We start from the raw sequence: 72,089 nt of genomic DNA on the forward strand, positions 1-72,089 counted from the left end.
TACCACATTTCACAAACAATATAACAATTAAAACAACAACACACACATTTGCCCCCCAAATTTAAATTCAGCCAGATGGGCCATCAAATAGGGCTTAGACCAATTGGGATTAGATGAGGTTTAACATCAAGACACTGGTTAATTTTTTGAATTTTTTTAACTGCCTGACCCCTTTGGTGCCAGTCAGTCTTTTGCTCCTACCAGTACCCCCATCACACAGGGGCAGTAAGGACATTCATACACCTTTTGTACGTGTGACACATACAAAACATTCACACCGCCAGCCGCCAGCGCCATTCAAGGGTCCATCACTTTCACACGCCCACATATCTGACACAGCAACTACAGAAAATGATGGACTGCGTAGAGTGTCACTCAACTAGCAGTGTGTGTAGTGACCAAAAGAAAGTAACTACTCACACACCACCAGCCGAGTGCCAGTCCACCCACACCACCATCCAAGCACCAGACCATGCACACCGCCAGCCAAACACCACTCAGCGCACACCGCCAGCCAAGTACCACTCCATGCACACCATCCAGCCAAGCGCCACTCCACATACACCGCCAGCCAAGCACCACTCCGTGCACAGACAGCCAAGTACCACTCCACGCACACCACCAGCCAAGCGCCACTCCACGCACACCGCCAGCCAAGCACCACTCCGTGCACAGACAGCAAAGTAGCACTCCACGCACACCACCAGCCAAGAGCCACTCCACACACACCGCCAGCCAAGCAGCACTCCTTACACAGACAGCAAATGACCACTCCACACACACCACCAGCCAAGCGCCACTCCACACACACCGCCAGCCAAGCACCACTCCGTGCATAGATAGCCAAGTACCCTTCCATGCACACCTCCAGCCAAACACCACTCAGCGCACACCGACAGCCAAGTACCACTCCACACACACCGCCAGCCAAGCACCACTCCACGCACACCGCAAGCCAAGCACCACTCCACGCACACTGCAAGCCAAGCACCACTCACCGTCAGCCAAGCACCGCTCCACGCACACCATCCAGCTAAGTACCACTCCACACACACCGCCAGCCAAACACCACTCCACACACACCACCAGCCAAACACCACTCTGTGCACAGACAGCAAAGTACCACTCCACACACACCACCAGCCAAGCGCCACTCCACACACACCACCAGCCAAGCACCACTCCGGCACAGACAGCAAAGTACCACTCCACACACACCACCAGCCAAGCGCCACTCCACACACACCGCCAGCCAAGCACCACTCCACACACACCGCCAGCCAAGCACCACTCCGTGCATAGATAGCCAAGTACACCTCAACGCACACCGCCAGCCAAACACCACTCAGCGCACACCGACAGCCAAGTACCACTCCACACACACCGCCAGCCAAGCACCACTCCACGCACACCGCAAGCCAAGCGCCACTCACCGCAGCCAAGCACTGCTTCACGCACACCATCCAGCCAAGCACCACTCCACGCACACCGCAAGCCAAGCGCCACTCACCGCCAGCCAAGCACCGCTCACGCACACCATCCAGCCAAGCACCACTCCACGCACACCGCAAGCCAAGCGCCACTCACCGCCAGCCAAACACCACTCCGCACACACTGCCAGCCAAACACCACTCCACACACACCACCAGCCAAACACCACTCCGTGCACAGACAGCAAAGTACCACTCCACACACACCACCAGCCAAGCGCCACTCCACACACACCGCCAGCCAAGCAGCACTCCGTGCACAGACAGAAAAGTACCACTCCACGAACACCACCAGCCAAGCACCACTCCACACATACCGCCAGCCAAGCACCACTCCGTGCACAGACAGCAAAGTAGCACTCCACGCACACCACCAGCCAAGCGCCACTCCACACACACCGCCAGCCAAACACCACTCCGTGCATAGATAGCCAAGTACCCCTCCACGCACACCGCCAGCCAAACACCACTCAGCGCACACCGACAGCCAAGTACCACTCCACACACACCGCCAGTCAAGCACCACTCCACGCACACCGCAAGCCAAGCGCCACTCACTGCCAGCCAAGCACCGCTCCACGCACACCATCCAGCCAAGTACCACTCCACACACACCGCCAGCCAAACGCCACTCCACACACACTACCAGCCAAACACCACTCCGTGCATAGACAACCAAGTACCACTCCACGCAAACCACCAGCCAAGCGCCACTCCACGCACACCGCCAGCCAAGCACCACTCCGTGCACAGACAGCAAAGTAGCACTCCACGCACACCACCAGCCAAGCGCCACTCCACAAACACCACCAGCCAGGCACCACTCCGTGCACAGCTAGCCAAGTACCACTCCACACACACCACCAGCCAAGCGCCACTCCACACACACCGCCAGCCAAGCACCACTCCGTGCATAGATAGCCAAGTACCCCTCCGCGCACACTACCAGCCAAACACCACTCAGCGCACACCGACAGCCAAGTAACACTCCACACACGCTGCCAGCCAAGCACCACTCCACGCACACCGCAAGCCAAGCGCCACTCACCGCCAGCCAAGCACCGCTCCACGCACACCATCCAGCCAAGTACCACTCCACACACACCGCCAGCCAAACACCACTCCACACACACCACCAGCCAAACACCACTCCGTGCACAGACAACCAAGTACCACTCCACGCACACCATCCAGCCAAGCACCACTCCACACACACCACCAGCAAAGCAGCACTCCGTGCACAGACAGCCAAGTACCACTGCACGCACACCATCCAGCCAAGCGCCACTCCACACACACCGCCAGCCAAACACCACTCCACGCACACTGCAAGCCAAGCACCACTCCACACACACCGCCAGCCAAGCACTACTCCTTGCCCAAGGGGTCGCTTCCTAAAAACAAAATTTTAATTCCCTGGTGCTAGTGGGCATTTTCTGCCCCACCCTGGGGGCAAAACGGCAAGAAAAAAGGGCCGATTTGCCCCCAAGGTGGACAGAAAAACAAAAACACAATCATGGCCACCTGGAAGCGACCCTTACCCAAGGGGTCGCTTCCCAAAACAAACACATTGCCCCAACAAAATTCCCTGGTGCTAGTGGGAAATTTCTACCCCGCCGGGGGCAAAACGGCCGAAAAACAGGCCAATTAGCCCCCGGGGGGGGGCAGAAAAACCTAAAGTTCAGTGTGAGGCCACCTGGAAGCGACCCTTGCCCAAGGGGTCGCTTCCTAAAAGCTAAAAACAAAATCCCTGGTGCTAGTGGGCATTTTCTGTCCCCCCTGGGGTCAAAACTGCAAAAAAAACGGGCCGATTTGTCCCTAGGGGGGACAGAAAAACGTAAACAAAAAATATGGCCGCCATCTTGGCTGCAAAAAACAACCCTGGTGCTAGTGGGGAATTTCTGCCCCCCCTGGGGGCAAAACGGCTGAAAAAAACGGCCGATTTGCCCCCAGGGGGGGCAGAAAAACGAAAACATATTTGCAGCCCGCCTGGAAGCGACCCTTGCCCAAGGGGTCGCTTCCTATAATCTAAAATTACATCCCTGGTGCTAGTGGGGGCATTTCCGCCGCACAATCGCGACGCTATGCGCGATCGTGAGGCAGAAATGCCCTGCAAAAAAACATCAGGGGAGAGGAAAATCTCTTTCCTCTCCCCTGATGCCTCTTCGCTGCCCCAAACCCCCGCCGGAGTCCCAAAACCTACCTTCTTCCGAAGGGCGCAGGAAGCAAATGGCTTCCCGAGCGCTGGGAATCCCTGATGATGTCAGTGCGCGCTGTGCGCGCTGACGTCATCAGGGATTCCCATGGGGGGGGGGGGGGCGGAGGCGGCAGCGGAAGCTCTTCCGCTGCCGCCCCCAGCAAAACAACCACGATCGGAGACCCTCGGGGGGAGCGCCAGCGCTTCCCCCGAGGGTGGGGCTGATGACGAGCTGGCCTTGTCATCAGCGTACGACAGGTAAGCGCCATGACGAGCCCAGCTCGTCATTAGCCCCGAAGGGGTTAACATGCATATCAATTAAATAATTATTTAAAATAAATAAACAATTAATAACTAATTCACTTTAAATCAATTAAAAATACCAATAAGCCAGCCTTAGATAAATGTATGTTGGCTGAAGTAATGGTATTTCAGGCACGGGTTTGCATGCAGAAACATGGGAGGATGTAGGCCAGGTGGGCAAAACACAGGGGTATTGACCTTGCCCTCCTTATGCAGCCAGCAAACCAAGACCCTATCGAATGACGGATCATCAATGACTCACCAATTTAAAGTGTTAATAGGCTGTAGCTGTGGACGTACTGTTTTTACTGTCCATATATTTATTGTTTCTTATGGGATGTGTGGTGCAGTGTTGGGGGAGGGCCGGGATGTTAGATTGAATGTTTCACAGATCTTCTAGTGAGGCTTTCTCCAGTATCTCATGTTCATGCATTCTGTCAAATGCCGATATGCTGCTTACTGGGTTTCGCCCGCTTGGTATTATAAAATCAACATTTGTTGTTAATAGAAAAAAAAATACCAATAAGTTAAAATGAATAATTACTTTTATCAAATTAAATTGCTTTCCACCCTATTCCCCTATAAACCCATAACTCCCTCCTAAAATAAATGAACACAATTAATATAAAAAACAATTAATCAATTAATAAAAATTAATTACCAATTATTAATGAATTAACAATACATTAATTACCAATACCACTACATAAAAAAGTAATAATTACTTTATTATACATCATTTACTTCCCACCCTATTCCCCTATAAACCCACAACCCAGTCTGGAAAAAAAAGAACACAATTAATATATTTCTCAATTTTTCAATTAATAAAAATGAAGTACCAATTAATAAATAATTAACAATAAATTAATTATCAATACCAAGAAATAGTGATTACTATTTACTTAATTATATATAATAAATTACTTCCCACCCTATTTCCCTATAAACCCACAACCGGCTCCTGAACTAAATTAAAACAATTAATATGATTATCAATTAATCAATTATTAACAATTAATTACCAATTAATAATTAATTAATAATAAATCAATTATCAACAACAATAAATACAAATTATTAATTACTTAATTATAATAAATTACTTCCCACCCTATTCTCCCATAAGCCCACAACCCGCTACAGAAATAAAATGCTAAATTTAATTAAAAATAATTCATAATTTCTAAAAATAAATATTTAATCTACTATAATTAAATTAATTCCCACCCTATTCCCCTATAAACCCACAACCCCCTAAGGTACGAAAATGCAAAATTTACTTAAAAAAAATTACTAACTTCTAAAAATGTAATACATATATTTAAAAAAAATACAATACATAATAGAAAATAAAGAAGACTTACATAAAAAATACATATTAAAATACATAACACTAATATAAACATCGATATTATTAACAACAATATTTTTGCAACCGAAATTACTAACTTCGATTTGAATGAAAACAATATTTCTTACCTTCAGGTCTATATTCTGGTCCCCGATATTCTTGCTGTCGATTTTCTGTCCCTTTGATATTTGAAATTCGATATGTCTGTTGTTCAAAATTAAAAACTCAGTATAATGTCCATGCACCGTTATATAAACACTACCCGGAGAGGAGCAATAAATAGTACCACATAACCTTTTTAACAAGTCCAATCCTACAAGATTCTCACCACAATTTGATGTCAGTAAAAACAGAAAGTCTACTATAAAAGGACCAACAGTTAGAGCTAAAGGTTTGGAGATGGGGCTCACTATCGGTACACCTGAAAAACCTAGCATAACATTACTGCGGCCAGACAGGGTGACCCCAGGGACTAACGAATGGGAAACAGAGCTATTCATTGCACCTGTAGCCACCACATTTTTTGGCATAGAACCATGGAGGTCTACTGTGACCTAAGGACCATGCTGATCTACAGGAATCTGGACTGGTCCCTTACCCCGTCATCAATGTTGTCATGGTAATACTGTCTGCCTCAGGTATTGTCAAAATTAATCTGATCAGACCGACCCCCTGAGAATGTATCCCCTTGAGCCTCATCCCTTTTACCTGCTCCACGATCCCTTCTATTCCAACCCCTACCTTTCGGCGCCGCCCCCAACCTTCTGTAACAACTCTAGACACTTGCTACGCCAATGTCCCTTCTTTTTACAATACGCACACTGATACACCCCCAAAGGCACACCACCACTTCTACCGGCCCCTTGTGACCTTTGATCCGGACAAAAACTCCGACCACTTGAAAAGCCCCTTGCTACTTTCTGTAACAATACCTTTGTCTTTAAATCCTTACTCTTTTTCTCCACTTTCTCCTTCTCCTCATTTTCTTGGTGTTCATAATATTGAGTCATGCTCAATATCACTGAAGGGGAAGAAGTGGTCCACATACTCTTAGACATTAGCAGACAAGCTGCAATTTCAGGAAGCAAATTAGTAACAAACCTGTTAACTAATAAACAAACCCCTCCTTCCACTGACAAATGCTGTCCACTAAAATCCCAAAACACCCCCTCAAACCGAGTAAAAAAAATCTGACACACTCATCTTTTTTCTGATGAAATGCCGTCAATTTATCCCAATCAACTCGTCTCGGTGGAATAAGGGAATGCATGTAAGTAATAATATGGAGGCATATTATCAAGCACGGCGATAGAATTATCGCCGATTTAGCGCCAGAAAACTGCCGCTAAAGCGGCGATAATGGGCTTATCGCCGCTTTAGCGGTTGTTTTCTGCCGCTAAAGCGGCGATAATTTTAATGCCTGTCCTTGATAATATGCCCCATGGTTTGGTGTAGCTAATTTCTCAGCCCTAGGCTTATCACCTGGCTTCCGTTCTTTATCCCATGCCTTGTTCCCATCCCATGTACCTCCCAATTCCACTCAGTGATCCTGTTTATGCACCTGCCTCCATATGTCTACTCGCACTAACAACCCAAAAAAATCTCAATATCTGCTAGTATAACTGACGAAGAGGCAGCCCTTGTCAGTTCTTTATAGTATGCAGTAGGGTTTTTTCTGGGATCTGACACCTGATTCTTAAGGGCAAGCACCTCACTTCTCTTCCATGGGGTATTGACCCACTGTTCCTGATACCGAGCCTTTACTCGCTGCTGGGTAACAGTGTTTGCTACATTACGCTGCTCTGGGAACTCAGGGTGGTAAATGGGGAGCACTTCTGTCATCGGAAAATGGGATACTGGAATCGGAGAACTATGATATAATTTTGCCCGATAACCAAGTAATGTCCCAACATTACTGTGAACCTCTGCAGGAGCCATACCCACAGAGTATATATGATCTTGAATATCACAAATAATTTGTGGTGCCTTGCCTCCAATACATTGTTCCAACAGACCAATCAATGTATTAGACATATGCTGAAGGGCATGTTGTTTCATAAACGGATCAAAATCCTTCATTACACTCCATATATCCTCTAAACCATAAATTACATTTTGAACCCACTGTGTTGCCTGACTTGCAACCAATCTTTTTCTTTGTTGCCCACATCAGAATGAATCATAACCCTTTCTAATCGCTCCCGTGCCTCTGCCCAATGTCCTCCATCTGACCCTCGCACTAGCTTCCCAACACTACTCAATACGTGGTCAGGGGAAGCACAACAGATGTCGACACAGGTGACGATTGTCCACAATGGCTGTGTGGTAAAGGTAAGAGAAGGAGGAGAAATGGGAACAGAAGCCACTGACAATATGGGGGTGCTCGCAGTCACTGTACTCGTTATTTGAAAAACTGAAGGAAAGACGGATACGGCCGGAGCATAAGCTCTTGAAACTATAGCGGGATCAGGGGAGGACGAGGGAACAGCTGCAGCCTGATATGGCAGAACAACAGGATATATTCTCTGTAGGACGTAGGGAGGTAGGGGGCGAGTTTTTAACAAGTCCTCCACAAAAGCATCCTCTTCCTCTCTAATAACATATGACCTATCACACTGCAATCAAAACTTCCTATCTGCACATTCAATGCTCTTCTCCGTTCTTTCCTTGTCATAATTTACGGCTTTCTGCACCACTTTTTGCATTGCTTTTTTCCTTGACTCCTTCTCAGCCCAGATACGCCTCTGCTTGACTTCCTTGTCATACCTGTAAAGTATCAAACATCGACTGTCAACTTCTTTTAGCAAATAATTCATCCTGTAAATAATTCAATTTTTGTTCATCAAAGGTACCCTCCCATGACCACTGAAGCTCGTTACTGTCCCTCATAATCTTGTGCCACAATGTATAAAACATATTAGGGCCAATACCATGCTTCACATACATATCAAAATTCAGCGTGCCTTACAGGGGTGCAGGCTGTCGCTCCTCGAAACGATGTTCCACAGAGCAGCATTGGCAGCCCAAACACCACACTTTACTCCAACAAGGCATCCTAGCATCAAGCACATCCACGTATTCACTCAATCAACACATACACACACAACGAAACCCACATTAACAAGAGCTCTCCAAAGACAGTCCATAGACTGTACCAAGAGAAGTCAGTCCATAGACTTCACCAAGACAAGAAGAAAGGTAGATGTAGAGCCAATAATCCCCCCAAGGGATCATCCAATCCCATGATGGGAGAGAATGAAGTACCCCCTCTTGGTCACGAACTGCACACCCCTCACGGGATGTCAGACCGCTGCGTAGTGAAGTCTGAGCATGCCAAGACCCTCGGTGTCAGTTGAAGTGCCACCTCTACCAATCTATTGGGATGCTCATCTTTTATATTAGAAAGCAGCCTTGCATTGTGTGTATAGATTAGTGATGTTATGGATATGTGCATAGCCCTGTTGTTCTGTGGGTGAAGATAGAGATGATATTTGTACATTTGCACATAGTGTGAAATGAGACCTTGTACATGAAGTTCGGGGCATTGTGATAATGTTGTGTGAAGGGAAACTAATCCAACATTCTCTTGCACACAAATATGAGCAAAGATTCACAGCTGAAATGTAACTGCGAGGAAAGTGTAAGAAATAAGCTGCTTCGCTACATGGGCCTAACCGGGAAATATAACAGTCCCATCTTAAGGAAATCTCTGCCCTATTATATAATGTCAAAATTAGATTTTCCAACCTTTTGAAAAAAGCTAAGAACCTGACTCTTCAACAAGAACTGATCTCCATTTGCTCTGATCAGGTTCTTTCTCCTTTCTGTTTATCATCAATATGGCCGTCAGGTAGCTGTTTCAGGTCCTACATTTTTTTGCATTAATTCATTCACCCAACATTCACCAATTGTAGATAGCTGGCACTCCAGAAAACTGCCCACAACATACTTTCCGGGTTGGGTCCTCTTGATTTTTTTCAACTTCGATAATGTCTTTCAATTAGCAGATAAAACATTTGATCTGCATTAAGCAGTGCCTGTATCTGTCCTCGTGCAATCATTGATTAGTCATTTGATGTGCCTCCATTCCAGCCAGACCACGAAAAGGCCATTTGATATTTTTGTACACATTGGCCAAATTCTATCTTGAACTTAATGTAACGATTCTTCAATTTGATTTTAATATGTAATGTTTCTTTTCTGCACATCTGTTTATCTTCTGGACGATTTTATTTTCACTTTGTTTTCTTCTTTTTTATATTTCTTTGACTATCATTGTTGGATTGGTAATTATTATAGACAACACCTTCATACATATCTCTTAAGTGGGCCTTGCTGCTCAGGACAAAGCTACCAAAGGTGAATCTGGTTGCTTTTATAAAATTCTGGGACATATTATCAAGTAGGGTGTTAAAATTATCGCTGTTTTAGCGGCAGAAAACTGCTGCTAAAGCGGCGATAATGGGCTTGATAATATGCCCTGGAGAATTCCAATAGAAACCCATGTTCACACCAGAACATGGGTTTCTATTGGAATTCACAAGGCCATATTATCAAGCCCATTATCCCTGCTTTAGCGATAGTTTTCTGCCGCTAAAACGGCGATAATTTTTAACGCCCTGCTTGATAATATGCCCCTCTCTCTTTGAAGTGAGTGCAAGCTTAGCTGCAATTCTCAATCGAACTGTGCTCTGCGCTCTATCCCTTATAGCATGCAATGGCATTTACCTACACACAGGCTATTTTAGTTGAGGTTATATATGAGTAACAAGTTTTTTTTCTACTTTTTACTAGAATAAAAGTTAACCTTTGGGATTCCATGTAATTAGTTTTCACATATGGACGTTGCATTTTCTCCACATTACATGTTACATTTGTTTATATTTAGAAAGCTTCATAGCGTTTTAGGGAGGTATTTATGTCACCATGGGGCATATTAGCAAGAACCTCGTTAAAATTATCGCCGGTTTAGCGGCAGGAAACTGCAGCTAAAATGGCGATAATGGGCTTGCTAATATGCGTTATAGAATTCCAATAGAAGCCCAGGTTAGATGTGCAGGACATCTAACTTGGGCTTCCAATGGAATTCTATAAAGCATATTTGCAAGCCCATTATCGCCGTTTTAGCGGCAGTTTCCTACCGCTAAAACGGCGATAAGTTTAACGAGGTTCTTGCTAAAATGCCCCCTTATTTTTTCATTTCATTTTATGTTGAATTGAAATAAAGCTTTGGGCGCTGAGTTCCTACGTGGCTATTGCCAATGTTTATTCTCCTGTGTACCCCATTTGTGACTTTGTAACAATTTTTGAATATGCGTATGTATGGGCGGGGTATATTGTAAATATTTTTGCCATGAAAGAAAGGATGCTACTCTAAGATACCATTAACGTCAAATTTGAAAAAAGCATATTCATTAAACAAGCAACCCATAAGCAGAGAAGCCCAGCCACCAAGCGTGCACAATGATTGAATATTGTCTAAATTTCCTATAATGAACAATAATATCTCTGAAACGGTACAAACAAGCCATCCCTTCTGAAAAGCAGTTTTACCTCGGCTCGTTCCGGTCAAACTCGATCTTGAACGTGATGTATGCTTCTGCGCAAGAGGTGTATATATCTCAATTTTCTCGCAGTCACAACTTCTTGCCAAACCATTTTGAAACGAGCGAAGGCATTGATATACTGTCAGCTCCAGTGTAAGCAACCACTCGAGCATGAAGTCAGCCATCTAGCTGTTTGTGTTTTTAAGTTTGTTCTAAGCTGATCTATGTTTGGGGTTGGATATGCTCCTGAGAGAAGGTCCACGTGAGTGTGTTTTAAGAATCTGTGGAATTCTTCCAGTGTGTCCTTTCTGCTGATGCAAGATTTATCGGCCATATATTGTAAATTGTTGAAAAAACATCTAATTGTTTTTTATCACGTTCTCTTGAATGGCTGTAAATGGTATTTATTTATTTCAGTGACTTAACTGTGAGACAACAAATGTCACTCCAGGGCTTATTACAATTTCATAACTGGACGTAATTATCAATTATTTGACCATAATAAACATGTAAAATCACGCTTTCACAAGCAAGCCATTTAAAAGTACCTAGATGTACCCATTCTTCCCTCGGTTCTTCCTGTACTGAAGGCTGGAAGGACAACAATGCAATTAAAGGGCCTTTAGGAGGCCTCGCTGACCACAACATCACGACTTTGTGCCAATTTGCAATATTTGTGTTTGTGATTAATTTTGTGTCCAGTGCTGCACACTTTCCTTTTGTGCGGTAATCTGATATTAAACGGAGATTATCCACGTGACCTTGACGGCAGGCGAGCTGCACGGTTTGATTTGTTTTCTGCTTAAGCCCCTGGCTCGTGATCCCTGCTGCACCCGGAGTAATGAATGTGAAATTACATTTGTGTCCGAACAAATTAACAAAGAAATGTCACAGTCCATAAAGGAAAACGCAATGTCACCTTCTTCTGCTGCAAAGAATGTAAATAAACATGCTGCTCTTTACCAGGCACCACCTCAGGGCAAATAAAGGGGCATATTATCAAGGGGGTTTATCTCCGCTTTTTTGGCTTTAAAAGCCAAGAAAGCGGAGATAAAATTATCTCCCTATTACCAAGCTGTCGCTAACACCAGTTAGCGACAGCTAATAGGAGATAGCGACCATCTTGGGCCCCGCTTTGCATGTCAGTGATATTTATCACTAATGACATGCAAAGTGGGCGTGCCAAGATGTTAGCAACTGGAAACAGTCGCTAACATCGCTATCTCCTATTACCAACTTTTGGAGATATTCGCGCTAAGCGCGAATATCTCCGAAAGCTAACACCTGCCCTGAGCAGTTCTTAGCCATGTTAACCAATGGGAGGTGGATAACATGGGTAAGAGCATTTGCTCGATAATGCATGAATATCGCAGACTTTTCAGCGACATTCAAGCATTGCGGCCGTTTTTTATCGCATTTGCGATAAACCTTGCTAATAGCAAGGTTTATCTGCGATAAAAATCGCCGATTTGCGGCGATAAGTTTTGTCTCTAAACAAGTTAGAGACAAAAATTATCTCTATTGGTTGGTAATATGCCCCAAAGTACGTTGTGTTAAGAAGACAAGCTTTGGATGCTATGAATGCAACTGAAACCAAGGGAAGGGGAAGAGCCTATTTTCACACCCTTCCTGCTGGCTTCAATAGCAGTCTCTTTAAGTGCTTAATTTGAAAATATTAAGTCCAGGCGCTCACATTTTTATAGGAGGCCACACTCACTACACACTTTCTCCACCCACTTCCTCCACTGGCTCCACCCACATCCTCAACTGGCCTAGTTAAGAGATTGAGGGACCAACCAAATCTGAAAGATACTTTCAGAAGCAATATTACAACAGAATGATGTATAATAATATAGTAACGCTTTAGACCCTTTCTGTCTACACCTCATGCAATTCACAATGTTGTCCAATGTAGAAATGTACCTCTTCTGAATCTTTCCAATTCTGCACATAGATTTAATTGTCCATGGCTACAAAGAAAGAAGAGTGCACAGTATTCTTAATTCAGACCCTGTAATGTATAATCTGCATGAAGGAGGGCAGCACTTTAACTTTACCTGGGCACATCCTTAACCCAGTCATTCTCCCCATGGCAAAAATTTGTAATATAGAGACAAAATAGAAGCCACCACGCAGCCATATCCCACCCTCTTCCATGTCATGTTGAGAATAACTAAATCCCCTCCTTAGGCCATGGATACAGTTATTGAGGTATCATTGTACAAAATTCCAATTAAAGATATCAAACTCCTGTCAATCCTCAATTTTTCCATATTTTGACAACAGTTCTGAACCACAGAATCGAAAGCCTGGGCAAGCTCAAGGAATGCTACATAAATATGTAGCTGTTGTTGCTCTTCACATGTAGTACAGAATCCTTCTCAAAAGCCAGTTTGAATAAACTGAATCACTCCGTTTTCAACAAACTGTTTCTGGACCTTGCCCAAGATCCACAAGTAATACATGTTAACACATTCCATGAGGATATTTGGGCCTATATGCATCCAGGCTACCTGTTTTCTTTTTTACATGATACAGACTAATCTAGTGTCAGTAAGTGACTCTGAAATCCATCAACTGATAGTTAGAAAAAGTACCATATGTCCCTAAAGAGGCCCAGTAGTTCTATACAAGCCACCACGCTGGCTAAACAAGAGTTGGGGTGATGGCCTTTTGTGAATCAAACATATTGAACACTAAAGACAGATACTCCCCATTTTTCATTCTCAAGTTTTAAAGACCTGAAGGAGCCTCCTAGCACAATAAACATTGTGATACTCAAAGTTGCCCAGAGAGCAGTCAACTCACATCACTGTGGCAAAGTCAGAGCATAATCTTTAACTCAATACTCAATGCTACTGCCAAATGCAAGTTTCTTCTCAAGGCTGTCATGTACTCCATAAAGGACCTCATAGCCAAGATTCCTCACTATACATGTAAATTGACAAACAGCAGTACTTTATGGACAAAATAAGCACTGTACACAGCATTCCCCATGATAGACTATGGGCAAGATAGCCTTCCAATAGTGAAAAACGCAAATGGCTGTAATTCACTACCAGAGCATGTCACCTGCACTAGTACATGCTCTACCTTTCACATACACTGCACCCTGCCCAAGGGGGTACCTTGGGCCTTCCATAGGGGTGACCAATGTGTACAGAAAGGGAAGGGTTAGGCCTGATCAGTGGGGTCACTGGCCAGGTTGACATGGCAGTTCACAGACTGCACACAGGCACCGCGGTGGCAGGACTGAGGCACCATTTTAGTGCTACTCATGTGGGTGGCACAATCAGTGCTGCAGGCCCACTAGTAGCATTTGGATCACCAGCCCTGGCACACTCAGTGCACTTTACTAGGGACTTCTTGGTGATACAAATATGCATATCATGGATAACCAATTACAATAACAATTTACTCAGGGAGCACTTGCACTTTGACACTGAAAAAGTGCCCGAAGCATCTAAACTGGCAAAACCTAAATCCAGCAGAGCATCAAAAATACAGGAGGTAGAGGCAAAAAGACAGGGGAAACCACACCAAGGATGTTAGTCTTACCTCGCAGTATTACCTCAATATTTAAAAAATATCACTTCTGGAAAGAAAATCTAAATAATTTTTTCAAACAATAACAACTAATATTATTAGCCCCAATAATATGATTCGTGAGTAAATATGATTTTTATTTTTGCAGGTTTATATAGTGCGAACTCGACCCAAAGGTATTGAAGCACATTACACAAGGACATATTCATTTTTGGAAGACACTGGAAGATTAAGTGATTAGTCCAGAATCCCAGGATGGTGAGCTGACGCCCAGACTCGAACCTTGTTCCTAAGTTCCAAAATAGGCAACACTGGCTGTTATGCCACAACCTCTACCCTAATCTGAGGGAGAAGCCTTGAGAGTGGACGTTCAATAGCAAGAGTGCCTTGCAAATTATGAGAAGACCCACAAACTTGCAAGTTTGCAGGCATTTACAAAGGTAATTGAAATGTTGATTTATTCTTGTCAAGGGAAAAGTCAAATCATTTTTGAAGGATGCATTATAGAAGGAATAATCCAAAAATTCATGAGGTGTAGGAGAAGGGGATTGTCTACGGGAACATCAGAATCCCCCTGAAAGAAAGAAAAAGTTATGTGTGAACTCAATTTTCATAAGAAAAAAAAGAAATGTGTAACTGTGCACCATGCACATTGACAAATGTGTATGTATTTCTGGAAAATTACTGCAGTGATAATTTGTGCTTTAATCGGGCTGGTTCTTTCAGAGACCACATACCTGCACTTCGTTCATGTTCAAGTGAGAGTACCTGCACTTCACAGCAGAGGTTCAATATGTTAAATGGGAGAGTACCAGCACTTCTATGCAGCAAGAAAGTACTCTGGAATAGTAAATACCCACACTTTACCATTTCAGGCGCTGGCCATACTGTCTGTCCCTGGAGTGCTCTCGAATGTTTTGTTGAATTATAAATTGTGTGTCATCTTCCCTGAATTAAGTGTAAGCCTATAAGAGCAGACACATGATTTATATCTGAGCCTTTAGTAGATCACAATTTGGGTACTGAAAAGGAATAATGTTGGTCAAAATTTATTTTTAAATAGTATAAAATTTAATAGTGACATTGCTTTTAGGGAAATCTACAGATGCCTTCTTTTTTTTAACATTTTTTTTTATTGAGAGTTCATAGACAATGGATAAACATTACATGGCATTTTTTTTAGCAGCAAAATTGATAAAATACAAAATACATTATATGTGAAAACCGGTGAGCAAACTAACAATAACATCATTTAAATACAGAGTCATATTCAAATTCAGACAGATTAAAAATACTAATAAAGTGCAATGTGCATAGTGCAATATATAGACAATAAAACTGACTAAGAAAGAGGTTAAAATCATTGTCCAGCATAGAAGGTCTAACATTCGAACACACTTCAGTATTTATCATATTTTCTATGGTCCCTGATCTCAGAGCATACTTTCTGTCCCTTCCCTGAATCCTAGATACTTTTGCCTTTCATGCATTTATGGTTGGTACTTTCTCCGCTTTCCAGCATTGCAAGATAAGCGATTTTGCTACCAATGATGCTATGAACAAGGACTCGTCATAGGGAGTAGGGCTCGGGGAGCAACCAAAGACTGTAGTTAATTCATTAAATGAGATTTTGACTTTGATCAAATTACTAAGGTAATTTCCTATATCCTTCCAGAAATCCTGTATTTTGGAACACTCCCAAACTATGTGTTTCCAGGTACCCCCTTCTTCACATCGGAAACACTTACCCTCGACTTGGGGATATATACTGTGGAGAAACTAGGGCGTTCTAAAAATTAACCATTTGCTGTAGAATTGCATTCGCTTAAAGTTAGTACCTCGAAAGATGGATTTGTTAAATTTATTAACTTTATCCCACGTTGATTTAATAATCTCAATATCTTCCCTCTTTTTCCACCTGTCTCTAACCTTATTATACAGTACAATTGAGTTATCATCCTTGAGATTTTTTATACAGGTGCTAATTTTCCTTCGCGTCGCACTATTCCGCGCTTCAGTTATATCAGTTTTGTGAAATAGGTTACCTATATCTAGCTCTCTGAACTCAGCGTGGCGAGCGATAAAGGACCATTTCAAGATTGTGTTCGAGTGGTGGATCTCCCCATCAATTTCCTCCCAAGATTTCCATCTATTCCCTAAAAGAAAGTCCTCAATTTTCTCGAAGCCGTTCTCCTTCCAAAGTCTCACAATATTATTATCCAGAAAACCCCTCTCTCCTATATTTAAGTTCAATAATCTAGTCAAACTACTTGTTCTAAAATATCATAGTATTTCAGGAGCTGGGTTTTCTGCTTAAATAGCCACTGTAGAGACTTATAGCGTACCTTCTTTGGGTATTTCGTGATTCTTACTGGATCATTAATTTTGGATTCCAACAACATCTTCCTCATTTAAAAATTGTCTGCTTCATGGTCTTCTGTAAAAAAAAAAAACTAAAACTATGACGTGCAAAAGTAGCATAATAATATTCTCTAATATTTGGGAAGGACAACACTCCTTTTGTGGACGGGAGGTATAAAGTGCTAATCTCAGAATCTTATTTGCCCATAAAAAGAGAGGAAAACATGGCATCCACTTTTTAAAAAAATGAAACCTGAATTGCGCAAGGTGCTGCACTAAAAAGGAAATTGAAAAGTGGTAAAATAGACATACGAATTAGGGCAGCACGTCCCAATATTGATAGTGGTAGTTGGTTCCAACGATCTAATTGCGAACCGACCCTTTTTAACAGGGGTATATAATTTAACGGATATAGATCTTCCAAATTTTCAGAAATAAGTATTCCCAAATATCTCTTAGGGAGGGTATTATATATCTGCCTAAATTCCAACGATAAAGTGTCTACCGTGCAGTTAGCTAAAATGATTTCCGTTTTATTAACATTTATCTTATAACGTCCGAGCTTTTTGAAATCAGAAAAGATTTTAAAAATTTCTTCTTGGCTTGTGGGCTTTGAATTTAAAAAAAGAACAATGTCATCAAGATATAGTTTTATATTCGTCATTCCGACTACAGGTACCGTGTCGGCCATTTCCCCCAACTGAAATCGCCAAAGGTTCAATAAATAAGGCAAATAAAATTGGCGATAGGGGGCAACCTTGATTCGTGCCTCTGTTAATTTGACATGTCCCAACATTTGTGTTATTAATAATAATCTGTGCCCTGGAGTACTCGTAAAGTTGTTTCAGGAGGGAAATAAAATCAGTTAGAATATCAAAGCTGTGCAAAATCGCAAAAAGGCAGTCCCATGTCACCAGGTCAAAAGCCTTTTCGGCATCTAAAAACCAAATCTGTGCTTCCACTTTATTAATCTTAAAATAATCCAATGCCTCCAATAAGAATTTTGTGGTAGTATGGAGGTGTCTTCCTGCTATAAAACCGCACTGATCTGGACCCATACGAGATCCTACTATTTTATTCAGCCAGTTCCAAGTAGTTTCATAAAGATTTTATAGTCTTTATTTAATAGACTTATAGGCCTGTATGAATTCATATTTTCCTTGTCTTTTCCTTTTTTTAAAATACTGATGACCACTGCAGTGCGGAAAGAGTCCGGCGGGGGCCCTCCTTGTAAAAAATAATTCACTAGTAACAGAAACTCTTTACGAAGGGTACCATCGATTTTTTTTTTTAATTCCGCAGGAAAACCATCCTCACCAGTAGCTTTGCCGCTGGGAAGGGAGCCAATTACCTCATCTAGTTCTGCCTTTGTGAACTCCTCAACCAAAATATTTTTATTCTCGTTCCCTAATTTGGGAATTTGGAGTGCCCCTAAAAATTCACATATAGTTTATATTGCAGCCCCTTCGGTAGTTTGATAAACTCCCTCATAATGTTTAAAAACATCTCGCCTATAGATGCTGTAGTCTTCGCCTGCACTTTGGTAACGGGGTCAAAGAGGTGCTCTATCCTGTTATGAACTTGATTTTCTTTAGCTTGCCACGCCAAGACTTTACCTATGTATTCACTCTCTTCGTAGAGCTTCTGGGCATAGCGATTACTATTTGTGTCACCTAAATCATAGTAGAATTCCCTCATTTTTTTTTTGCTTCTGCTACCTTTTGCCCCGAGACTGGAGATCTCATTCTATAATGCTCTTGGTTCGCCTGCACAAGATTTGTCTGTAAATTAATTTTCTCCTCCCTTTTTGCCCTCTGTTTCGTTATTTCTTTGGAGGTAATTATTCCCCTCAAATTGGCCTTAAATGCGTCCCAAATCACATTCATTGGAGCCGACCCTCTATTCAGCGTAAAAAACACCTCAATCTCCTCCTCAATGTCTGTACACCATTGTGGCTATGATAGGTTCAATTTAATAAAATACCATCTTCTAGGTGTCTCTATTTCTTGCTTTCGTATAGTTAACTCCATATAAAGTAATGCATGGTCTGAGAATGCATTCGTTAGATGATCATATTTATGAACTTCTAGCCCATGCGATGTTAAAAAGAAGTCCAACCTAGATGCTGAGTTATATTTTGCGGAATGACAAGAATATTCACGTTTAGATGGATTGTGGGAGCGCCAATAATCAGTGACATCAAGGTCTGATTTACAACTTTGTAAAGCAATGGCTACTTGGGGTTTATTCTGGCGCCGGTCTTTTTTGGACCAATCAATCAAGGGATTCTGTAAAAAATTTAAATCCCCCCCATAATATTTGCCCAGAAATATCCGGCAATGCTTGTTTTAGTTGCAGAATTGGGAGTGGGTCATCTATCACCGGTGCGTATATTGTGACTAATATTATATTTACCTGATTTAATTTACCATACACGAATGCCCATCTACCGCTATGGTCTGTAAGTGACCCTTCCGGAAAAAAGCCTACATGTCTTCCTACTAGGATGCTTACTCCCCTCTGTGCCAACCCAGCTACTGATGAAATTCTATAACCTGCCCAGCCCTTTAAAGTTTTATCGGATTCAGCCAGGACTCTGTGATGGGTTTCTTGTAAAAAAATAACATCCGGGCAAAGGCTTTTTAACCAGCATTCAATAGCGTTTTTTTTACGAACATTATTCAAACCATTTGTATTAAAAGACAGAAACTTCAGCTTATTTCACATTGATATTCATATATAGAATAGACAACTAGTGATGTACAAAGTACACGAGACAGTAGAATAAAAGAAAAACAGACACGAGGAGTATGTGCAAAATACATGCATATAGTTCAGAGCTCGTACGAGTTTGAACAACCTTTTGTGCAAAATACGCAAACCATGACTCTAAAAAGCAGCAACAAATTGTGCAAAAACAGCATTTAAAGTGCGAGTAAAGTGGAGCATATGCAAACCCTGAGATATAAAATTAGAGGCAACCAAGTATATAAAAACATCACTAATAAGAAAAATATAACCTCCTATACCCGTCCATTGTACAAAATCAGCATTTAAAGGGCAAATGACATAGGACTTAAACCTTTCGCAAAATGCAAAATATCCGGGCCAAAGCTCAAAAAAGGAAATCAACATTAAAGGCAATATCCTAAAAAGATCCTTATAGGAAATATAACTTCCTTTCCCGAGCGATGTATATTTGTGCAAACTCAGCAACCAATGCGCAAATTGGAACGGTTTCCCATATCTGACAAAGACAAGCTGCCATGGAAATGAGAATTATTCCGATCAACGCTTGTAGTGTAGCCCCCAACCCGAATCATAAAGTGCCTTTCAGTGCAAAAAAAAAGTGCATTACCATGAAGCAAGCACCATTCCCTCTAGGGCACGTGCGCAGGTGCGCACCTCTCCTTACATCCCCGCGCACCGACTCGCTAGGAGCGCGCACACAGGACGTGAGAGAGTCGCCATCGGCCGCTTTGAAGAAGCGAGCGGCGGGAACATGACGAGTGTAGGTAAGGAGACGAGGGGGCTGGTGGTGGGGGGGCTGGTGGCTATGTGGGAGTGCGGGGTAGACTGTGGCCTTTTGTTTAAATATTGCTGTTAATCGGAGCCCCTTCACGGGCTCCGATTAACATCAATATTTAAACAAAAGGCCACAGTGGGCAGTCAGAAGGGCGGGACCGCAGGGGGCACAGCGGCTGGGGAAACGAACGGACCAGAAGGAAAAAAGGGGCATATAAAACAAGGAAAAAAACGAGTAGGACAGAGGGCAGAAGGGCACAAAAACGGGTAGGACAGAGGGCAGTAGGGCACAAAAACGAGTAGGACAGAGGGCTGAAGGGCATGAAAACAAGTGGGACAGAGGACAGAACGGCATAAAAACGAGTGGGACAGATGGCAGAAGGGCACAAAAACGAGTAGTACAGAGGGCAGAATGGCCCAAAAACGAGTGGGACAGAGGGCAGAAGGGCATAAAAACGAGTGGGGCAGATGGCAGAAGGGCACAAAAATGAGTGGAACAGAGGGCAGAAGGGCACAAAAACGAGTGGGACAGAGGGCAGAAGGGCATAAACACGAGTGGGAAAGATGGCAGAAGGGCACAAAAACGAGTGGGACAGAGGGCAGAAGGGCCCAAAAACGAGTGGGGCAGAGGGCAGAAGGGCACAAAAACGAGTGGGACAGATGGCAGAAGGGCATAAAAACGAGTAGGGCAGATGGCAGAAGGGCACGCAAACGAGTGGGACAGAGGGCAGAAGGGCACAAAAACGAGTGGGACAGAGGGCAGAAGGGCATAAAAACAAGTGGGACAGATGACAGAAGGGCACAAAAACGAGTGGGACAGAGGGCAGAAGGGCATAAAAACGAGTGCGACAGATGTCAGAAGGGCACAAAAACGAGTGGGACAGAGGGCAGAAGGGCACAATAACGAGTGGGACAGAGGGCAGAAGGGCACAAAAACGGGTAGGACAGAGGGCAGAAGGGCACAAAAACGAGTAGGACAGAGGGCAGAAGGGCATGAAAACAATTGGGACAGAGGACAGAAGGACATAAAAACGAGTGGGACAGATGGCAGAAGGGCACAAAAACGAGTAGTATAGAGGGCAGAACGGCCCAAAAACGAGTGGGACAGAGGGCAGAAGGGCATAAAAACGAGTGGGACAGATGGCAGAGGGGCACAAAAATGAGTGGGACAGAGGGCAGAAGGGCATAAAAACGAGTGGGAAAGATGGCAGAAGGGCACAAAAAAAAGAGGGACAGAGGGCAGAAGGGCCCAAAAACGAGTGGGGCAGAGGACAGAAGGGCACAAAAACGAGTGGGACAGAGGGCAGAAGGGCACAAAAACGAGTGGGACAGAGGGCAGAATGGCACAAAAACGAGTGGGACAGAGGGCAGAAGGGCATAAAAACGAGTTGGGCAGATGGCAGAAGGGCACGCAAACGAGTGGGACAGAGGGCAGAAGGGCACAAAACGAGTGGGACAGAGGGCAGAAGGGCACAAAAACGAGTGGGACAGAGGGCAGAAAGGCACAAAAAAGAGTGGCACAGAGGGCAGACGGGCACAAATAACTAATGGCACAGAGGCAAAATACAGAATACAGAAATATAGGGGCAGCTAAGAACGGAAGGCAGAACGGGCAGAGAGGCACGGGGCAGCGAGGGGAACAGAAGGGAAAACTGGGCAGAGACACGGGCAGCGAGGGTTACAGAAGGAAAGACGGGGCAGAGAGAGCACAGAGACAGCGAGGGGAACAGAGGGAAGAAAAAGGGGCACGGACCACGTACAGGCAGTGGGGAAGACAGACAACAGTAGTCAGAGAAACAACAATGAAAATACAGGCAATACAATAAATTTGCAAACTGCCTTTAAGACCCTTATTTTGGCTCTGTATGTGTGAAAATGCACCATCTTTTCACTTTTTAAAGTAAAAGTTTTGAGTGCCATTTGGCGCCGTAGACAAGCACGGTTTGGTTCCTGGCGCACATAGCCATGGTTGCAGTGCACAGAGACCCTCCACTGCCGCACACAGAGGAAAAAATTAGAGGGAAAATTGGAAGCAAGCTACTGCTACTAATCTCTCCCATACCGTAACTGTACCTCGAACTGACCATATAACTTCCTAGAATATGAACTCTCTTTTTTCCCCCCTGCAACACCCCCTTCACATGCCCACCCCAATCGCCCTAGAGGGGATGGCAACCCCCGTGTCCCACTTCCGTCCCCCTCTGTTCCCTTTTCTTCATTATGGATGCCATGTTATTGCATCCTTGTGCGCTTCCTGAAACACCTTGCAGCCGCCCCTTTCATTCTCCCAAAAAATGTTCAAACATGTATTCGTAGCATCTTCAATTATTCCCCCCCCCCCACCCCCCTCAGAGAACTTTAATTATCTAACACCTGGCTATGCAGAGAGACCCTCCAAGAATGACTGGGCTTCTTGTATATCTGTAAAGATAAAAAATCTCCCTTTGGCTAACACCTTCAGTTTGGACTGCTGGACGATCATGGCTTGAGCACCCTTAAAAGAGTCGATCATCTTGACAAAGTCCCTACTTCTGTGGGCGTATGCCGCTGACATGTCCGAGAAATTTGAAAGCTTTTTGCTTCATCGGCATTAAATGTTCTTCTTCAGAAGGCCGTATTAGGGATTTTCTCTTTCACCCTATAATCCGAAAAATTAAGTAATATTGTACGAGGATATTTAAGATTATTGGGTTTGTGTGCCGGGACTCTGTGTGCTCTTGTAATCGTTAAGTCACCTTGCAACTCCGGTATAACTTTTTTTAATAGAGACTCGGACCATTTCACCACGTCCGTGCCTTCCAAGCCTTCGGAAATGCCCACTAGGCGTAAGTTGGACAGTCTGTTATAATTTTCTAAGTCCTGCAGCTTTGCCACCATTTGAGATATCTCTTTGTTTGCTGCGTGGAGGTCTTTCTGCATCGTACTTAAAATATCTTCTAGGGTCGAGACCCGAACTTCAGCCTCCGAGATCCTTGAGGGGAGATTTCCGAAGTGCTCCTCCATTTTTGTAAGCCTACTATGCAGTTGTGATATCTCGTGAGCTTGGGAGATTTTAAGATCCCTTATTTCCCGGAGGATAGTTATCAGCATCTCCTCTACCGACTTCACTTTTGATATATTAGGGAGTGTGCATACACCATCTTCTTGGATCTCATGTAGGCTTAATCCGTGACCTAAACCTGCCAGGTCGATTGTAGGTGGCATAGTTGGCGAGGAGACGGTATTCACGAGTGGTACTTTTCCTACCGAGTGAGCTGCCTTTGTAATCTTGGCAGGACTGTGATGAGGATGAGACTGCGGTTGGGAACAAAGGTAGGGCTGGGGTACAGCCTGAGTCAAGGGAGTAGAGGGGGTTGAAGGAGGCCGAAATTGTAATGATTGTTATGCGGTAGTGGTGGGAAGCGAACTGGCCTTTGGCACTGCCACTGCCTCTGCCTCTGTCATTCCCTCTAACCCTGCCTCTGCCACTGGCAGTGTTGGTTTTATCACCACCCCTTCTTCTCTGGGATCTTCCCGCTCCATTGCACTCCTCGTCTCTCTTTGATTGGACTCTTCCCGGATTGGTGTACTCGTGAATCGCCCCTGCTGGACCATTGGTTTGGAGAAAAGGGGACACTGCTTAGGACTCTATTGTCTCTCGATCCCCATAGTTGTACTTTTAGCAGTTTTATCTGTTGTGTCCATCTTTTCTTCCCTATTCCCCTCACTTTTATCACTAACAGCCAATAGGCTCAATTCTGCCGATAGTTTGGATAATGTCTCCGCGTCCTCATCCTCTTCTCCCAAGTCCTCCTCCTCCGCAGACTTAATTGAGGTGTTATGTTTATTTTGTCTGTACTTTTCCGCCGCTTCCATTGCTTTAAATTTTAGGGAATTTCATGGTTGCGCCTTTCTTCTGCCTTTTTTTCCGCTCCATTAGACACAAGTGCGGGTATAGCCACCGTTGGTGATTTTAAACGCTCTCTTACTGAATCCGTTTTATCCTGCTTACCCCTACCTCTCGCTGCCATGCCAGTAGCTTGAGTAATGCCCGCCCGTAGATGTGGAGAAGGCAACGAGTGGGAGGCAATGAGGCAAGATGCAAGAGGGAAGGGAGCAAGCTGTGCAGGCTGCGTGGCCCTGCTTGGTTTGTGCCACTAGATGAAAATGAGCAGGTGTAACAAGTAGAAAGTGAGCAACTGGAGGCAGTTGACAGCTCAGCCCAACCACTCAGTCTGACAAGAGCCCAAGCAAAAACGATTTTATCTCCCCCAACTAGACCTTCGTGGACCGCAATGAATGCTGGAACTGGCAGTCCAACTAATACTATAGCTATCCCCAGTAAAGAGCCACTACAGGGTCCACTTCAGGGTCACAAGCTCTCAAGTCAGCCACGTCTCTGCTGAGAGCACCCTCTGCACAATGACCTCTATGCCACAGTGCCAAAATGCCACAATGCAGACTCGACAGACCGCAGACCACAATCTGGGCTCCTAGACAGCGGTAGTTTACGGACTACCATACAGCAGCCAAGCTTTTAGTCTCTCAGGGCCATAGGCAAACACAGATTCAGCTTCAAACTCCGTGGCTGCCTCCGGTTGAGCGCGCCATTCAGCCCTCAGCCCCCGCCACTCAAGAATGCGGTGGCAAGAAGTCACAGTCAGCGTGGGCGCTCACCTCAGCTTTGCCGGTCACTGCCGGTCTCGGCGGTCTCAATGGTCCGGCGATTTACGAGTCACTTAGACTCTCGGGCTCTCAGGCTTCCGGCTTCTTGGAGCTTACGGGGCGGGCATTACGAGCTTCTACCTCGGGGACCTCGGACAGTTTTGCAGGCGTTTGCTCCCGCGTTTTACATGCAACGAGGAAGCGAGGAAGCAGGGAAGCAGCGAGGAACAGCAGCATTGCACGGCTTCCAGGGGCGGAGCTCAGCGAAACAGGAAGCGCTTCATGCGACGTGCGTGGGTTCACGTCAGCTACATCCTCTCCTGCCTACAGAAGCTTTCTTTGAAAAAAAATTCTTTAAATGTATTTGCTAATCGCACGTCTGGCAGGACTGTTCATTCGTTATTTTATTATTATTATTATATTTAAGTTTATAGAGCGCACAGCTACCCGGAGGTTTCCCGGTGCTCTGGTAATGAAACTTTTATGTGCAAGCCGTTTTTTACCTGTTTGAAGACTGATAAGTTTGGTTCAGGTTTCATTTCTTTTTCTACGTCAGAATGAAACTTACATTTAGCTATTTCCATTAGATCTCCGTGATGTTGCACAAAGCATGGCTCTTGTCATGAACTGTGCTGGGCAGTATACGGATTTCTCTTTCACTGCGCCATTTTAAAACTGATTTATTTTTGATGCAAGACAAGTAAAGTTTCCCTTTCTAGATGAATTAGTGTGCGTAGAAATATAGGCCTATATTTCTACGCACACTAATTTTCAAATGAGCCCTCCTGGCCTGTGACCAGATCACACCACGGTGGTTGCACTTTTCTGGGCACCTCAACCATTTAGGTACAAGACAGAAGTGCATGTTATAAAATAACATATAAATAATTACTACCTTTTGTTTCTTTTAATTATAGGCCTTCTACTGCGAGACACTCTGCTTGCTTTGTCGAATGTATTTAACGCAGTAGTTGGGGCAGGTGAAAAGTCGGCACCCTGATCTGCATTGGTCAGTCTGACTCCGGAGGAAACACAAGCACCTGATGATTTAACTCCAAAGAGGGATGACAGGGCATGGGGCATGGGGCCAGGCTAATAATTGATCATCTAGCAGGACTGCAGTGGCAGTAGTGCACTAGCGCTACAATTTATTTTATTTTTGCATGTGTTACACTGTTAGTTACTTACAGTGAGCTGAGGCAGGGGCGTCATGTCACGTCACCAGCAATTTCTGGCAGTCCATTTGCAAGGAGGAGACTGTTCTCTTGAATAACAAAGCATACATCGTTATCGTGTGCACTGTACTCTGTCTACCCGGGCTTAAGAAATAAGTGCCGGTTCTAAGCACCGGAGAACACTGGCACAAATTAAACACGGTGTACACAGGTTTGGGTAGGGGCAGAAAATAGGCCTGGGCACCGAAAATTAAAAGTGGCCCCCATTAGCTAATCAGAAAGCTAAAAAAGTGGCCCACATTTGCAAATAAGGCAGTTTGTACGTTTTAATGACAATGACAGGTTGTATAGGTGCTTTGTCTTTTGCAAGGCATGGGAGTCTGCATGCATTTCTACTTGCTGTATGCAATTGTTGTAGTAATATTAGTCCAATTAACAGCAAACAAGCATTGGCAAAGCCATTAGGCCTCTCCCAATAATTGTTTTGGGTTTACACTGCTTTTTTCGTCTTGTACTTGGCAGTCATGAATGTGCGCTCATCTGTAGATGCTATCTTGGAAGTATTTTGTTATGCTTGAATAATAGAAGTTGAAAATACAATTTGCAGAGAGGCACAGGTATCCCTGTTAAAATATTATGCATTAGCATGGTCTGTTTTGGCCACAGAAGGTCTTTTAATGGAAAGCGAAATCGAGACAATGTAAATAGCAACTTTTTACACAGAATATAGATATTGAATGCAAAATAATTGAACAGACACCTCCTCATAATTTCAAAATCCAGAAATAGAATTTGTTTCTAGAGGTACAGATTATATTGCAACTTGAATACAGCCCCTTAAACCATTCCACAACCATGACTTGAAAACGTAACAACGACTTACCAAACAGAAATTAATCTGTGAATGCTGATTTAATAAACACATCTTCTGCAGCATTTTAAATGTTTAAAAAGAACAAACTTAAAACATTGTTCTTAGAACCCAGACCTACAAAGCAGAAATAATACAGAGGGGCAGGGCAGCATGTTAGCTTCCTCATGTGTAGTAAGAGCAAGGAGGAGAAAAGCACACTGGTGAGAGAAAGAGAGCGAGCAATAAAAGCACAGTTGTGGAAATGAGGAGAACCAGGTAGACACATGAAAACCCCATGCACTCTGATGGAGGGCTTAAGCAAAAATAAAAAATAAAAAGTAATTCCTGACAGTGATCATTGGCCACAGGTAAAAAAGCTATGCTTCATGGTAAGGACAGACAGAAGGACAGACACAAGAAGGATAAGTCAAGCTATCAAGAAAGACGTAAACAAATGAGAATGACAATAACCAGAGCCAATGGTAAGCAACAGGTGGGCTTTAAAGCAACAGTCTGGTAAACTGACAATAGGTCTTTTCCAACAAACAGCCAACAAACAGCCCACACAATTACCTATCAGACCAGCCCTTCAGACACCACTTTATTGCCCTACAGGGCTGCTATTTATATAATGGGGTGACCCTGTGTTCCTCATGACCTAGGATTTAAATACCATATCAAACAGAAATGGCTCTGTCAAGTTTACCCAATATCTATATCCACAGAAAACTTTGTAGAAACATTTTACAGAATCACACACACACAGGAGTCAAAAACCAGATTTTAATAGAGAAATATTTGATAATGAAGCTTTGATCAATGAGAAGGGAAAACTTGAAAAGACAGTACAAGAATTTCGAACAGTGACTCAGAACAGATAAGGTGAGAAATTGTCTAAGGACATTAAGAATTATGAAAAACATGTGACCTATATTTACCTTCAGGAGGAATATTATCACCAAGGCAAATAGGGTCATTTAAATGAAAGAGGCAAATGATTTCCTTGCATTTTATCACTTTCTCTAAACTGTCCGTATACAGTGGTGCAGAAAGTGATGGTGAACAACCTCGGACTAGCACAGGGGACCAATTACTTGCACCGCATTTACAGGACCTTCAACAGGGTCCCCCTTTTTTAGGGGTTAATAGATGGAGACCGAACAAGGGCAGAGATCAGGACTGGCGTCAGCACAAAGACAGAGGAAGAGGACAGAGATCAATGAGATATTACACACAAGAATCCCATAGGGAAATCCAAACAATAAAGCAACATTACAGGTTGTAGATATGCAAACACAACCCTCAACAGAGAGCCCTGTAATGAATCAATTGACCCACATCCTGACAGAAGGAGACCTCGCGTCTTGTCCAATGATTTGTCATTTGTTCCCACAAGTTCACCTCATTCCTTTCACATTAAACTGGAACACCACCAATTCTTTAAGAAAATCAGATTGAGACTTTTTTAAAAAGGTCCCCTTTAGACTCAAGAATGAAATCACTGGCCTTGTACCGCCATCTACTTTCACCCGACCAGCACATTAAATGTCACCTAAAATCCTTGCATTCAAACTGGTTGTCCTCAGGAATGTTACTGACCTTCTTGTCAAAAGAGTCTGCATTAAGCACAATTTCTGTGGCCTAGAAAATAAGAGTCTGATTGTACTCAAGAGGAATGAGAATATCGTAATAAACTTGCTGATAAAGAAGATACTATTGTGATGTAGAATGTTGATGATTACAAAAAAGAAGTTTTGTCACAACTCAATGTGGAGGAACACTACTTCAAATAAGTGGTATTCCCACTCCAGACATTAGTACTGTTAATGTGTCCATACTTTTGGCCTGTATCTAATGGGCTTAAGCTGGACCAATACAGTGCTTGGAAATTTCTCAGCAATGTCACAACTACAGAGACTGATGGATCGGAAATCTCATTTTAGTTGTAGGGGTGCATTATAATCACATGTAGAATGCATCCACGTAAAAAAATGCAAGTTATGAACGTTATTAACAGTTATGTGATGCACTCTAGTTTATGGATAAGTGTCATGTTGAATTTCATAGGAACTAAATCTAACTAGCATAAAACAGGTAAATTTGTGTTGTGAGACTAACACTACTCACTAATTAAATGTGTTTGACAAATGATATTTTCTATAAGTGAGCAAATGTATTAATTGAGATGCTAATAATGGTTATGCAAATCGTATTGCTTAAAGAGACACCTTCTTATGTTAGCCAAAGTCATAGGCCTGAATTTCAAGTCCCTAAAAAACTAATGATTTAGAATTAATAGTTGAATTTCATGTGCACTGCAGATTCTGTTCTTTCTCACATTTCATTGCAGGTGGAGACGCATTCTTTAGGATTAGTAATACCTTTGTTTAAGTAAGCTAGGCAATTGTAGAAAAAGTTACAATTACATGGGCTGGAGGTGATAAAGACAGAGGCAGTTAAATGCAGGAGAGGGCATGGGAGCCGAAGACAAACTGTGGCAAAGGAGGCTCATGGACAACTCATTGGAAAAGTACATCCAGAACTGCACCAAGAGTGAATGGCGCGATGTGAGGTTCTTCAAAGAAGGACTCACTCTCAGAAGATGAACCAGAATTTATTCACAAATAAATTCTGGTTAATCTTATGAGAGTGAGTCCTTCTTTGAAGAAGACGCCCATGTGTAATATTCTGAGAGTGAGTCCTTCTTTGAAGAAGACGCCTGTGTGTAAATATATATATATATATATAAGAAAACCCGACCGCCGATGACTGCGGTCAAAAGTCGGGCACGGACCTCCTTCTCCTTTTCCTTTACAAAAACTTCTCTTACTTCCAAGTCAAGTAAGAGACGCCAAACACCATGGAGTGTATATATATATATATATATCGCCACACGCTCCCAAACAATAATGTCCAGAAAGAACGGCCAGCACACCGGTATCGTGATATAGTCTATATTTATTACCAAACCCCCCAGCACCCCCGACAGACGCGTTTCGCTCAAGGCTTCGTCAGTGTCGTCAGTGTACAAACAGTTCACCATTTTTAAACAGTCCGCCCTCTCTAGTTCATAGACATAGAAAATGGTACAACATAATTTCGTGGCGGCCATCTTGTAGTGTGTAAATACAAGGTTTCTACTACTCTCCTGAAATGGCGATAAATAAAGTGCTATATGCAAATATTAAAACCAAGTTTGACATTTGACAAAATATTTTCATGACTGACACATATATTTGTATTGTTTAGCTTTGTGATCCTAGCATTACTATTTACAAATTTTTTAGGCATTCAAGATGTTGTATAGGGGTGTATCCCCAATTATTTACAAGCCATTCCTGTGTCCAAATCAAGTATATATACAAGTTATATTATTCCTCAACCCATTACCAACTGTGTGTATATCTACATTGTATATATACTTGTCATAGAGCCAATATTGAACTGGGCAGGTTACTTGTGAATATGCCCTATATGGGCTAGTGATTCGCCACACCTGGCAGACACAATATGCTAGTATCACTATTTATCTGTTATATCTCTCATCAAAATGGTATTTCAGGGAGAATGTGCGTTTTAACAAGGCTGCAGTGTATTGTAGTTTACATTTGGTCAAGGAGTCTTGTCTCAATATACTGAGATACTTGTTCTTATTGCGGATCGGGAGATTCTCATAGGTGTACCCACATTTCTGCGTCATTGTTAAGACCCCATGGTGTCATAGTTTTAAGGTCTAGAATGTACCTTGATTCCAGTATTCGGAGGGCTTTTTCTCTATTTCCCCCTAGTTCTGTTCTCGGGATCTGATCTATGCAGTAGTAAGAGAGTAAATCTCTATTACTTTGATGTTGTTCTGCAAAATGACGGGCCATCGGATAGGTTTTATCATTGTTCGCGATGGCCCTCATATGCTCTAAGATCCTCATTTTCGCAGGTTTTATGGTACTACCCACGTATCTTTTACGACATGGGCAGACCAGACAGTAGACTGTGTATTCTGAATTGCAGTTCAGATGTTTTGAAATCTTTCTGTCAGCTCTGTCCTCACCCGATCTGCATGAATATTCCTTGATCTTTTTACTGAATTTACTGGTAGTTATAGTTAGGACCTATTTTACATAGGAAATCCGCAACATTCTATTTGGAATAACTTTGGCGCTGGTTGATGAATCTTTGCGAAAATTTTAAAACTAATGCTCCTTTCCTGGGGGTGATTCTTCAAGCGGGGGCCGAGAAAAAAGGGGGTCCCAAAACGTGTTTTTCCCATGCAATTTCCCATAGGACCTTTAGCCACAGCTACAGCCCGAACTGCTGAACGGAATTACGCCAACTTTGGCAGAGATGTAGTCCTCAGTTCCAACTTGTGCCTTTTTCTTAAATGGTGTCAATGTGTTCAGTAGTTTCTGGGAAAATTACAGTTAAAAGCATATATATATGTCTATGGGCACGATGGATCCGTGGACTGTGAGCGCACCGTGGCTGCACCATAAGCGCACCCTTCCAATCATGCGCTGAATGCTAATTGGTTGTCAAGTGCTTGTCAACGTTCGAAACAGGACTTGTTGGCAGCCATTTTGTGCCTCAGTAGAAGCGAGGCTGAAGAAATTAGTGGAACAAGTGTGTAAAACGTAGAAAGGGGGCAGGGTAGACATATTTTGACCCTCTAGACCTACTTATGGGATCCTAGAAGGACCCCCAGGGTCCACTAATGTATTTAATATTTTTTTTTTTAAACGGCAAGTCCGTGTGCGGATTCTGCCGTAAAAAAACTAAAATCTGAGCTTTTTTATAATTAGCCTTTGGGGGGGTCCAAATCCCGGGGGCAAAATGATTCAATTTTATGGGGGGCCCAGAGGGGCCTCCCAGCCCGGGGGACTGTCACCACTCGGGGCTACAAAAAAAATGGTTGGTGGGGCTCCAAGGCCCCCTAAGGCCCGGGGACCAACACCCCCGGGGCTTTATGTATTGTGGGAGGGGGCTGCATGGCCCCCCTCCTGGAGCACTCAAGGGCATTGGGGACCACCACCCCCTAGGGCCGGCTCCCGCAGTTTCCCATGGTGCGTACCCTCGGGACACTGCTGTTTGCTATGGGAGGGCGGGAGCTGAGGCTCCCGCCCCTCCCATAGCAAACTTGGTTTGGATACTGAAAGAGAGAGCAGGGAAACCTGCTCTCTGTTTCAAAATCCAAACCAGATTGCTTTTCCACATGGGAAGCTGCCTGTTAGCAGATAATTGTGAATTCCCATAGAAGCCCATGTTCTGGTGTGAACATGGGCTTCTATGGGAATTCTCTACGGCATATTATCAAGCCCATTATTGCCGCTTTAGCGGCAGTTTTCAGCCGCTAAAACGGTGATAATTATAACGCCATGCTTTATAATATGCCCCGCAGTTTGCTATAGGAGGGCGGGAGCTGCGAGATTCCCGCCCTCTCATAGCAAACAGCAGTGTACCGGGAGTAGGCCCTCGAAGACTGCAGGCGAGGGCCACGCAGCTCCCTCCCACAATACATAAAACCCCGGGAAGTGGTGGTCCCCGGGGCTTGTAGGGGGTCATTGAGGGCCCCATCTCTAATTTTGCGGGGGGGGGGCCTTGGAGACCACCCCAAACATTTATTTTATAGCCCCAGGGAGTGGCTCTCACCTTTGCATAGAAAACAGCAACGTTGAAAAAATCTTCCTTAAAAATAACAAAGGATTTTGGAGTCCATTTTCGCCGTTTTTGTTGTAGTTTGCTGCCGTTAAAACTGCTGCAATTTTAACGCCGTCCTTGTAAATATGCCCCTAAGTTTTGTAATGTTGACAATCCCGTCTCCCATTTAAATAGGCACAAAATATTTATTGAAGTGCATTGTGAATCGTGAAGCACCATTGTCTAATTGTGATTGATAAAGAATCAAAAGTGTTGTGTACTTCTTTGCTTGTAATGTGCATAGGGTCAGATTTACAAGTTCATTGCGTTACTATTGCATCACTTTTAAGATGGGAAAAGTGACGCGAAAGTGGCGCAAGGGGCTTGTAAATCTGCTACACAGTGTTCTGTCTTACTTTGCTTTCTTTTCTGTCATATAGAGGATTCTGGGTAAAGGTAACAGTTTCTGCACAGCCAGTACCTTTCAACCCTACCCCCAAATCACTTACTGCCTGTTACCATAGTAACAGTTCATGGGACACTAATATGAGCACAGAGGTTACAAGTTCACCACACAATGTTGCTTATCGAAACAGTTACTGTGCTAGAGTTGTAAAAGTTTTCCATAGGAACCGTTAGTCGTGGCTATAGACTTTGGTAAAGAGTTGTTAAAGAGTTAGCCTCAGTATTATACTTCTAGTTATAAATATCATTTCTATTTTTAAATGTTTATCAAATATATGATTATCACAGTAAATAATAGTGAAATGTTGTCAGAAAAAGAAGACGTATATACATTTTTATTAACTTTTATTAAAACAACAATAAATAACTAGAAACGTAACTTTAATATAACAATATAATAAATAACTAGAAACATAACTTTAACATAACAATATATTAAACAAAATGTGATATGGACTCCAATAGAAGTAGGGTAGGTAATCTGCAAAACAAAAATGAAAATAAGTGTTTAAAATTAGATCGATGTGACTGAAGGAGGTCAAACATTACACATTAAGGTAATACTTGGCATTATTTGTAAATTTGCACGTCTGCAGTTTGCCTGACACATTCCACCTCTCTCATAGGTCCGCGTTCAAGAGGTGTCTGTACGGAAGTGCCTACTGCATCAGATTTACAGGATGAATGAACAGGTCTTTAAAATGATTCAGACATGAGATAGAATTAGGTGAGAGATCAATCATGCAGGACAATATTCTTTGGAGCTTATTGACAAGCTCCTTGCGCCACTTTTGCGTTACTTTTCCCATGTTAAAAGGGATGTAAAAGTGGCGGAAGGAGCTTATAAATAAGCCCCTTTATTTCTAACGCATTTAATTTGAGGCAGTGTGTATCTAGGCCGCTCTGCTTACCTTCTATAAACAAAGTGGCCAACGAGGTTCACATCTTGAATTCAGCTTTGGTTGTACACTGCAGACTGTCTTACATACAGCCTCGGCAGAGTGGACAGCAGCGTCCATAACTTTAAAAGAAAAAGAGAAATGATGTGAGAGAGAGTGAGAGAGAGAAAGAGAGAAAAAATGACATTAAAACTGTGAGAGAGAGAAAGATATAGATGGAGCAGTTAATACTAGAGAAAATCTTCATAGCTCACCTTTTTGCCTCCTTTGTGTATCCAAGCACGTGCCGGTTCATAGTGCACCTGCTAGTTTAGTGATCTGAAAGATAGTATATAGAGTTAGTAATAGCATAGTACATACACCTGCACAAGTATATTTTTGCTTTATTTCTTTGTACACACTGGATACTGTATTTCATCAACTTCCATTGTAAGGAGGTGTCTGTACGCTGTTTTTCTTCCAAAGTACTATATAACATGCACTCCCACTGCATCTCAATACTGTGTACCCAGACTGTTCCACACCATTGACTCCCAAAGTCGGGAGGTGAGTGCCTTTTCTTGAGCACTAAGGGGCAGATTTACAAGCTGCTTGCGGCACTTTTCCCATGTTAAAAGTGATATAAAAGTGGTGCAAGGGGCTTTTAAATCTCCCCCTCAGACTGTTGCAACCTAACTATTCTTACTGCCCGGAGGTAATTGTACATTCCTACGCAGTCAAGCAGCTGCACACTACCCACTCTCTCCACCCACACGTGACTTGTCGTTGCTTCGGAAAGAAGCTTCTTTGCTCACCTTGTGCCATTGGAGTGATTCAAAGAGGGTGCAACACGTGTCAAAGCAGCCTTCTCAGACTTTGTTACGATGGCCACTAATCATCGCAGAATGCACGAACGTTGAGCTTTGGAGGTGTTTGGGAGGGGGATGCCAATTTGTGAAAAATAACCTGTACGATAAAAAGGAAGTTAAAATTGTGTGTCATTTTTTATCAAAGGAGAGAGGAAGTGACAGAGTGACTGAAAAGAATATTCGCAGCTCACCTTACTGTCACCTGTGTGTTCTTCACCATGTGCCAGGACATATTGCACCCTGAAACCCTACATCTAAAAGATAGTAAAAGAAAGATGTTATGATTGGTAATTGTTACTATCTTAATGTGGAGTAGAATTACATTGCCCTTTCACACACCTTCCCTTTTGCATTTAAAAACAATTATTTGTACAGTTCCTACTTGTTTAATAGGCTTTGATTTTGGAGAAATTAATATAGCAGTAATATGTATATTCTGTTGTGAAAGCAAGTGATGCGAAGTGATATACGTGGTTTCGATCATCACGAGCGTCAGACATTTGACCGATTATAAAAGCGTTCCTACTATTGGAAAAAATATATAAATGCAATAAGATACGGTATAAAGGACTGCGTACGCCTAAATCGCTGCGTCACCTTTTTGTATCCAGTCTGCTGCGCCCCATCTACTCCCTCCGGTGCGCACCCAGGCATCATTGCTCACCTTTTTGTGAACAGGACACCTTCCACATCATGCAGTCCCGCTCTGCCAGCAAGAAGTCTGACATATGGTGCTGAGTCTTGATATCGCTATGGGAACGGACATACTCGTGCACCTATCTTCATCGCAGGTTCCTCACCCGCTCAGTCCTTGTGGTACCACTAACTCAGTGATCAAAGAGGCCACACATGTAGTGGTGGGCCCCTGTACTTGGTGGTTCAGGCCTACATGAGGCGTCCGAACCGCTAGGACAGGCCATCACAGCGCTTGCGATGGGAGCAACTCTAAAATGGCGTACAGCACATGCGCCCCATATTTTTTATTGGTATTGACGCATGTGCTGGATGTGTCAAATGGATGATGTCATCAGTGATATCATTTGAGATGTCATCAGTATTGTCAAGAATGATGTGACATCATCACCAGTAGATTGCGGGCGCGAGAGTTACAGTTAGTACAACTAACAATAACAGAGGAATTTCAATGGTTTTGTATGAGTGAAATGTCCAGCTAACTATAACACCCCTGAAACCTATGGTTTTTTCAGTGAATTTCTAAGGATTTTTAAATGATAATTCCTAATATAACCTGCTTGAAACCTATGTTTTTTTCAGTGAATATATATAAATTAAAAAAAATAAAAAAAAATATATATATATATATTCACTGAAAAAAACCATAGGTTTCACCCCATAGGAGTGAGTCACTGACCATGTCATGAGTGATGTAATATGTGACGTCATCAGCAGTGCATTGCACACGCAAGTTATAGTGAGTCCAACTAACTATAACGTGGGAATTTCAATGGTTTTATGCGAGTAAAACTTCCAGCTAACTATAACTGGTGTAAAACATATGGTTTTTTCAGTGAATTTAATAGGTTTTTTAAATGCTAATTCCTAACTATAACTGGGGTGAAACCTATGGTTGTTTCAGTGAATTTCATAGGTTTTTTAATAGCAAATATCTATAGGTATGAAAGTAATAATTTTTATAACAAATTTTAAATTGTGTAAATATATATATTTTTTTTATTATTTGCCCCGGTATGCGCCCCGGGGCGCTCCCGGGGCGCGTACCGGTGAACGTACGGGTGAGCGTAATGCTACGGAGCGCCCCGGGGCACGTACCGGGGAGCGTCCCGAGAGCGCTCTTCCCGCGAACGAAAAACAACATCATGACGTTTCGCGTAGTCGCGTGATGCGTCATATGACGCACTGCGTAAGCGCACCCGGAAGCACGCGATCGCATACGATCGAGCAACGTCTCGACTCGCTTATGCGATGCGCCCCGGGGCGCGCCCCGGGGCACATAGCATAAGCGCGTCGGGTCATGTGATCTGCAAATAACACTTTCATTGGTGCAGATCAGTTTTGGTTTCCAAATGATGAAAGCTTGGATCATGTGACTTGAAAATGACACTTTTCATTGGTCCAGAACACTTTTGTTTTCCAAATGATGAAAGCCCCCTCCTTTTTTCCTTATTCTGACTTTGTCCTTTGACTGAGGAAGACCTGTTTCGAGTTCTATCTCAGAAAATGGCTACAATAGTATCAGCAGCTGGAACATCTGGCCCACCACCACCACCACCACCATCTAAAAGACCACCAGAAGATTATATTGGTGGTGAACAGGAAGAGGAGGAGGATGAGGAAGAGGAGGCACAGACAAGAGAGTTCCTGCCAGAAGATAAACAGCCCTACAAACCCAAAGAGCACTTTGTATGGCAGTTCTACAAACTCCCAAGGGGTTTTAAAAAAGTCAACGCAGCAAAGGTGACTTGCTTAATTTGTGGTGTTGAGCTATCCAGGGGGAACCCTAACAAAAAGTATTCCTTCGGGAATCATACGATGATTCGCCACATGATGCGTTGGCATCCAAACAACTACTCTAATGCAGAGTTAAGGGACCTCTGCAGTAAACTACCCCCATCAACGTCTCGACGCTCAACATCAAAACAACCCACTCCATCGGGTTCGGGGGCAAGAGACACAATGGCTGCTATCCAACCAAAGTTTAATGATTACAAAATTTTATGCAAATATTGTAACAAGTTACTTGCTTATGGTGAGCAAAGCATTGGACTTATCATGGTTTCTGGTGATAACCATAAGTGTCCAAAAAAACCCTAATTTTTCCTGATTTTTTTCATGCTCCAGTTGAGCCATTTACAATTCCCTGTTTTTTGTTTCTCCCCATAAAAAATACAAAAAAATATAAAAGTGTTCAGAAAAGCCAAAAAAAGTACAAAATGTTCAAAAATACATAAAAAAAATATAAAACAACAAAAAGAAGAAAAAAAACAGTTCTTTTTAGAAGTACCTTTACTTTATAAAAATAAACCTATATTTTTAAGGAATCTGTCAATCTTTTTTCTGCAGGGTACGCGTACCGGTACGTGCACCGGGGCGCGCACCGGGGAGCGCACCAAAAAAAAAAAATGAATGAAGGAGTTAGCATGAGGGAAGAACACAAAGAGAGTAATGTTAAGAGAAAGAGAGCTAGAGGGAGAAACACAGAGGGATTGTTTACTACATAGTTAAAAACAGACAAAGTGTAATAGGGTGAAAATGAGAAAAGTAAAATCACTAAAGGAGCGAAAGAAGGGAAGAGAGAGGAAGAACACTAAACTAGAGATAGTGGGAGAATGTGAGTGGGTGTTGAAAGAAAAATATAGGACAGAAATAAATTGAGAATGAACGGTAGTGGCGTAACTGGGATAAATGAAGAACGGTGAGGGAGGGTAAGAAAAGACCAGTTAGTATAAGTAAAGAGGGGTGAAAGAGAGTGAAAAATTGAATTAGGATAAGAGATGGGGATTGACAAACACAAGGGACAGAGAAAATAAAGGTAACAGTACCTGAATGGGTTTGAGTGAAATAGCAAACAAAGATAAGTAATGCAGTTTGTGGGAGTTATAGGGAGTCAGTGGGTGTAGGTCGGGGTGTCGGTGTGCAAGGTGTTTCTGTGGTTGTGGCTGTGTGGGGTGTTTCGGTGTGGGTGGAGGTGAGGGTGTGTGAGATATGTGTGAGGGTGTGTGGGTGTGGGGGGTATATGTGTGAGATGTATGTGTGTGTATGGAATGTGTGTGTGTATGTGAAGTGTGTGTGTGGGGGGATTTTTTTCTGTGTATGAGGTGTGTGTGGTGTGTGTGTGGGGTGTATGTCAGAAGTGTGTGTATGTGTTGGGAGGGGGATGAGGTGTGTGTGTAGGAGTAAGGTAAATAATTAAGAAAAACAGAATGAGTGAAGAAGCAAAGGAAGGGAACAGAGGGTAAGTGAAGTAAAGAATAGGGACTGAAATAAGTGGAATATGAGAGGGGAAATAGGGAAATTGGAGTAAACATGGAGAATAAGAATAAGTGAGGGAAGCAGAGTAAAGAAACAGGAGTTAGGTTGGTTGTGAAAATATTAGTGAGCTTAAAGCAAAGGGTGATGACAAACTACATTTTTTAGTCACACTTACCATATAATAAATGTAACTTTAATTACATTTTTTTACTACACTTTGTATCTGTGAAAGAGAGAAGAAAAAATAAGTTATAATTAGTAAAATATGTATTTTAAATTAAAAGATACAAATGAAGAGGTTAAAAATCATAACAGTGTATCTAGAAATAAAGTAAGAGTGAAGGACACAGAAAGGGAAATAAAGTAAGGTAGAAGGATAAAAAGAGAAAAAAAGAAATAGAATGAGAGCAAATTACTAAGAGTAAGGCATATAGATTCACTGACACAGAGGAAGAGAAGAACAGAGAAATGAACTGAAGGTAAGAAAGATACTAAAACAATGTGAGTTAGCAAAACTAAATCAGGAAACAGTAGTAAGTAAAACGATAATGACTGAGACAGAAAACAGTCTAATTAAGGATGCATTTAGAAGAATGAGGAATAGAAGATAACTGAGAGTAAGTGAAGAACAGTCATAGAATGAAAGGATGAAGGGAGAGATGATAATATACAACGATTGAGGGAAATGGAGTGAGGAAGTTAGTAGAGAGACACACTAAGAGAAAAACTGAGTGAGGTGGAGTACAATGAGTGAGAAAAGGAAATGAGTAAGGGATGAAAAAAAGGAAAGAGAGGAGAAGACGACTAAAACAGTGGTACTGAGAGAAAAAAATTTGGTGATGAAAGTAAAGAGAAGGACATTGAAAGAAAGGAAATGAGGGATAGTAATGGAACCAGAGTAAAAGAAATGGGATGAAGAACGATGAGAGAGGAGTAGTGAAGTTGTTGTAAAAGAAATGATAGAAGGTAGATAAACACAAGTGAACATAACACAAGGAGAGTGAGGCACTGAGGACATAGAAGTAGTGAACGAAAAATAGATAGCAAAGGTCAAAAGTAAGGAGCAAACAAAGATAAGCGAGGGAGAGTGGGTGATTTATAGTGATAGAGTGCGATAATACTGCTGAGTGGGTAAACAGGAATTACTAAAAGAGCAAAGGAGGAAAATACGGAAAAGGGAAGTAAAGCAGAGAGACTGAAAGCTGAAAAGTTATGCAAGGGAGAGAGGGGATGCAGACAGTTGAAATGAGAATGAGGGCTTGTCAAAGAAGTGGAGTAAAAGAACAGGGGTTACAGAGAGTGAGAGAAAGACATTATAAGTGAGTTAAAAGAGCTCAAAGAGGATGGAATAAGGAAAGTGAGTGTCAGAGAATGGGAATACAATTAAATTTACACAATCCAAAGAATAGAATAACTTGTACAACATGTTACATAGTTTATTTTTGCTGTTCTCAGAATATATTGAATTTCACTTAAAACAGTGAGTTCAAATTACTCATCATATGACAGCGGGAAAAAAAAACACAATCTAAAAGATTGTGTTTTAAAAAAATCCTTAGATACTGACAAATGACAAATGTACACTAATCTTTGATTGACTTACTTTTCCCTGAGGCCAAATAGTATATCATGGAGGTCCTTTTCTCATTGCAAAGTACTTTGCTGTTCAGTAAAAAATCCATTTGATAGACTTTCTAGAAGAAAAACTCCAAGAACATCTGAAATATTTTCAATATTTTCATATACTCCTTTTTTTCAGTCATTACTCTTTACTCATTCCTGCACCTTTCCATTTGTCCAAATAGTGTCAGTTGTATGAGTATATATCAGTACTCCTCCCGTCTTCATAGGCCAATTACCATTACCTAAATTTTGGCTGTAAAAACACTAGGTATGAATTTATAAAGCCAAAAGGCAAACATTGTTTGAAAGTCAAATGAGTGTCGTTACATTGGGTCCAACCTTTAGAAGTTTTTAAATAGCATGTGTAATGCCCTGATGTTGTAGAAGGACCGTCATTAAAAATAATAGCTACAGTTGCAAAGGTTCTTCCTGATATCGATAACTGAGAAGCCACGAAATTTTTAATAGAAGTTGTCAATTTAGTTCCATCAGGTCTACATCGTTGGAACATTAAAATGACATAGTGACCATAATTTTGTAGAAATAATGTGGACAGCATTGCAGACTTACATTGGGTACACACCATATTGTGATCCGCTGCTTTAACTAGATTATTAAATGGCACTGATTTGCAGTCTGGTAAAGTCAAATATAAAAATCTTTCAGAGTCTATTCTAGTAGTACTTGATGAAGCACAGTTATCACAGTCATGTTGCCATTGATAAGAAAGGTTAAAAAGATTTTTTATATCTACACCTTTATCTTGCAATACATCAAACATATACATTAAAAATTCCTGACAATCCTGCTGAATATTCTGTGAAAATTGATTTTGACCTGAACATATGTCTAGAAGATTTCTAATTTCTGAAACACTTTCTATTTTTGCTCTATCACTACTACATTTCTCTAACACAGAATTCAATAAACAGCACAATGTTTGTTCCCGATTTTCGACAATCTGTTTTTGTAAATTTTGAAGAAAAAAAACAACATTAACTACTACATTAGCATAACAGTTAACACCAGAACTGCTTTCAAACTGAAATCCAACAACATCCTCAACAGAATCCTTTTTCCTTCTCCTCACAATTACAGTTTCATCTACTTTTTGTCTTTTTGCTACTACCTCACTGCAATTACTCTCATTTCTTCTTTTTCGGCCTACCACACGTTTTTCAATCAGAGGATATTGAGGCAAATGTGGAGCATACTCTCTTCTTAACCTATTGTATTCTTTAACACAATCTAGATCAGCACAAATCTTTGTTTCATCACACTCAATCAAGTACAATCCTGATAAAGTTCTGACTCGTGATAAAGCCACATATGCCATACCCTCTTTAAACACAGAACTTCCAATGTTCACCAAAGCACTATCTACACTTAAACCTTGAGATTTATGAATTGTCACCGCATATGCCAAACAAATAGGAAACTGTTTTCGGCGAACATATAAGTCTTTCACGAGCAAAAATCTAGCTGAACAACGACAAATTTGTTCTATTTCATCAATGCCATCAAATTTAATTTTTAAAATTTCAATTCCATCTCTATTTTTGTAATTCACAAAACCAACAACATGACCCATTGCTCCATTTACCAGACCTCTTTCAACATTTAAATTCCTTCTCAAAATGACACGACAATTCAAACACACATTCAGAGTCTTTTCAAAACCAGCAGTTTTAGATATACTCTTCTCTAATGAATCCAATTTTGATTTCAAATTTTCAGACAAAACAATTGTTGCTCCCATATGCTCTATTTTATCTGTAGCTTCCAGTTTCACTATCTCTTCATTTTCTAAATTTAAAATTTTATTGTTGAACATGGAACATTCTTTCAGAGTTGGCATCAAACATATGGCAGATTTCCTCTCGTTAATTTTCTTAAAAATATTCTCTGGAAGAATGTTTTCATTTGGGTACAAATTTGAAATTAACCGTCCATGTAAAGCTTCTTTCCCTTGCTGACTTATTTTTCCAATCCTTACATCTTGTAAAATATTTTTATAATCTTCATCCTTTGCCTGCCGCATATTTTAAAGCAGTTCTGCATATTTGAAGTTTAACCATATATTAACGTTTCCAATGCTTCCTAAGCACTTCCTGGTATCTTCATGTGTGAGCATTTTGAACACAGGTTGTCCTTTCACTGGAGTCAACTGCAGAAGATCTCCAAAAACAATAATATGTTTTCCTCCAAATAAGACATCATAGTCTGTTCTAAGAATGTCTTGCATTCTCAAATGCACAAAAGCAAGCATTATATTTGACACCATGCTTACTTCATCATTGATAAGAAGTTTCATTTTCTTTCACGACTCTCGAAACTTCGGAACACGCATCTCCAGATAGCTTGTGATACTCCAATTTGTTATCATGCTCCACTGGCAGCATCAGTAAACGATGTAAAGTAATCCCTTTAATGTTATGTGCTGCCAGCCCAGTTTTGCGGTAACAACACAAGACAGCGGTGATTCAGTCCTTTTCTGCAAATAAGTTGCAATTGCTTTAATCAGAAAACTTTTTCCAGTTCCCGCTTCTCCACTCACGTACAGTTGGACAGGCTTAAATGATGTACATGAGCACTCTTTTTTCTCATGACTGAATCCATGTTCAATCTGTTCTGTGACTTCGTCATATATCTGTTTCTGCTCAAAGTTTAGTTGTTTCACCAAATCTTCTAAGTGAACTTCATCATCTTGAGCTTGTTCCATAGCTCTTTCCCCCTCATCCATGGCAGTGGCAGCTTCATTTTGGATAATTGGTCCTCCAAGTGGATCCTGACTCAATGAAGCAGAACTCTGACTGTCTTGGGAACTGTCTCTAGCAATCTCTGCAGCAATTGTGGCTTCTTGCTCTATTTCTTCGTTCAACATTTGCAGATAATTTGGAAAAACAGGACATTCTATGGTATCCTTGGTTGCATTAAAAGAATCTTCGTAACAGAGAAAATCTCTAAGTAGTTCCTCTTCTGTACGCCATGGCTTAAAGAGTTGCAAATGAGCCAAATAGTAAAATTCTCTTTTCTTTGGGTTTTCGCAACTCAATTTTCGATGATTAATCAAATGGCATTTTTTCTGTCTCACTAGACATCCTTCACACCCAATGATAGCATATATTCCATTGTTAATATCTTCTCTGATGGTTCTCTTATAAATATAGTTTTGCAGAACTTCTTACAAACAAACGTTCTCAAGATGACTACTTCTATTTGGATAGTATGTATCCAACATGTTGGTCTTCAAAATATCTGTACTTTCTCGTTCTTTTTCCGCCAAATACTCTATTTCTTGTACAGATTTCAAAACTCGATTTCGTGTTGCAGCAAGACCTAGACTCACCTAAATGATGGTTCTAGATTTGGCATAGAGACTTGCTGATGACAATCGATCAGAACATTCATATGCTCCAATTTCTCGATGCGACAACATCTTCAGACTGTAACTGTATAATTTCTTGCTTGGACTCTTTTCATGTGAAATGTCCACCCACATTTCCTTCAGTTCTGTCTTTTCTTTTTTTGTGATGTAAGACGTCACATATCGAGCCACAGCAATAGAGTTGTCAGCAACAAATTGAATATCATGTTAGCATTCCACATGGACAAAATCACTGGGTTGTAGTCGTTGATGTACTTGGACTCTTCGTTTCTTTTTAAATTGTATGTATTTTTTGGTGATTTCCTCATAACACTATGTCGCAGAGAAGACATCAAATTATTTACTCTTCCTTTAGAAATCACTGGCCGTGGAACGGCGAAACGACATTTTGTGTAGAACTTGTCCTTGTTTCTGAATTTTCGACGACAGTACTTTCCACAACGATGGGATTGAAAGCGTAAAACTTGTTGCCTTAAACTATTTTCTTCTGTAGTTTTCGGAACCACACATGTTGAATACTCTTCAATGAAGCTCATCACTGTTTCATCCGAATCTGTTCCAAATTTGGGTGCATCTTTAATCCACAACAACATATGTATATGAGGAGCACCTCTCGCTTGATACTCCTTTCTCCAAAAGAAATCCAAAACCTCTCCAAGGGGAGGATTTTTTTTGTTGGTAATAAAAGACATCATAGCTTCAAATCTATGATTGAAATATCTGCATACATTCACTGGATCCAAAGAACACAGTTCTCCAGGTGTTTTGAATTCTATATTTTGTATATTTGCATTTGCCTCTCGTAGAAATTGGAGTAAGTTGTCCCATGCATACTCGGCACAGCTAAGAGTGAGGAACCATGTAGGAGTTCCTAAGTTTCTTAGCATATATTTCAATTCCCCTTGACGACGGTACCAATACTCGTTTGTACCACGCTGACATGCCATGAGATTGATTAGAAGACATTCCAAAATATTATCTTGCAGATTCACTTTCTCCATAAAGTCCCTCGCTGAAACATTTTGCAGATGTGCTCCACTTTTCAGTATATGGTTTACTGCATAAGAAAGCCCAGACAAGTCACTTTCATACAGTAGATGAAACAAATAGGGAATGCATTGACAAAATCTTGGATCTTCAGCATATAATCTTACAGTTCGATATTCAGATGCAGGAATTTGAAGTGGTCGATCGTCATATCGTCCACCTCGACCTGTTAGAAATAGCTGTGGAAAACAACGAGCTTCCAAACTTTCTTCCCATACACTAACGGGACTTCCTTTTGCTGCTTTCATTTGAAACAATTCAATTGCATTCCCCATTACTTCTTTGGAATGCAAAGGATGAACAGTATAATGTTCATATATTTCTTCACTTCTAGAGACATCAACTTTTTCAATTTGGCCGCCTGAACAATCACTGTCTTCATCTGCAGCTGTTTCCTCTGCTGCAACATAAACATGTTTGTAATACTCATTGTTTTTGACTAAATACAACGTTGCCTTTTTGACTTTCCTAACATCCACTAAATCTTGCCAGATTGTTTTACTCTTTGTCGGAACCCCATTAACTAGAATAACTAAAGGTTCCTCTTCTACTTTTTCTATACCAATTGTATCAATATTTTTTTTGAAATCTAGAGGCAAATAAACAACTCTTCCCTTTAATCCTCTCTGCAAATCTGTAGGAGGCAATTTCCCTATCTTAGGCTCCATGCGAACAATTGCCTGAAAAGGGTGGACACATTGAATCAAAATAGACTCATATGTATTTAAATCCATCAATTCAAGGGGAATGTCTACCAACTCCAGATTATTATGAACAGCTCTAGCAGGCATTCTGTTTTGATTTAATTTATCATAACAATATTTGCAAATACGCTGATCAGAACTCAAATCAAAACAATTCTCCACCCACAAAGAAGTTGCAAAATCTTTCCACTCATAATTATTCACCTTTTCACTTTTTACGTATAAATCAACAAATCTAGTTTGATGCTTATAATGACTTCGTCGACAACACACACAAGTAAAATTCGGCCTTTCACTTGATTTCACCTTAAACCTGGTAATTTCCTGCTCAAACTTTTCTGTACTTGAAATCTGTACATTGTCTTCCACATTACCTTGAATTGCTGTGTAGATTTCTACACTATCCTCTTTTTTATCAAAATAACAAATCTCAATTTCTTCACAAATCTTCTTCACATCTAATTCAGTTCCATGCAAAAGAGCACTGTTTAATTGTTTAAGCTTAAGTGCTGGACTTTTTGCACAATACAACATTCTCACTAATTTCCTCATTTTAGTATGATGCACTGCTAACATCCTAAAATGATGAAAAACACTCTGACAGACTTTTCTAGAAAGACAAGCCAGTGAATGGCCTTGCAAACCTGTCTTTTCTCTCACTCTGCAAGGATCTAAGTCTTGCAACAACTTCACTTTCTGCTTTAGACTTTTCTTACTATATGTAGGTAAGAAATTACAAAACAAATCAATTGATTCCTGTCGCACACTACAAATACGACTACACTTCCAAGTGTACACTGGACCCTTAGTACGTCTCCCTAAAACTCCATCAGATAACACCTCTTCTGGTTCTCTAGGCACAAGTTTCTCTTTTTCAATCGGACAACCGTCTTTCACTTCATACGCTCGACCACTGGTGTCAACTGCATGCACTAAATCATTCTCCTGGAAGTAACTCTCCTCATTAAAAAATGTCTCACAACTTGAACTGTGCATCCATTCTCCAGAAAAAAACTTTACAAAAATTAGTCCGATTAATTACTCTTTTCCATCTACTGTTTCGATTTGAAAACATCAATTGTCTTGTTAAGTGTCCTAATTCTATTGATTATTAAAATAAATAATTTTTTCTTAACTTCAAAAGCCTGATCAACAATCTTCTCTACACTTTTCTTTTTCTTATAAAAAGCAGCTCTCTGTTTACCTTTCCTAATGTTTTTTAACAAATTTAAAACCACCCTATTGCGAAACATTCGTTTACGAATGTCTCTAAACTGATTCTGCCTTCTATTCCTATACATATTATTCTCTCCTGCTCCAGTTTTAGGATTCTTTGAAGTTCTCTCCTTCCTTTTCAATTTTACTCTCTCATTTTCTTTTTCTACATGCTGTCCATCATTTTTTTTTAAAGTACATATGTTCCGAATAAAAGACTTAGTTCTCTTACCAGGAGCTTGGTTCCTGTTTTTTGAAGTATTTGTTGTGGAAGAGTGCTGTAATTCCATTGCTGTTTTTGATTTTTCCCGGTTACGTTGTTTTCTTGTCCTTTCCCTTGTGGGCATCTTTGCTTACTCTTGAAATAACGATTTCAATCTGTGTTAAAGAAAAAAGTAGCACATTATAGACCACTATTACCAAACAACAAAGCAATGACAAAAAGCAAACGATCTATTCAGGGTTACAGATCAGGTGAGGATTCTCCAGGGGTGCACAAAACGTGAGGCCTGTATTGAAGAGTATAGTGGAAGACAGCTCTGTCCACAAGTACAAAGAAGATGAGACCTGTGTATAAGTCCACTGCACTCTTATACACACGCTTCACCACCTATGCTTCCCGAGAAAGGCCTCTCTCCCACTACAGTCTTGATCATAAACCTCACCTCCTTTGTCCCTCTGGACATGTCTCACCTCATCTGCACAATCTACTTCCTAATCTCAGGAAACACAGATGACATAATTGATCCTCATTTATAAAGCCATGCGTCAGTTTTGGGCTACTGAAGCGTCACTTTTTGTGACGCATTGGCGTCATAAAACATGTGCCTTGTTGCACCATATTTAAAAAGTGACGCATGTAGGTAGATGCGTCATTTTTAAAACCTTTTGCACCACATTATACCTCTGTCAAGTATAATGCACAGAGAGGTGTCATTTCTCCACAAAAAGCCTCGTAGTAAAGACGCAGTAAAATCTATGAGATTTCACTGCGTCACTTTTAGGACACTGTTACATCAAAATCTTGCACCTGCCTCACAACAGGGATAAGACTGAGGCAAACGCTTTCACATGGAGCTTCACAATTTTACAAAATACAATTCCTCTATGCAAACAAACTCAATATGCTTCCTACACCGAGTTAACACAGGTAACATCATTGTAAAGAGTCAAATTGACACCTGTGTCTAAGAATGCACTGCACTCTTAGACACAAGCCTCACCACCTACACTCCCCAGGAAAGCCCAAATATGTACCTTTTTGCGCCATATTTAAAAAGTGACACATGTAGGTAGATGCGTCACTTTTTAAACCTCTGCGCCACAATATACTCAAAGATGTAAAAACCATTAATTTCCCCCAAAATAGCACAGATCCTATGTACAAGCATCTGCCTCACAGCAGGGATAAGACTGAGGCAAACGCTTTCACATGGAGCTTGTTAGACCTGGCATCATTGGCATAAGTCTCTCCTCCATTTTTTCTGTTTGCCTCCTCTGTTTACGATGTTTTTGCTGGTAAATGCTTTGGGCACTGAGCCACTGCTGATCAGTGCAACAGTGCAAGTGCTCCCTATGTGAAATTGCTGTATTGATTGAATTCCATGTTTGGCTTATTTGGTTTGCTGTCAGTCCCTAGTAGAGTGCACCAGGATTGCCAGGGCTTGTAAATACAAATGCTGCTAGTGGGCCTGCAGCACGTGTTGTGCCACCCACAAGAGCGGCCTAGTAAAAGTATGTCTGAAGGTCTACCATTGCTAGACCACGTGCAGTCTGGTACTGTCACGCAGACTGCGCAAGTACACCTACTTGCCAGTCCCTAAACCTTCCCTTAACCTCATGTTAGTCACCCCTATGGTAGGCCCACGGGCAGGGTGCATTGTAAGCATAAGGTACGACAAGCCTGACAAGGTTGGCATGTCCTAATAGTGAATTACAGCCATATTCGTTTTTCACTAGTGTAAGGTAACCTGCTCTCCATCAGTTAGAATGGGCTGCCAGGATTATTAATGCTATAATCCTAGCGGGCTCGGGGAGCATGGTGCAATGTCGAGTTTGGTATCCCTGAACTCAGGGTTTAATAAGGCATCCGTTTGTGTGGATGGTTTTTGGACTCTGTGTTTGAAAATAGCACTTTTAGAAAGTAGCTATTTTCTTGTCTAACTGTCTACCGGTCTCTGCTGGTTCTGGTGTGCGTGTGACAGGAGCTGGGTGGCTCCAGAGGTCTGAATGAGTCAGTGTGGGGTGAGTGGGGCATTTGCATTGAGAGTAGGGGAAGAGTAGCTCCTGATAGCCTGCTCTGCCTGATACAATGATGGCTCCGCCCCCCTGCCAGGCGACTGATGACTCTGTGCCTGCCTGGGACTTTCCTGGCCCACCTCCTGCCGGGCAACTGATGGCCCTGCCCCTGCCAGTGACAATGCTGGCTCCGCTCCTGCTGGGCGGCTGAAGACTCTGCCCTGCACCGTGAATAGGCCAGGTGCTTCGGCCTGGCAACACCCACAACAAACCCAAGATGGGGGGAAATTCCCCTGCATGGACAAAAGGATCAAAGCCAAAAAGGGGTATAAGAGAAGGACCCCTGAACCAAGAATTTAGATCACTTCTGACAAGGAAACCTGAACCAAGGACAAGAAGCCTGCTGATCTAAGGACTGCCTACCCCTTCTGCCAGAGTGCCGTTTGTTGGGGGAATCCTGCATTGCTTCTTTATTTTTGACAAGGAACCAGGAGAGAGGAACTGTGTGTGTACTCTCAATCTTTGCTAAGAAAATCTCCAAGGGCTGGAAGAGTGCCAGTCTCCTGTTGAAGTCACAGGGCTAAAGGACTTCATCTGCTTAAAGTGCTGTTTGCTGGAACTTGTGAATCCAGCACCTCTGAAAGAATCCAGCAATCTCGACGCCGACGGACGCCGCCGAATCCAGCTCGACATCGTGAGTAACGGCTCCAGTGTCCCGCTTCCTCGACGCCGGCCGCCGGGCCCGATCGACGCCAGCAACAACGCCAGTGAGTAGTGAGTTCGGCTCCAGCTCCTGCACCGCTGCTGATCGCATCGACTTCGCGCCCTCTCGACGCCGTGAGCGCTGCTCACTCTTGCAACATCGACATCGACGACGCCGTATCCTGCTTCACCTCGTGAGCGCTGCTCCTGCCTGACTTCGGTCGACGCCGCTGCAGATCGCCCCGACTCCGAGGCCCGATCGACGCTGAAGACGCGACGCCGGACATCTCGACGCCGCTGATCATCGAGTGCTTCACTTTTCCAAGGTACTGTGTTGTGGGGGTCTGTGCGACTCCGGGCTCGACGTAGCGCTCCTCGCGGTCGACGCCGAACCTTTGGATTAACTTTGCCTCGACGTCGTGTGACTCCCGTGTGTGTTACATTGTTGCCAAGAACTGTGTTTTAAAGAAGAAGAGTTGCTTTTGATACTAAAGACTTTGTGCTAAGAAGAAACCGTACTTGAACTATTATTGTTCCTTCCAAGAGTATTTATTAAGATTGTGGTATATTTTTGTCGTTATTTGGTCTTGTGCTAAGCCTTATATAAAAATCCTTATTTTTTTATAATACTACTGTGTCGTGTCCATTTGTAGTGTATTCACTTTATTACTGTATGTGGTCATCAATGCTTAACGCACTGCCTCTGAGATAAGCCTGTCTGCTTTGCCAAGCTACCAAGGGGGTGAGCAGGGGTTATCTAAGTGTGTGATCCCCTTGCCCTGACTAGAAAAGGTGTGTCCCTATTTGTCAGAAGTGTATACCTCTGCCAACTAGAGACAGCCGCTTCTAACATTGGTGGGTCAGCGGTGAGGATTTGAACTTTGCATTTATGACCCATGTGCAGTGATTAGTGTGCGCTACATAGTGAAAGCAGACCATAGCGCAGCCTCAATCTGTTTTGGTTGGATATCCTATTTTTGTTCTCCGCTTTCCTGGAGCTTGATTTTTGAAACTGCCAGTTTTGACCATGAGTAATGCTGGAGGCACTACACCTGTTGTTGAGGAGGAATTTGATAGGAGTAAGATGAACGACTATCCGTTAAAGAAGCTGAAATCCTTTTGCAAGCAGTTGCAAGTTCCTACCACTGGCATTTCAAGGAGGCCAGATTATCTCAAAGCATTGCAGGCCTGGTTAGAGGCCAGAGATTCCTCTGATCCGGTGGTGGTACCGACAGGGGAAGGGGAGGAGGAGGTGCCAGTGAATGGGCCCACATCCCCTCCTGGCAGCAGTGTTTCCTCCAAAGGTCTTTCTCCTGAAGAAAGGGAAGAAAGGGCGAAAGAGCGAGCTTACAACATGGAAATGGCAAAACTTAAGATAAATGGGCAGTTGGAGATAGAGAATGCAAGAGGCAGGAGAGAAGCTGATCTGGAGATCAAAAGGATGGAGTTTGAAAGGGAAAAGTTAGCTTTGGAGCATGATACCAAGTTGAGGGAGTTGGAGCTCAAAGCTAAAGAGTTAGAATTGAATCCCTCTGGTGGCAGCATCCCATCTGTGCCAGCAGAAAGTAGGTTTTATTTTCCTAAAGATGTGATCAAAGATTTTCAGAAGAATGAAGATATTGGTCAATGGTTTAAAGCATATGAGTTAGCATTGTTGGCCCACCGGGTCCCTGAGAAGGATTGGGGAGCTGGGTTGTGGGGTCGCTTTGTGAATGAGGGAAGAGATACCCTGTTAGACATGCCTGTTGAGGATAGGATGTCTTATGCTCATATGAAGGATGCTTTAATGTTAAGGTATGGCCTAACCCCAGAAAAGTACAGACAGGCCTTTAGAGAATGTAAGAAGTTGCCTGGTACTACGTGGGTTGAATATGTGTCATTTTTTTGCAGAGCCATGGATGGTTGGGTAAAGGGCAGCAAAGTGGAAAGTTATGATGCTCTTTATGATTTGTTTGCTTGGGAGCACTTGTCTAATAACTGTTTTCCAGAGCTGCGCCAGCACCTTATTGATAGCAAGATATCTAACCCTAGAAAACTTGCTGAAGAGGCGGACCGCTGGGTCAGTACCAGGGTCCACAAGGGTCCAGTTGGAGACTCAGCCAAAGGTGGGCAGGGTCCCCAGCAGAAGAGTGGGGGGGGACAAGGGTAAACAGAGGGAGTTCCAGAAAGGGCCCCAAAGTAATCCCCAAGGGAACCAAGGGAAGGGTTCCCAGCCTCCCCCCCGATAAGAAATCAGAGGCCCGACAGGTAAACCTGTTCGTAGGGGCCCAATGACCTGCTTCGCTTGTAAGCGGGTGGGACACCGTTTTTATGATCCTCAGTGTCCCTTGAAGAACTCTACTGCACCACCATGTGCAGCTCCCCGTCAGTTGGCGAGTGTAGCCCTGGGAGGGGAGGAGATGGTTGCCCATGGTGGGGAGGGTCCCGCAGAGATGTCCCTGGTCTCTCTAGGAGACATGGAATTGGTCCCTCCACCCCCTCTGCCTAGTAACACTAAGAAATATAGGCAGTGGGTGACCATTAATGGCCATAGAGTGGAAGCCCTCAGAGACACCGGAGCGAGTGTGACAGCTGTCAAGTGTCACTTGGTGTCCAGAGAGCAGGTTGTTCCCCACGCATTCTACCCTGTGATAGCTGCTGACAACTCCCAGAGAGAGTGTGAGGTAGCTCAAGTTTCCTTTGAATGGGGGGGAGTTTCAGGTACTCTTCAAGTTGCTGTAAGGCCCGCCATGCCTGTTGATTGTCTCCTGGGCAATGATTTGGAAGACTCCCCTTGGGCTAAGGTGGAGAGGGAGACACATTTGAAAATGTTGGGTGTGCCAGAGTGGGTGTGTGCAACCACTCGATCCATGACAGCAAGTAAGGGTGTTGATGGGGTTCTGGAGCCTGAAAGTATGGCCCAGGACCCAGCTGTGAAGAGAAGAGGCAGGGGGCACGGGAAACCGTCCCCCATAGTTCCCGTGGTCCAGGAGGAGGCAGACCTTGAGGGGTATGCCCTGGAACCCACAGGTGAACAAGTTGCTGAACTGGGAGACCTACCCGAGCTGACCCACTGGCAGCAGGATGGTGGTCCCTCCAGAGAGGAATTCTGTGCAGAACAGAAAGTGTGCCCTTCTCTTGTGGGTATGAGGCAGCAGGCCTCAGCCCAAACCTCAGGTGATCAGTCAGGGTCACATTTTGTTTACTGGGAGAACGACCTCCTGTATAGCGAGCCTAAGGCTGCTGAGCCTGGGTCAGCCCATGTGCTGGTGGTACCCCAGCGCTTCAGAGCCTTCCTACTGGGTTTGGCTCATGACGTTCCTATAGCTGGACATCTGGGGCAGGACAAGACCTATGACAGGCTTGTCACCCATTTTTATTGGCCTCAGATGAGAAGGGATACAGATATCCATTGCAAGACCTGTCAAACTTGCCAGGCAAGTGGGAAAAGCGGGCGGAAGCAGAAGGCTCCCCTCCAACCTTTTCCCGTGGTCAGTACCCCCTTTGACCGGGTGGGGATTGACATTGTTGGGCCCCTGGACCCCAAGACAGCCCTGGGCAACAGGTTCATCCTGGTCTTGGTGGACCATGCCACACGGTACCCGGAAGTCATCCCTCTCAGAACAGTGACGGCCCCCGTGGTGGGACGGGCACTGATGGGTGTTTTTTCCCGAATGGGGTTCCCCAGAGAGGTGGTGTCAGACCGGGGCACCAACTTCATTTCCAACTATATGAAGTCTCTGTGGAAGGAGTGTGGGGTAACCTACAAGTTCACCACTCCTTACCACCCTCAAGGTAATGGGTTGGTTGAAAGATTCAACCGTACCCTTAAAGGCATGATTATGGGTCTTGAAGAACCAATGAGGCGTAAATGGGACGTCCTCTTGCCATGCCTGTTGTTTGCTTACCGTGAGGTGCCACAAAAGTCTCTAGGGTTCAGCCCCTTTGAGCTCTTGTATGGTCACCCGGTAAGAGGACCTTTGAGTCTGGTCAAAGAAGGCTGGGAGCAATCTCCCAGGAAACCTCCCCAGGATGTATACAGTTACATGCTGGCCTTTAGGAACCAGACTAGGCACTTCAGAGATCTTGCTCAGGCAAATCTGGAGGCCAGCCAGGAGGAGATGAAGCGGTGGTACGACCAGAAGGCCACTCTGGTAGAGCTTCAGCCTGGACAAAAAGTTTGGGTCATGTCCCCTGTGGAACCTTGTGCGCTTAAGGACAGATGGACTGGACCATTTAAGGTTGTGGAGAAAAAGAGCGATGTCACCTACATGGTGGACTTGGAATCTCCCAGGAACCCCTTGCGGGTCCTGCATGTCAACCGTTTAAAGCCCCACTTAGAAAGGTCCGAAGTGGGCATGCTCCTAGCTACAGATGCTGGAATGGAGGAGGAGAGTGAGCCTCTTCCTGACCTCCTGTCTGCAAAAGAGTAAGATGGGTCAGTGGATGGTGTTGTCCTCTCTGACACACTGACCCCTGAACAGCAGCAGGATTGTCGCCAATTGTTGGGACAATTCCCTGATCTGTTTTCCTTGATTCCTGGTGTCACTCAGTGGTGTGTCCATGATGTGGACACCGGGGACAGCACTCCTGTGAAGCACAAGGCTTACAGAGTGACTGACAAGGTCAGAGCATACATCAAGGAGGAGGTCTCCAAAATGTTTGCCTTAGGGGTGGTTGAGTCCTCTAGCAGTCCTTGGGCCAGCCCAGTGGTCTTGGTCCCAAAGGCTGCAGCGCCTGGTGCTTCACCGGAACTTCGGTTCTGTGTGGATTACCGAGGACTCAATTCAGTCACAAAGACTGACGCGCACCCCATCCCCAGAGCTGATGAGCTCATAGATCGGTTGGGGGCTGCCCGGTACCTTAGTACGTTTGATCTAACGTCTGGGTACTGGCAGATCGCCTTGACTGATGGGGCAAAAGAGAGGTCAGCATTCTCCACCCCAGATGGGCACTACCAGTTCCGGGTTATGCCCTTTGGGATGAAGAATGCCCCTGCCACCTTCCAGAGGTTGGTCAACCAGGTCTTGGCTGGACTAGAGGATTTCAGTGCCGCCTACCTGGACGACATCGCAGTGTTCAGCGCCAGCTGGGAGGAACACTTGCGCCACCTCCAGGAAGTGTTGTTGGCCCTGCGCAGAGCAGGCCTCACAATCAAAGCCAGTAAGTGCCAGATTGGGCAGGGTTCAGTGGTGTACTTGGGGCACCAATTAGGGAGCGGCAAGGTGGCCCCCCTGCAACCCAAGATTGATACCATCCTGGCATGGGCACCGCCCAAAACCCAGACTCAGGTGAGAGCCTTCTTGGGTCTCACGGGTTATTACAGGAGGTTCGTCAAGGATTATGGTAACATTGTGCACCCCTTGACTTCGCTGACTTCCAGGAAGCAGCCACAACTTGTGATCTGGACTGACGCCTGTCAGACGGCCTTTGACACCCTGAAAACTGCAATGTGCACAGCACCCATACTCCAGGCACCCGACTTTTCTAAAGAATTTGTTGTCCAGACGGACGCTTCAGAGCATGGCGTGGGGGCTGTTCTAGCTCAGGTGAATGAAGAGGGCCGAGACTTACCTGTAGCCTTCATCAGTAGGAGGTTACTTCCCAGGGAACAGAGGTGGAGTGCGATAGAGAGAGAAGCATTTGCTGTGGTCTGGGCGCTGAAGAAGCTAAGACCCTACCTGTTTGGGACTCACTTCCGGGTTCAGACAGACCACAGGCCCCTCAGATGGTTGATGCAGATGAGGGGTGAGAATCCAAAGCTGTTGAGGTGGTCCATTTCCCTACAGGGGATGGACTTCACGGTGGAACACCGCCCTGGCACAGATCACGCCAATGCTGATGGTCTGTCCAGATTTTTTCGCCTTAGTGATGAGGACTCCCTAGGGTAAGGGTAGTTCTCCCCACATTTCAGCTGGAGGGGACACGTGTTAGACCTGGCATCATTGGCATGAGTCTCTCCTCCATTTTTTCTGTTTGCCTCCTCTGTTTACGATGTTTTTGCTGGTAAATGCTTTGGGCACTGTGCCACTGCTGATCAGTGCCACAGTGCAAGTGCTCCCTATGTGAAATTGCTGTATTGATTGAATTCCATGTTTGGCCTATTTGGTTTGCTGTCAGTCCCTAGTAGAGTGCACCAGGAGTGCCAGGGCTTGTAAATACAAATGCTGCTAGTGGGCCTGCAGCACGTGTTGTGCCACCCACAAGAGCGGCCTAGTAAAAGTATGTCTGAAGGTCTACCATTGCTAGACCACGTGCAGTCTGGTACTGTCACGCAGACTGCGCAAGTACACCTACTTGCCAGTCCCTAAACCTTCCCTTAACCTCATGTTAGTCACCCCTATGGTAGGCCCACGGGCAGGGTGCATTGTAAGCATAAGGTAGGACAAGCCTGACAAGGTTGGCATGTCCTAATAGTGAATTACAGCCATATTCGTTTTTCACTAGTGTAAGGTAACCTGCTCTCCATCAGTTAGAATGGGCTGCCAGGATTATTAATGCTATAATCCTAGCGGGCTCGGGGAGCATGGTGCAATGTTGAGTTTGGTATCCCTGAACTCAGGTTTTAATAAGGCATCCGTTTGTGTGCATGGTTTTTGGACTCTGTGTTTGAAAATAGCACTTTTAGAAAGTAGCTATTTTCTTGTCTAACTGTCTACCGGTCTCTGCTGGTTCTGGTGTGCGTGTGACAGGAGCTGGGTGGCTCCAGAGGTCTGAATGAGTCAGTGTGGGGTGAGTGGGGCATTTGCATTGAGAGTAGGGGAAGAGTAGCTCCTGATAGCCTGCCCTGCCTGATACAATGATGGCTCCGCCCCCCTGCCAGGCGACTGATGACTCTGTGCCTGCCTGGGACTTTCCTGGCCCACCTCCTGCCGGGCAACTGATGGCCCTGCCCCTGCCAGTGACAATGCTGGCTCCGCTCCTGCTGGGCGGCTGAAGACTCTGCCCTGCACCGTGAATAGGCCAGGTGCTTCGGCCTGGCAACACCCACAACAAACCCAAGATGGGGGGAAATTCCCCTGCATGGACAAAAGGATCAAAGCCAAAAAGGGGTCTAAGAGAAGGACCCCTGAACCAAGAATTTAGATCACTTCTGACAAGGAAACCTGAACCAAGGACAAGAAGCCTGCTGATCTAAGGACTGCCTACCCCTTCTGCCAGAGTGCCGTTTGTTGGGGGAATCCTGCATTGCTTCTTTATTTTTGACAAGGAACCAGGAGAGAGGAACTGTGTGTGTACTCTCAATCTTTGCTAAGAAAATCTCCAAGGGCTGGAAGAGTGCCAGTCTCCTGTTGAAGTCACAGGGCTAAAGGACTTCATCTGCTTAAAGTGCTGTTTGCTGGAACTTGTGAATCCAGCACCTCTGAAAGAATCCAGCAATCTCGACGCCGACGGACGCCGCCGAATCCAGCTCGACATCGTGAGTAACGGCTCCAGTGTCCCGCTTCCTCGACGCCGGCCGCCGGGCCCGATCGACGCCAGCAACAACGCCAGTGAGTAGTGAGTTCGGCTCCAGCACCGCTGCTGATCTCATCGACTTCGCGCCCTCTCGACGCCGTGAGCGCTGCTCACTCTTGCAACATCGACATCGACGACGCCGTATCCTGCTTCACCTCGTGAGCGCTGCTCCTGCCTGACTTCGGTCGACGCCACTGCAGATCGCCCCGACTCCGAGGCCCGATCGACGCCGAAGACGCGACGCCGGACATCTCGACGCCGCTGATCATCGAGTGCTTCACTTTTCCAAGGTACTGTGTTGTGGGGGTCTGTGCGACTCCGGGCTCGACGTAGCGCTCCTCGCGGTCGACGCCGAACCTTTGGATTAACTTTGCCTCGACGTCGTGTGACTCCCGTGTGGGTTACATTGTTGCCAAGAACTGTGTTTTAAAGAAGAAGAGTTGCTTTTGATACTAAAGACTTTGTGCTAAGAAGAAACCGTACTTGAACTATTATTGTTCCTTCCAAGAGTATTTATTAAGATTGTGGTATATTTTTGTCGTTATTTGGTCTTGTGCTAAGCCTTATATAAAAATCCTTATTTTTTTATAATACTACTGTGTCGTGTCCATTTGTAGTGTATTCACTTTATTACTGTATGTGGTCATCAATGCTTAACGCACTGCCTCTGAGATAAGCCTGTCTGCTTTGCCAAGCTACCAAGGGGGTGAGCAGGGGTTATCTAAGTGTGTGATCCCCTTGCCCTGACTAGAAAAGGTGTGTCCCTATTTGTCAGAAGTGTATACCTCTGCCAACTAGAGACAGCCGCTTCTAACATTGGTGGGTCAGCGGTGAGGATTTGAACTTTGCATTTATGACCCATGTGCAGTGATTAGTGTGCGCTACATAGTGAAAGCAGACCATTACGCAGCCACAATCTGTTTTGGTTGGATATCCTATTTTTGTTCTCCGCTTTCCTGGAGCTTGATTTTTGAAACTGCCAGTTTTGACCATGAGTAATGCTGGAGGCACTACACCTGTTGTTGAGGAGGAATTTGATAGGAGTAAGATGAACGACTATCCGTTAAAGAAGCTGAAATCCTTTTGCAAGCAGTTGCAAGTTCCTACCACTGGCATTTCAAGGAGGCCAGATTATCTCAAAGCATTGCAGGCCTGGTTAGAGGCCAGAGATTCCTCTGATCCGGTGGTGGTACCGACAGGGGAAGGGGAGGAGGAGGTGCCAGTGAATGGGCCCACATCCCCTCCCGGCAGCAGTGTTTCCTCCAAAGGTCTTTCTCCTGAAGAAAGGGAAGAAAGGGCGAAAGAGCGAGCTTACAACATGGAAATGGCAAAACTTAAGATAAATGGGCAGTTGGAGATAGAGAATGCAAGAGGCAGGAGAGAAGCTGATCTGGAGATCAAAAGGATGGAGTTTGAAAGGGAAAAGTTAGCTTTGGAGCATGATACCAAGTTGAGGGAGTTGGAGCTCAAAGCTAAAGAGTTAGAATTGAATCCCTCTGGTGGCAGCATCCCATCTGTGCCAGCAGAAAGTAGGTTTTATTTTCCTAAAGATGTGATCAAAGATTTTCAGAAGAATGAAGATATTGGTCAATGGTTTAAAGCATATGAGTTAGCATTGTTGGCCCACCGGGTCCCTGAGAAGGATTGGGGAGCGGGGTTGTGGGGTCGCTTTGTGAATGAGGGAAGAGATACCCTGTTAGACATGCCTGTTGAGGATAGGATGTCTTATGCTCATATGAAGGATGCTTTAATGTTAAGGTATGGCCTAACCCCAGAAAAGTACAGACAGGCCTTTAGAGAATTTAAGAAGTTGCCTGGTACTACGTGGGTTGAATATGTGTCATTTTTTTGCAGAGCCATGGATGGTTGGGTAAAGGGCAGCAAAGTGGAAAGTTATGATGCTCTTTATGATTTGTTTGCTTGGGAGCACTTGTCTAATAACTGTTTTCCAGAGCTGCGCCAGCACCTTATTGATAGCAAGATATCTAACCCTAGAAAACTTGCTGAAGAGGCGGACCGCTGGGTCAGTACCAGGGTCCACAAGGGTCCAGTGGGAGACTCAGCCAAAGGTGGGCAGAGTCCCCAGCAGAAGAGTGGGGGGGGGGCAAGGGTAAACAGAGGGAGTTCCAGAAAGGGCCCCAAAGTAATCCCCAAGGGAACCAAGGGAAGGGTTCCCAGCCTCCCCCCGATAAGAAATCAGAGGCCCCGAAAGGTAAACCTGTTCGTAGGGGCCCAATGACCTGCTTCGCTTGTAAGCAGGTGGGACACCGTTTTTATGATCCTCAGTGTCCCTTGAAGAACTCTACTGCACCACCACGTGCAGCTCCCCGTCAGTTGGCGAGTGTAGCCCTGGGAGGGGAGGAGATGGTTGCCCATGGTGGGGAGGGTCCCGCAGAGATGTCCCTGGTCTCTCTAGGAGACATGGAATTGGTCCCTCCACCCCCTCTGCCTAGTAACACTAAGAAATATAGGCAGTGGGTGACCATTAATGGCCATAGAGTGGAAGCCCTCAGAGACACCGGAGCGAGTGTGACAGCTGTCAAGTGTCACTTGGTGTCCAGAGAGCAGGTTGTTCCCCACGCATTCTACCCTGTGATAGCTGCTGACAACTCCCAGAGAGAGTGTGAGGTAGCTCAAGTTTCCTTTGAATGGGGGGGAGTTTCAGGTACTCTTCAAGTTGCTGTAAGGCCCGCCATGCCTGTTGATTGTCTCCTGGGCAATGATTTGGAAGACTCCCCTTGGGCTAAGGTGGAGAGGGAGACACATTTGAAAATGTTGGGTGTGCCAGAGTGGGTGTGTGCAACCACTCGATCCATGACAGCAAGTAAGGGTGTTGATGGGGTTCTGGAGCCTGAAAGTATGGCCCAGGACCCAGCTGTGAAGAGAAGAGGCAGGGGGCACGGGAAACCGTCCCCCATAGTTCCCGTGGTCCAGGAGGAGGCAGACCTTGAGGGGTATGCCCTGGAACCCACAGGTGAACAAGTTGCTGAACTGGGAGACCTATCCGAGCTGACCCACTGGCAGCAGGATGGTGGTCCCTCCAGAGAGGAATTCTGTGCAGAACAGAAAGTGTGCCCTTCTCTTGTGGGTATGAGGCAGCAGGCCTCAGCCCAAACCTCAGGTGATCAGTCAGGGTCACATTTTGTTTACTGGGAGAACGACCTCCTGTATAGCGAGCCTAAGGCTGCTGAGCCTGGGTCAGCCCATGTGCTGGTGGTACCCCAGCGCTTCAGAGCCTTCCTACTGGGTTTGGCTCATGACGTTCCTTTAGCTGGACATCTGGGGCAGGACAAGACCTATGACAGGCTTGTCAACCATTTTTATTGGCCTCAGATGAGAAGGGATACAGATATCCATTGCAAGACCTGTCAAACTTGCCAGGCAAGTGGGAAAAGCGGGCGGAAGCAGAAGGCTCCCCTCCAACCTTTTCCCGTGGTCAGTACCCCCTTTGACCGGGTGGGGATTGACATTGTTGGGCCCCTGGACCCCAAGACAGCCCTGGGCAACAGGTTCATCCTGGTCTTGGTGGACCATGCCACACGGTACCCGGAAGTCATCCCTCTCAGAACAGTGACGGCCCCCGTGGTGGGACGGGCACTGATGGGTGTTTTTTCCCGAATGGGGTTCCCCAGAGAGGTGGTGTCAGACCGGGGCACCAACTTCATTTCCAACTATATGAAGTCTCTGTGGAAGGAGTGTGGGGTAACCTACAAGTTCACCACTCCTTACCACCCTCAAGGTAATGGGTTGGTTGAAAGATTCAACCGTACCCTTAAAGGCATGATTATGGGTCTTGAAGAACCAATGAGGCGTAAATGGGACGTCCTCTTGCCATGCCTGTTGTTTGCTTACCGTGAGGTGCCACAAAAGTCTCTAGGGTTCAGCCCCTTTGAGCTCTTGTATGGTCACCCGGTAAGAGGACCTTTGAGTCTGGTCAAAGAAGGCTGGGAGCAATCTCCCAGGAAACCTCCCCAGGATGTATACAGTTACATGCTGGCCTTTAGGAACCAGACTAGGCACTTCAGAGATCTTGCTCAGGCAAATCTGGAGGCCAGCCAGGAGGAGATGAAGCGGTGGTACGACCAGAAGGCCACTCTGGTAGAGCTTCAGCCTGGACAAAAAGTTTGGGTCATGTCCCCTGTGGAACCTTGTGCGCTTAAGGACAGATGGACTGGACCATTTAAGGTTGTGGAGAAAAAGAGCGATGTCACCTACATGGTGGACTTGGAATCTCCCAGGAACCCCTTGCGGGTCCTGCATGTCAACCGTTTAAAGCCCCACTTAGAAAGGTCCGAAGTGGGCATGCTCCTAGCTACAGATGCTGGAATGGAGGAGGAGAGTGAGCCTCTTCCTGACCTCCTGTCTGCAAAAGAGTAAGATGGGTCAGTGGATGGTGTTGTCCTCTCTGACACACTGACCCCTGAACAGCAGCAGGATTGTCGCCAATTGTTGGGACAATTCCCTGATCTGTTTTCCTTGATTCCTGGTGTCACTCAGTGGTGTGTCCATGATGTGGACACCGGGGACAGCACTCCTGTGAAGCACAAGGCTTACAGAGTGACTGACAAGGTCAGAGCATACATCAAGGAGGAGGTCTCCAAAATGTTTGCCTTAGGGGTGGTTGAGTCCTCTAGCAGTCCTTGGGCCAGCCCAGTGGTCTTGGTCCCAAAGGCTGCAGCGCCTGGTGCTTCACCGGAACTTCGGTTCTGTGTGGATTACCGAGGACTCAATTCAGTCACAAAGACTGACGCGCACCCCATCCCCAGAGCTGATGAGCTCATAGATCGGTTGGGGGCTGCCCGGTACCTTAGTACGTTTGATCTAACGTCTGGGCACTGGCAGATCGCCTTGACTGATGGGGCAAAAGAGAGGTCAGCATTCTCCACCCCAGATGGGCACTACCAGTTCCGGGTTATGCCCTTTGGGATGAAGAATGCCCCTGCCACCTTCCAGAGGTTGGTCAACCAGGTCTTGGCTGGACTAGAGGATTTCAGTGCCGCCTACCTGGACGACATCGCAGTGTTCAGCGCCAGCTGGGAGGAACACTTGCGCCACCTCCAGGAAGTGTTGTTGCCCCTGCGCAGAGCAGGCCTCACAATCAAAGCCAGTAAGTGCCAGATTGGGCAGGGTTCAGTGGTGTACTTGGGGCACCAATTAGGGAGCGGCAAGGTGGCCCCCCTGCAACCCAAGATTGATACCATCCTGGCATGGGCACCGCCCAAAACCCAGACTCAGGTGAGAGCCTTCTTGGGTCTCACGGGTTATTACAGGAGGTTCGTCAAGGATTATGGTAACATTGTGCACCCCTTGACTTCGCTGACTTCCAGGAAGCAGCCACGACTTGTGATCTGGACTGACGCCTGTCAGACGGCCTTTGACACCCTGAAAACTGCAATGTGCACAGCACCCATACTCCAGGCACCCGACTTTTCTAAAGAATTTGTTGTCCAGACGGACGCTTCAGAGCATGGCGTGGGGGCTGTTCTAGCTCAGGTGAATGAAGAGGGCCGAGACTTACCTGTAGCCTTCATCAGTAGGAGGTTACTTCCCAGGGAACAGAGGTGGAGTGCGATAGAGAGAGAAGCATTTGCTGTGGTCTGGGCGCTGAAGAAGCTAAGACCCTACCTGTTTGGGACTCACTTCCGGGTTCAGACAGACCACAGGCCCCTCAGATGGTTGATGCAGATGAGGGGTGAGAATCCAAAGCTGTTGAGGTGGTCCATTTCCCTACAGGGGATGGACTTCACGGTGGAACACCGCCCTGGCACAGATCACGCCAATGTTGATGGTCTGTCCAGATTTTTTCGCCTTAGTGATGAGGACTCCCTAGGGTAAGGGTAGTTCTCCCCACATTTCAGCTGGAGGGGACACGTGTTAGACCTGGCATCATTGGCATGAGTCTATCCTCCATTTTTTCTGTTTGCCTCCTCTGTTTACGGTGTTTTTGCTGGTAAATGCTTTGGGCACTGTGCCACTGCTGATCAGTGCCACAGTGCAAGTGCTCCCTATGTGAAATTGCTGTATTGATTGAATTCCATGTTTGGCTTTTTTGGTTTGCTGTCAGTCCCTAGTAGAGTGCACCAGGAGTGCCAGGGCTTGTAAATACAAATGCTGCTAGTGGGCCTGCAGCACGTGTTGTGCCACCCACAAGAGCGGCCTAGTAAAAGTATGTCTGAAGGTCTACCATTGCTAGACCACGTGCAGTCTGGTACTGTCACGCAGACTGCGCAAGTACACCTACTTGCCAGTCCCTAAACCTTCCCTTAACCTCATGTTAGTCACCCCTATGGTAGGCCCACGGGCAGGGTGCATTGTAAGCATAAGGTAGGACAAGCCTGACAAGGTTGGCATGTCCTAATAGTGAATTACAGCCATATTCGTTTTTCACTAGTGTAAGGTAACCTGCTCTCCATCAGTTAGAATGGGCTGCCAGGATTATTAATGCTATAATCCTAGCGGGCTCGGGGAGCATGGTGCAATGTCGAGTTTGGTATCCCTGAACTCAGGGTTTAATAACGCATCCGTTTGTGTGGATGGTTTTTGGACTCTGTGTTTGAAAATAGCACTTTTAGAAAGTAGCTATTTTCTTGTCTAACTGTCTACCGGTCTCTGCTGGTTCTGGTGTGCGTGTGACAGGAGCTGGGTGGCTCCAGAGGTCTGAATGAGTCAGTGTGGGGTGAGTGGGGCATTTGCATTGAGAATAGGGGAAGAGTAGCTCCTGATAGCCTGCCCTGCCTGATACAATGATGGCTCCGCCCCCCTGCCAGGCGACTGATGACTCTGTGCCTGCCTGGGACTTTCCTGGCCCACCTCCTGCCGGGCAACTGATGGCCCTGCCCCTGCCAGTGACAATGCTGGCTCCGCTCCTGCTGGGCGGCTGAAGACTCTGCCCTGCACCGTGAATAGGCCAGGTGCTTCGGCCTGGCAACACCCACAACAAACCCAAGATGGGGGGAAATTCCCCTGCATGGACAAAGGGATCAAAGCCAAAAAGGGGTATAAGAGAAGGACCCCTGAACCAAGAATTTAGATCACTTCTGACAAGGAAACCTGAACCAAGGACAAGAAGCCTGCTGATCTAAGGACTGCCTACCCCTTCTGCCAGAGTACTGTTTGTTGGGGGAATCCTGCATTGCTTCTTTATTTTTGCCAAGGAACCAGGAGAGAGGAACTGTGTGTGTACTCTCAATCTTTGCTAAGAAAATCTCCAAGGGCTGGAAGAGTGCCAGTCTCCTGTTGAAGTCACAGGGCTAAAGGACTTCATCTGCTTAAAGTGCTGTTTGCTGGAACTTGTGAATCCAGCACCTCTGAAAGAATCCAGCAATCTCGACGCCGACGGACGCCGCCGAATCCAGCTCGACATCGTGAGTAACGGCTCCAGTGTCCCGCTTCCTCGACGCCGGCCGCCGGGCACGATCGACGCCAGCAACAACGCCAGTGAGTAGTGAGTTCGGCTCCAGCTCCAAGTGACCTCGTGTCTGCACCGCTGCTGATCGCATCGACTTTGAGCCCTCTCGACGCCGTGAGTGCTGCTCACTCTTGCAACATCGACATCGACGACGCCGTATCCTGCTTCACCTCGTGAGCGCTGCTCCTGCCTGACTTCGGTCGACGCCGCTGCAGATCGCCCCGACTCTGAGGCCCGATCGACGCCGAAGACGCGACGCCGGACATCTCGACGCCGCTGATCATCGAGTGCTTCACTTTTCCAAGGTACTGTGTTGTGGGGGTCTGTGCGACTCCGGGCTCGACGTAGCGCTCCTCACGGTCGACGCCGAACCTTTGGATTAACTTTGCCTCGACGTCGTGTGACTCCCGTGTGGGTTACATTGTTGCCAAGAACTGTGTTTTAAAGAAGAAGAGTTGCTTTTGATACTAAAGACTTTGTGCTAAGAAGAAACCGTACTTGAACTATTATTTTTCCTTCCAAGAGTATTTATTAAGATTGTGGTATATTTTTGTCGTTATTTGGTCTTGTGCTAAGCCTTATATAAAAATCCTTATTTTTATAATACTACTGTGTCGTGTCCATTTGTAGTGTATTCACTTTATTACTGTATGTGGTCATCAATGCTTAACGCACTGCCTCTGAGATAAGCCTGTCTGCTTTGCCAAGCTACCAAGGGGGTGAGCAGGGGTTATCTAAGTGTGTGATCCCCTTGCCCTGACTAGAAGTGGTGTGTCCCTATTTGTCAGAAGTGTATACCTCTGCCAACTAGAGACAGCCGCTTCTAACAGAGCTTCACAATTTTACAAAATACAATTCCTCTATGCAAACAAACTCAATATGCTTCCTACACTGAGTTAACACAGGTAACATCATTGTAAAGAGTCAAATTGACACCTGTGTCTAAGAGTGCAGTCGGGGATAGGCTTCAAGAAGCCTAGTCCACTGCACTCTTAGACACAAGCCTCACCACCTACGCTCCCCAGGAAAGCCCAAACATGTACCTTTTTGCACCATATTTAAAAAGTGACGCATGTAGGTAGATGCGTCACTTTTTAAACCTCTGCGCCACAATATACTCAAAGATGTAAAAACCATTCATTTTCCCCAAAATAGCACAGATCCTATGTACAAGCATCTGCCTCACAGCAGGGATAAGATTGAGGTAAACGCTTTCACATGGATCTTCACAATTTTACAAAATACAATTCCTCTATGTAAACAAACTCAATATGCTTCCTACACTGAGTTAACACAGGTAACATCATTGTAAAGAGTCAAATTGACACCTGTGTCTAAGAATGCAGACGGGGATAGGCTTCATGGAGCCTAGTCCACTGCACTCTTAGATACAAGCCTCACATCCTACGCTCCCCAGGAAAGCCCAAACATGTACCTTTTTGCACCATATTTAAAAAGTGACGCATGCAGTTAGATGTGTCACTTTTTAAACCTCTGCGCCACATTATAATCAAAAATGTAAAAACCATTCATTTTCCACAAAATAGCACAGATCGAATGTACAAACATCTGCCTCACAGCATGGATAAGACTGAGGCAAAAGCTTTCACATGGAGCTTCACAATTTTACAAAATACAATTCCTCTATGCAAACAAACTCAATATGCTTCCTACACTGAGTTAACACAGGTAACATCATTGTAAAGAGTCAAATTGACACCTGTGTCTAAGAGTGCAGTCGGGGATAGGCTTCATGAATCCTAGTCCACTGCACTCTTAGACACAAGCCTCACCACCTACGCTCCCCAGGAAAGCCCAAACATGTACCTTTTTGCACTATATTTAAAAAGTGACGCATGTAGTTAGATGCGTCATTTTTTAAACCTCTGCGCCATAATATACTCAAAGATGTAAAAACCATTTATTTTCCCCAAAATAGCACAGATCCTATGTACAAGCATCTGCCTCACAGCAGGGATAAGACTGAGGCAAACGCTTTCACATGGAGCTTCACAATTTTACAAAATACAATTCCTCTATGCAACCACCTCAATATGCTTCCTACACTGAGTTAACACAGGTAACATCATTGTAAAGAGTCAAATTGACACCTGTGTCTAAGAATGCAGACAGGGATAGGCTTCATGAAGCCTAGTCCACTGCACTCTTAGACACAAGCCTCACCACCTACCATCCCCAGGAAAGCCCAAACATGTACCTTTTTGCACCATATTTAAAAAGTGACACATGTAGTTAGATGCGTCACTTTTTAAACCTCTGCGCCACATTATACTGAAAAATGTAAAAACCATTCATTTTCCCCAAAATAGCACAGATCCTATGTACAAGCATCTGCCTCACAGCAGGGATAAGACTGAGGCAAACGCTTTCACATGGAGCTTCACAATTTTACAAAATACAATTCCTCTATGCAAACAGACTCAATATGCTTCCTACACTGAGTTAACACAAGTAACATCATTGTAAAGAGTCAAATTGACACCTGTGTCTAAGAGTGCAGTCAGGGATAGGCTTCATGAAGCCTAGTCCACTGCACTCTTAGACACAAGCCTCACCACCTACGCTCCCCAGGAAAGCCCAAACATGTACCTTTTTGCACCATATTTAAAAAGTGACACATGTAGTTAGATGCGTCACTTTTTAAACCTCTGCGCCACATTATACTGAAAAATGTAAAAACCATTAATTTTCCCCAAAATAGCACAGATCCTATGTACAAGCATCTGCCTCACAGCAGGGATAAGACTGAGGCAAACGCTTTCACATGGAGCTTCACAATTTTACAAAATACAATTCCTCTATGCAACCACCTCAATATGCTTCCTACACTGAGTTAACACAGGTAACATCATTGTAAAGAGTCAAATTGACACCTGTGTCTAAGAGTGCAGACGGGGATAGGCTTCATGAAGCCTAGTCCACTGCACTCTTAGACACAAGGCTCACCACCTACGCTCCCCAGGAATGCCCAAACATGTACCTTTTTGCACCATATTTAAAAAGTGACACATGTAGTTAGATGCCTCACTTTTTAAACCTCTGCGCCACATTATACTGAAAAATGTAAAAACCATTCATTTTCCCCAAAATAGCACAGATCCTATGCACAAGCATCTGCCTCACAGCAGGGATAAGACTGAGGCAAACGCTTTCACATGGAGCTTCACAATTTTACAAAATACAAATCCTCTATGCAAACAGACTCAATATGCTTCCTACACTGGGTTAACACAAGTAACATCATTGTAAAGAGTCAAATTGACACCTGTGTCTAAGAGTGCAGTCGGGGATAGGCTTCATGAAGCCTAGTCCACTGCACTCTTAGACACAAGCCTCACCACCTACGCTCCCCAGGAAAGCCCAAACATGTACCTTTTTTGCACCATATTTAAAAAGTGACACATGTAGTTAGATGCGTCACTTTTTAAACCTCTGCGCCACATTATACTCAAAAATGTAAAAACCAGGGATAAGACTGAGGCAAAAGCTTTCACATAGAGCTTCACAATTTTACAAAATACAATTCCTCTATGCAAACAAACTCAATATGCTTCCTACACTGAGTTAACACAGGTAACATCATTGTAAAGATTCAAATTGACACCTGTGTCTAAGAGTGCAGTCGGGGATAGGCTTCATGAAGCCTAGTCCACTGCACTCTTAGACACAAGCCTCACCACCTACGCTCCCCAGGAAAGACCAAACATGTACCTTTTTGCACCATATTTAAAAAGTGACGCATGTAGTTAGATGCGTCACTTTTTAAACCTCTGCGACACATTATACTCAAAAATGTAAAAAACAGGGATAAGACTGAGGCAAAAGCTTTCACATGGAGCTTCACAATTTTACAAAATACAATTCCTCTATGCAAACAAACTCAATATGCTTCCTACACTGAGTTAACACAGGTAACATCATTGTAAAGAGTCAAATGTATTTCTTTAAACATGCACACATTCTTTATTCCTTTAAAAAAATGTAAAAGCCATTCATTTTTCCCAAAATCGTTTTTGACATCACATTTAAAAAACACAGCACAGGTCCTATGTAGAAGCATTCCATGGGCCCGATTCACAGGACTAACTTAAGACAAAATCCTAAACTTACTACCATTTTCATATTCACAGAAGGCACTTATTCATTTTGGTATTCACAGAAGACACTTAGGGCCAGATGTAGGTACATTTTATTTTACCACCTCTTAAATACCGCATCATACCGACTCGGTATTTAAGAAGTGGTAAAATAAAAGTACCGAGATGTAGGTAAATGCAGATGTGCATTTACCGATTCGGAAACAATCGGTATTTACCGACGCGGTAAATACCGACCGGTAAATGCCCATGCATTCCTATGGGCTTTGAAGCCCATAGGAATGATTGGGCATTTACCAGTCGGTATTTACCGCATCGGTAAATACCGATTTACACAAGGGTGCAGGGGGTGTCACTTTGACACCCTCTAGCACCCCCAAAACGGGTTTGGGTGCCATGTGGCAGGCATACCTGCCCTAAGGGCAGGTCTACCTGTCATATGGCACAGGTGTGCATGCACACATGTGCATGCACACCAGAATCGGTATTTTACCATCAAATAGTATTTGATGGTAAAATACCGATTTTTTAATGCTTGTGGGACTCAGAAGAGTCCCACCTACATATCAATTGTCCCTATTCCTTAAAAATACCGACTCGGTATTTTACATAATCGGTAAATTTACCTATCGGTAAATTTACCGAGTCTGTAAAATACAGGGCCCTACATCTCAAATTGCATTTACCGGTCGGTAACGGCCGAATTCGGCCGTTACCGACCGGTAAATGCCTACCTACATCTGGCCCTTACTCATTTCGGTATTCACAGAAGTTAGGACTCCTAACTTTAGGACTCCTAAATGCCTTCTGTGAATACCGAAAGTCTTAAAATTAGGATTTTTCTCAGTTTAGTAGTAGTAAAGTTGAGAAAAATACAAATTTTAAGACTTTCGGTATTCTCAGAAGGCATTTAGGAGTCCAAAAGTTAGGAGTCCTAACTTTACTACTACTAAATTGAGAAAAATCCTAATTTTAAGACTTTCGGTATTCACAGAAGGCATTTAGGAGTCCTAAAGTTAGGAGTCCTAACTTTACTACTACTAAATTGAGAAAAATCCTAATTTTAAGAATTTTGGTATTCACAGAAGGCATTTAGGAGTCCTTAAGTTAGGAATCCTAAATTTACTACTCCTAAACTGAGAAAAATCCTAACCTTAGGACTTTCGGTATTCACAGAAGGCATTTAGGAGTCCTAAAGTTAGGACTCCTAACTTCTGTGAATACCGAAATGAGTAAGTGCCTTCTGTGAATAAGAAAATGGTAGTAAGTTTAGGATTTTGTCATAAGTTAGTTCTGTAAATCGGGCCCCCAGTCACTACTAAAACTTCACAATTTTACAAAATACAATTACTCTATGCAGTAAAAACTTTTTACCAAGCATTATCAAAAAGCATGACACAAAGCAACATTAAAAAACCACAATTTGCTTCCAAATCTTCTCCATAGAGTATACAAGTCTCTATGTATATTAAATAAATCATAACTCACCTTTACAAATATTTTAGGAGATTCAGAACAGTGTCAGATACACACACCAATATTTCTTTAGCAGAGCAAAAGGTATGTTCTCCAGGCACTGCAAACCATAAAGGCACAGAAACCCTCTAATTCTACACACATATTGCTCATGGTAACCAATCAAATCTCTTCCCTCTGTATTTTCAAACCAACACCCTTCCCCCCCTCAGCCCTTTCTACCTGTTACCATAGCAACTCCCTCCTCACTGAGCTCTCAGGGTTAAAAGTTTATTCTACAATGTTGCAAATCACCTCAGCAAGGATGTTTGACCTGCGAATACACCAGCTTTTCTGGTGCAAGGTTTCTTTAAATTTTTTTTTTTTAACCATTCAAATTACTTCTTACACAGAACACAACCATGCACCCTAACTTTCAGTTTTCAACTATCTCATTCTACCAATCATAACTTGTGATTCAAGAGCACTGAAACTCCACAGGTTTTTTTTTGCAAACTCCTATTGTTCCAACTGCCATTTCTTTTCCACACTTCATCTGACTGCATCAGAATATCCTCTCACCATGTATTCTGTCTGGATTATTGGACATAGCTATATCCACTGGGCTCAAAGGTATGCAGCTACCAGAAATTTTCACAACCTTGACTTACCAAATGTGAAGATTAAATGGATTGGCCAGAGAGGATTGAAATGTCACCAATTGATACCATTGGTGAAAACCTTTTTGCATTTGCCACACCCTGACCTTTTAATTGTGCACTGTGAAGGAAATGACTTGGGCACTTTGACTGGGGTAGGTCTGGAAATGCTTTTAAAGGACACCTTTGATCAATTGATGGCACTTTTTCCTCAAACTGCCTTGGTATATTCCAATATATGCCAAAGACAGAAATGGAAGTGGTCCAATCAATTTTGTCCACAATTTGAGAAAGCACGGAAACATGTGAATAAATCTGTTTCTGCTTACATGAGAGACTATGGAATGGGTTCAATATACAATAATAACTTGCGTTACAACATGCAAGATATCTACAGGGGAGATGGTGTGCACTTTTCAGATGAGGGGAATAGAATATTCCTCCTGAATTTAAGACTGTGCATTGGTACCTACTTGTAGGTAACTAAATCAGCCACAGAACCTAAAAGCCCTTTTCAGGGCTACCCTATCTCTGATCACTCCAATTGATTATCTTTTTCGAACTTTTTTTCACTATTTTTCACCAAAGTACGCTCCCCGGTACGCTTCCCGGTGCGCGTACCGGGCGCTCCCCCCGTGAAAATTTTAAAATAATGTTGTTTTTTTTGGTCTATATGGGCCTCCTAACACCCCCTCAGAAAACCTAGGGGGTCAGGGAGTGCCTACCGTGCCCCCTTATACCCATTCCCAACGTTGTTTGTCCTCCATTTTCTGTCTCAAATCTACCGAAACACAAAATGGAGGACTCCCGTTACGCTTACCGGTACGCGTACCGGGGCGCGCATCGGTTAGGTCTCCCAAAATGTTTTAAAAGTTAATTTACATAAAAACCACGGAGACACTTTCACCAAATATAGAATAGGCCATACTACATACCAGTCCCTACCATTTTCCCAAATTTGGTGGAATTCCATTGAGCCATTTGGCCTGTAGCCCTGTCTAAATATCCTGAGGTAAATTACATGTCAAAAACACATCTGAAGTGTTAGAATTTACAACCAATTAAAATGTTACTTTCATTTTCTACTTTTTTTTCCTGACATTTGATTGGTTATGTACATGAATATAAATGAAAAATGAGAGGGAAACACGGCCATTTTGACTACAACTACTTGAGGTACATCTTGAAAGGATTTTCGCATTTTGTATTCTTCACCTCTCTGTAAAGTAAGTTGATCATTTGTAAGGGGCACTTTAAGTTAATTTGTAAAAACGTTTTCTGATAGTTATTTACTGTCCCTCTGCTAT

The sequence above is a fragment of the Lissotriton helveticus genome, chromosome 2_2, assembly GCF_964261635.1.
Source record: "Lissotriton helveticus chromosome 2_2, aLisHel1.1, whole genome shotgun sequence".
Taxonomy (NCBI): domain Eukaryota; kingdom Metazoa; phylum Chordata; class Amphibia; order Caudata; family Salamandridae; genus Lissotriton; species Lissotriton helveticus.